The 60,948-nt window shown below is 42.2% G+C and overlaps 3 protein-coding genes across 5 annotated transcripts in view; all 3 read left to right on the forward strand.

Moving 5' to 3' along the window:
• The window catches only part of LOC148422971 (calcitonin-1-like), a 10,848-nt gene extending 9,698 nt beyond the window's left edge, over positions 1 to 1,150 (forward strand). For both annotated transcript variants that reach the window (XR_015865954.1, XR_015865955.1), the window contains exon 5: positions 371 to 1,150. The gene's annotated coding sequence lies outside the window, so the exon portion shown is untranslated. The remainder of the gene's footprint in view (positions 1 to 370) is intronic.
• Positions 1,151 to 5,414: 4,264 nt separating this feature from the next.
• insc (INSC spindle orientation adaptor protein) lies at positions 5,415 to 38,210 on the forward strand. The gene is made up of 13 exons (XM_088417813.1): positions 5,415 to 5,522; positions 17,789 to 17,875; positions 24,700 to 25,078; positions 25,158 to 25,210; positions 25,292 to 25,415; positions 25,571 to 25,684; positions 30,399 to 30,524; positions 32,827 to 32,998; positions 33,725 to 33,903; positions 33,979 to 34,045; positions 34,676 to 34,831; positions 35,194 to 35,270; positions 36,220 to 38,210. The coding sequence occupies exons 2-13, from the start codon at positions 17,817 to 17,819 to the stop codon at positions 36,346 to 36,348; spliced, it is 1,635 nt and encodes a 544-aa protein (XP_088273939.1). The 5' UTR covers positions 5,415 to 5,522; positions 17,789 to 17,816; the 3' UTR covers positions 36,349 to 38,210.
• An 8,424-nt stretch (positions 38,211 to 46,634) lies between these two features.
• Positions 46,635 to 60,270, forward strand: LOC148422973 (ethanolamine kinase 1). 2 transcript variants are annotated; one of them, XM_088417947.1, is made up of 8 exons: positions 46,639 to 46,867; positions 49,542 to 49,795; positions 50,546 to 50,683; positions 53,122 to 53,270; positions 53,622 to 53,705; positions 54,461 to 54,621; positions 55,770 to 55,843; positions 60,027 to 60,270. In XM_088417947.1, the coding sequence occupies exons 1-8, from the start codon at positions 46,733 to 46,735 to the stop codon at positions 60,088 to 60,090; spliced, it is 1,059 nt and encodes a 352-aa protein (XP_088274073.1). In that variant the 5' UTR covers positions 46,639 to 46,732; the 3' UTR covers positions 60,091 to 60,270. The 2 variants fall into 2 exon arrangements, with proteins under 2 accessions (XP_088274074.1, XP_088274073.1); XM_088417948.1 differs by lacking the exon at positions 53,622 to 53,705 and having other exon boundaries at positions 46,635 to 46,867.
• The last annotated feature ends 678 nt before the right edge of the window (positions 60,271 to 60,948 follow it).

Here is a 60,948-nt window from a genome sequence, read left to right on the forward strand (position 1 = left end):
ACCCCCAAGTAATTTAGATTTCTAGAAGTCTTTGGCGAAAGGAAATGGCTATTTTCATTGTACTCAATTAAAAAGTAATTGATTATTGCATCTAAAGTAATAAATAAACGACCACATTTTCAGGCCCAACGTTAACCAAACATTTGAAAAAAGCAAACCAAAAGAAAAATGCTCAGGATTCAATGTCCGGACTCTTAAACAATGTATATACATATATTACGCAATATATATATACATATGTTAACAAGTCAAATAAACCAAAAAACTCCAACATGGCCTTATCGCGTTTCAATTTTTCTGTAAGGAAAACGTTTGGACTCCCCTGGTCTACATGTAACCGGGTTGGCGCACTGTTTTTGTGTCAAAACAGGTTGACATGTGGCGAGAAAACGACGAGAAGACCAACAAACAACTACGGAGCGGAAAATCAATAGTCCACCGGCCCTTTGCGTACTCTCACATTCAAAATGGACATTTCCATCTTGCTTTTGTCCCGTCAAAAGAAAAAAAACAAAAAAACGCACTTTAGTTTGTGTACATTTGCTGTCTTTTATACATTCGTATCATTGGGGGAAAAAAAAAAGTGCTCACCGAGTTTTTGCAGCGCCACCTGTTGTGTAGCGTCACCCAGCCAGCATCATCCAGCCAGCCGGACCCCCGTCAGCCTACCCCGGACCCCCTCCCACCCACAAAAAGCAAACACACAAAGAAAAAAAATCCCGTACCCCCCCACAGTGGGCTGTTGTCTTGTGCCTTGATGTCGAACAATTTCCATGATTGTACAGTTCTGTGAAGAATGGTGACGATGCTCATTATGATGATTATTGTCAACAATATTGTTGGAAAAAAAAAATGTTTGAGCAAGATTAAAATGTATTTTAGATACACTCGGGTTTGGGGTACTTGTGTTGTTCTTTGCAGGCTTTTGAGAGGGGCCGATGACTATATTATTATATTTGTACATAATCTAATCGACAATAAATGAGCAAATAGAAGAACATCAGAAGAGAAGTGATGTGTGCGTGCGTGACGTCTGCTTGGACATGGAACAACATACACGCGCACTCAGTAGGGATCTGTTTTTGACAAATATGGGCAAATAATAAGTGCATGGGTAATTGCTGAATAAAAAAGGCAGTGCAACCTGCAATCAGACTTGTTCTTTTTGGTGCTTCAGAGGACACAAACGCACTTTATCCTCTTAATAGACATTCATAAAAATCAGGACATCAATCTTTTGGAAAGTGAGAGCCTCTTCTTGGCTACGCATGAATGCCAAGGGCAGAAAATTTGATACACACTTGTGAAAAAAAAATGCTCATATTTGGAACAATGTGATTTTTAAATAGCAATGCAGCAATAATACAAGGTCTTATGTCAATAACATCTCATCCAATGAGAGATGAAACACTTCTATAAATCTCTCAAAGCGACTTCTACATCATTCCGAGGACATCACAACGCAGCGTGAGTTGTGAGCTACTGTAACTTCGGTTTATGAATACACTCATTTTATTACATTTTAACAAACAATTTGGCGTGGTTAGCTCTCAGCTTTTTAAGTTCAATTTTAATGTTCTGTTGTAACATTTTCTCCTGTGGTGTCTTTCGCAAAGTATAGTATGTGGTTAATAGTTATATTTGTTTTCTAAGTTCATAGATTTAGACAAAATGTGTTGATGCATATTAATAGAACAATATCTCTATATTAGAGGTTGACAACAGGAGAACTACATTTCCCGTAGTTCTGAGTTACAAAAAGCAGGAAGATGTCATAGACGCACACCTGCTAACGATACAAAACAGACTAAAAAGAGAAAACATGAAAGGGAACGTGAGAGGGAATACAAACATAAATACAAGAAAAAACATTGAAAAAGCAGATCAATCATTTTCATTCAAAGGTTTTACGTGATTTTTTTTTTGCTTAGTTATGTATTGACCAATATTGTCAAAATTGATATGCTAGCAGAGAGGTCGGCTATCATGTCTTTCTATGAGTTAGTTTTGACCTTATAATGATGGCACTAATTTTAAGATGTGTAAAAATCTGTGGTGGTGCAGAGAAGTATTTTAGACAAGGGCTGGCACACTCCAAGTAATGTGATAACCAAGTGATCACGCCATGTTGAACTTTGACCATTTGGGTGAAATTTCACCTTCTTAATGTCTTCTTTCAATGATTTCCTTTTAATTTGAAATCCTTTGATGTAAATCTCAACGGAGAGGACAAAAAAACTTACAAGGGTTAAAGAGAGATTCTTCCTCCAAGTTAAATCTTTCTGCAACAAGTAAAGGACCCACATGGTTATTCATGAGGTTCCTCTCAGTTATAGCACACACTATCCTGTCAGGTTCTGTCAACCTAGAACATTTAATAAACAAAACACACGGAAGGAAGACAAGGGGCTTGGATTCTTTTTACTCACGAGGAGAACGCGCATCATCACAGATCTCCTACCGGTCTGATAAAAATCCTGTTTGAGCTTTCTTTTATTCATTAGCCCTAGTTACAAAGCCATTTGCTGCCCTGAAGGTTTAGGGGAGACATATGGAAGCATCGTAACAATCAACTCGTGATAGTGGGGGATGTAGATGTCAGTCCTTGCACAATCACATGCAATCGCCGCTTCCTTCTTTCCCAGTAACATGGCGACCCCCCATATTGATCCGCCCTGTGTTTAGGTCGCGGGGGCCTGCTTTCTTCTTATAACTGCAGGAGACGTGTCATCTCCTCACACTTTCTTCACAAACAACTCCAACAGAAAATATCCATGTCTACTAGTATACATGCAAAAAAAAAAAAAAATAGGATAAGCTATATACAATTATTCTAGCAACACCGAACCACTGTTTTTACTAAAAGATGTGATATAAAGAGCCAAGAAAATCCACAGTGCAGTTGTTTGGGATGAAAAAGGGCTCATCCAACTGAGGCTGAAAAATTGGAGGGGGAGGGCGGGGGGGTTGGCAACGGCGTTTGCGCACCGAGCGTCATAACGAGCGCATTCAATAAGAGTGAAATTGCAAAACAGGATATAGTTGATCCTATTTGGGAGCACGCATGAGCGGCGAGTGTGCGCCCGAGAGAGGGCAGGAAATTTGTCGCCGCGGCTTCCGAAACCGGAGCGTCAGGACGTTATTCGCTAACGTGAGGAAAGAATTTCATAACGCCCTTGCGGAGGCATGTTCGCTAATTGAAATGATTTGCGTGATTAATCTGCGGAGTGGAGACCGTGGCGGCGTACATGCAAAAAGGGGGTTCGCTTCAAGCCCCCTTTCTCCCCCGTCTCAGCGTCCAGCTGGAGAAGCGCCACAACCGCACTGGGATCCGCACGGAAAATTTTCCTGGACGACGCAGGCGGAGGAAAAATATCTACATATGATTGTGGGTTGGGGTACTTTGCGGGGACGAGCGGGGGGCGGCTGGAAAGCGGCTGTGTGGGTCGCTCTTTGGGTTTCGAAGCTGGCGGCCCAGCAGTGATGTAACAAGGCCGCCGCCGCGCCGCTAATGACGCACAGATGCATCGCGAGGGGCCCCTCCGCATTCAAACGAGACGGGTTTGTGTAAAAAAAATCCAGCTAGTCCGAAATTGAGGATGACCCCAGTCCCGTTCCCGGAATTCAACACCACAAAAGCCATTTGCGAGCCAAAAAGCTTTGGAAGAGGTGTGCTTTTCTACTTCTGGAAATTCACTTCATGCCTCCCCTTCAAAAACAAAGTCATCCACTTTATTGCCTTTTATGTTCAAATACAAGCATTCGTCGAAAAGCAAGACAATTAAGAAGAAGGGTTCATGCTAGGGCCGCGGCTATCGAAAGGGTTTGCTATTGCGATATCCGACTGAAAACTCGACCGAGTACATCGGGTATTTGAACAAAAATAAAAAATATACATTTTTGCTGATACAGGAGATAATAAAAGATTTCATCTTCGTAATCATTTTATTATTAGATGATCAACGATTTCATAGAATACAAGACAGAAGTGAAGAAAATGCCTTTACTGTCATTACACACAGGTATAATTAGAAAAAATGTTTATTTATAAAGCACATTTAAAAACAACCTCAAAGGGTTGACCAAAGTGCTGCACTATTACTAAAATACAAAACAAGTTACCGCACACAAATATAATAATAAAACTGTGATCAAATCAATATAGTTAGGAAAAAAAATCGTATTTCAAGCTCGCTTGTAAGTCGACCCCCCCTTTTTATTTCAATTTGGGTGAATTTTTGTTATTAAAATGGCGAAATTACGGTACTTTTAGAAGCATTTCTTCATTGTATACCAAATAAGATACTGTCACGGTTATGGGGGCGTGGCTGGCGGAAACAAGACATGCTGAAACTATTGTTGCAACAAAAAAACGATTTGAAATGAATGTTGTAACGAGGCTTTTGGCAATGTCGGTGTACCTCTGAATAATTTTGTCGTTTTATTGCACTTAAAAAAATTCCATTCAACTGAAAATGATATATCGGGCCCAACATCCACTCACGTGATGGGGATATCCCAAGTACGCGTTACAAAATATTTCTTAGGCGTTGCTCCAAGTTCAACGTTGGCCCAAAAAGAATTTGGCATTTTATCTAGAATTGTAATTTTCCGCCACTGTTAAGATCCTCGCCGGCGCTATCCAATAATAAGGTAAAACCCCGGCGGAAATGAGCTGTTTACGTTGACATTTTACGCTAATATTTATAGACTCAACAGTAGGTGTGAGTACGAGGCCTCGCAATCGTTCAGTCGCTACGTAAGCTAATGCGAACCAGCTGAGCGCCGTTTACACTTGAACTTTCCTTGGCCGTTTTCAAACCACCCCCCCACCGGCCCCGTTTTTTCCACGCGGGTGTCACTTCCAAGCGTGAAAGCAGACACCGGTGGGACAAATCAAGGCGGCGCAGGTCCAGAAACAACAAAGGCGCCGACCCCGCCGCCCTCTCACAATCCGCCGCTTGTCTACGTGCGATGCTTCCCCGGGAAGGTAAACAAGCTTTTCTCCTGCTCCCAAATGGGATTTCATTCTGCTGCCCCAGCACTTTTTCCCCATCTTTTGCAGCCCCTCCCTTGCGTACTCACCCCCCCGCCCCGCCGCCACCCCTTTTGCCCACACATCTGGAAGCCAGCTTCTCATTTATTTGTTTTTTTTTTTTTTTCCTCCTTCTTTCTCAAGTCTTACATTTTTTGAAAAGGTCTTTACCTTGTCGCGCAATTACGTCTCAGTATGCAATTAGAGCGGGACTTTGGCCCGCCCCTTGGATCGGCGGCATCCGAGGCGCTCGCACGGCAGTGGACGGAAATAGAATAGCTTCACGTCTGTTTGGACCGCGGCCCGGTACAAACTATGCCTGACAGTAGGATGTGGGCTTTCTCCAGACAGGCCAGTCTGCGCGGCGCGTTACTCGTGCAAGGCCGCACAACGCGGCTCCGGGACGGGAAAATTTGAAGTTTCGAAGAAGCGCCGTCGCCATGCGTCCCGGCGGGAACACTTAACCTTTTTCCGCCACGGAGCAGGGGTGAGTTCAACCAAAAGTTCACTCTCGGCGACGTCTGGAAGAGGCGGATTTTGCCATTTGTAAACATAATACGGATGTTAGCTCATGTCTGTCTGGAGCTTGAATGGCGGAATTTTGAAAAACCTTTTTGTGAAATTGGGATCCAATCATTTTAAAAGTTGAAGTCTTTTTGATCAATTAACTCGATTCTACAAAACCATTGGTAAATAACACACTTTTTTCCGTACTTAAAATACTGCCGCTGAGTTGCATTAAAAAATACCAAGAAATGCTAGCAATATTTATGAAAAAATGAATACCATTCAGACATATTTTGCACATTTTCCCCGTGAAGGGTTTCTCAAATGGGGCTCGAGTATCCTTCATGAAGGCACATTAGGGACTTTAACGGGATTTCTGTAGTTAGCAAATATAACGCTTTTTAATGCAGTGGCACTCTTTTCAAATTAAGAGCAAATTAAATGGAACGTGAGGCAATATATGGTCAAACTGTATTGTGATTCCTTTCCAAAGGATTTTATGCCTTTATTTTGTAAAGTTCAATACCGATGCGTGTTGTCAAGTGACTTTTCTGGCGGTGATGTCACACGCCGTACCTTCTGCAAGTGCCGAATAATACACACTTAGAATAACCACTACAAATGTAGTTCCAAAACTTTTTACTGTAAATTGCGCACTGTAGGGCGCACCTAATAGTCTTCAATTTGTGTGCCTTATCCAGTGCATGAACACAGTTTTCATTTTTGGGGGATGAAAAAAATAAAATAAAATATCTTAATCGTCATTTAAAGTCTTCAGTTTTTCTCTTCCAAAACTCTGTGGCAACTTTCATTAGAAATGTGTGTCCCTCAATTTCTGAACGGCTGGTGCTTATGAAAATAACCGCTAGAAAAAAAAAAAAAGCTGCGAGTCCAAGATGGTTTTTAAAGAGTGCCAATTTTCAATTTGTCCAGGCAGTTCATGACATCATCTTTCTTCTATCACGGCTACCGCCAAAATGATAGCTTAGCACACTAGACATGTTTCCAACCTCTAATAAGGCTGCTGAAGGACGCAGAAGAAGAGCTAGTGGCGCCTTTTGCTAATTGGGCTCAACTCCCCACAAACTCGTCCATCCAGTCTTGTTGTCCTCGGCCAATCGCAGAGCGGCTTGTCTTTTGCAGCCTTCTGAACTTTGCCGATCGTGTAGAAATTGTTAAATGCATATAATAACCTCTTGCGTCTTATATTTGTGGAATTACGGGAAACAAGAATGTTGGAAATGTAGGTCATTTTGTAGGTCATCTCTTGCAAAAGCTTTACGTTAAAAAAACAAAATGGGGTGGGGTCAAAGTTAAGATTTCAATTGGTTTCAGATCTAAAAATACATGAAAATAGCGCATAATACATACAGGGTGTGTTTACTGGCATCATCTTACATGGTCATTAACATTTGAACTCCACGGCGTCCTAAATCAATAGGAACAAACCATCCTGGCGTTGGGTCTGAGTCTGGCTGCCGTCTTCAAAAGGCTTCCTTTGATCCCGACAGATGACATCTGCACCCCCATCGGCGTACAAACAGAAGCACGGGCGATTTATGACTGCTATGGCAAAAAGCTGGTTCAACTCAAGTGCTCTCATCACTATTGATGCGCCCCGTTGGGAAAACATGGGAATAATATCTAAAAGCCGCTTTTACACTGAGTGCTTGAAGTGAAACAATTTCCAATCTTTGCTGTGGCACAATTGTCAACAAGCATCATGATAACGCAAAGAGAGGGAAAATATAATATCTTCAGATGTGTGTTCAGAAAAAAGAATGATACGCAGCCTATTCAGCCAGCCCAGGCCGCTTCAGTAAACAAACAAAATCACAAAAGGAAGACATGAGATAAATGTGCTTAGCTTTATGAAAGGCAAGGAGGAAACGATTTACATGGAGCTTGCGTTGTTGTTTGTCTCAACGCCGAGCAAGAGGGAGATTAGCTATTGCTTCTCAACCAGCTGAAAATTTTCCACCGCTTTTGTCTGCTAGCTGAGAACACGAGTGGTAAATCTTGCACCACATTTAAGTGTGCTTCAAGCCACAGCACATCTTGGAGCCACTTTTCAGGGGAAACAAAATGTTCAGCTCAGACTCGGTTGTTGTTATGAGTGAAAGTTAGGTAGGTTAAAGCAAAATTTCTGTTGCGCATGCGTACCTGCATACCAGATGTGCATCCCTGGATATTGGTTACATAAACCAACAGATTGCTCCAAATTTGACCAAATGTGGTTGGTTAAGGGACTACCGATTTTTTTGGTTAGCCACGTTATATAATGTGATCAACGTTCATATGGCAAAGTAGTCAACTGGTTAGTTATTTTTTGCAATTCATTTGTATTGCAACTTGGACCTGCAGTTTAAATCCGGCCTAAATGTTGACTGTGTGTAACCGTGACATTAATTAAGCCGGCACCACAAAATATGGACGCGCATTTGGCAAGTACGTCACGAAGCGGCGCTGTACCGTGGGCGACGTCGGCAGTGGACTCAATTAGAAGAGTGCAGGTATAAATTTTTGCTTAGGTGGCTCCAATATGGCAGCTGGCGCGGGGATCCGAGGCCACCGAACAAATCAATATCAGACCGTTTGAATTAGACCAGCGGCTATCAGCTTCCCCTATTGTAACCTGCTATTTCTTCTTCCTTTTTCTTTTTAAAGCTCTACAGCTTTCTTCCTTTCATCTATCCAAATATTAACTGGACTGAAATCTTATGAAATTGCGTCCATGGAAGCCTATGGATGCCTCCTGACTACTTCGTTTGAGCGAGATGATTCATCATAAATAAACATTAAATTTAGATTGCTCGATTCCACTTTTTTCAGAATGACACCAGTATGAGTTGTCAACTTGAGTTGATACTGACATCAAGTACAGGTACTAGTAATACTTTTGATGAAAATCACCCTCACACTTCCAAAAAAACAGAAAAAAAAAAGATGGATCATTTTAAAGAAAGATGTATCTATTTCAATTTCTGTTAATAGATTTTTATTTGTTTGGATAGCACATGGTGCTGGTGTATATTTCAGCCGTCTTTGGGCAGCAGGAGGGGTACACCCTCAACTGGTTGCCAGCCAATCACAAGGCACACACCAAATGAATGACCATTTTCACTCGGAAACACACCTAATGACAATTTATAGTGTCCAATATATCTACCAAGCATGTTTTTGGAAAGGTGTGAAGAAAGCAGAGTACCCAGAGAAAACCAACGCAGGCATGGGGAGAACATGCAAACGCCACGCAGGGAGGCCAGAGTCTGAATCGCATCCGCAACCTCCGCATGGGAGGCAGCACAGACTGTAAAAATGAAGGTCTTTCTTTCTTTTCTAATCCTATTCAGCTTTTCTCAAGTGAGCAATATTTTGATATTAGTACTTGGTAGACATTACGCCAGTAAATTCTTGTACGCGTTTACAAAAAAGCTCTCACGTGACTTTTTCTTTGTAGTTTGCGTGCACAGCACGGGCTCCTGTGCATTCCTTGTATTATTTACTGGTGTTAACTCCCATGTGGTTCCCATTTGGCTGGCGCGTTTGCTGGAGATGCTGCTGGGAAACGCCCCAAATGAAACTTCCTTGAAGTGGTGCCTGCCTTGCTGGCCTTAGCTCTGGCCCGGTGGATCCTCCCACCCGTGTTTGCCCGTTCTCGCCGTCTGGCCTAAACGCTCCCATGCGGGGACCGGCCCACCTAGTTGATCCCCTCCGCCTAATTTCAAACAGCTGTGGAGCTGTCTCGTGAGCGTGAGGTGGCGTTGATGACGCCACGATCGGACTGAAATTGAGCATGTGATATCCCGAAGAGTATCCTTAGCCGTTATCCTGAGGTGTGGAGTTTTTTGTAAATAATTTTAAAAACGATATGTTTTAAAACGGACTTGGCAAAAGCCTAAATAGTCTAAAGGTTTGAAAAGATGATGTGGTTGACGGGTGGTCTGTGAGAGAGAGTTTTCTTCATGATTCCATCCGTCTGTCCACTCATCCATCTGGTTATCCATCCATCAATCCGTTCATCCATCCATCCATCAATCTGTTCATCAATCCATCCATCCATCCGTCTTTCCAATGGTCACATGCCGAAATTTCTTCCTGATGAAATTTCTGGTCTTTCACACGTTTGCAATCGGTGTGCGCGCAAGCGACGTTCACTGACAGAACATCGATGAACGTGTGCGGCGTGGGCGTCGACGGATGCTCAGCCTGCCCATAAATTTCCCGTATGAAACCATGCCGGTCGCGGCTGGGTCCTCCTGACATGTGACGCCGGGACGGATGTCATTTGTGAGGCCCTCCATCTTGCCTGAAGTAGGCACGCGACGTAAACGCGAGTGGAGTCATTTGCGGCTTGATTGAGAGGCAAGAAAGATGGTCAGGATGATGGGAAGCGCCACAAAAGCCCGTCGGACACTTTTGTACCATTTTGCTCATCTCGGACAAAAGCTCAGGATGGTAGATAAAAGATGTGGGCAAAAATTGGAGAGCGATTTCAGATGCGGTGGAGCGCTCGGAACCATGTTCAGTCCTAACCTTGGTTTTAAAACCGGGGCTCAATTCTGCCCGATCAATCTGCTAACAGGAGTTACCAAAGAAATTGAAAGTGGAGTTTGAAGTTTCATAATTCTTTTGAACACTAAGTAGAAAGTCAGTGAAAGTGATCGACTACATTTCAACATAGTTACAAACACGGAATATGTTACTGCCTTAGGAACAGAATTCTGTTGTAAACTGAGGAACCTCTGGAAGTGCCAAAAGCGTATCTCGAGCCATGACGTCCACTAACACCCGTGATCTTTGCCAAAGAGAACAAACCGCAGTCCATATGGCAAAGTCGAATCATGAAATTAACAAAGTAGCCAGGGGTTCGAGAGTAAAATACAGCTACCCACGTTAGTCATTTAGGTTTGGATGCTTCTGAACAATAAAGGTCATAAAGCAGCACTCAAAGCGCACAAAAATGCTCGAAGAGGGGAAAAAGTTCAACGTGTGCTTTTATCATATAGGATTGCTGAACAGGCTTTACTTGCTCCGCGTCCAACTCGGAGGCGCTGGGCAGGTTTCTCCGGATTTTACGACGCAAAAACCTCTGGCAAGGTTTAAAAGACAAGCATGGGGCAGCATTAATATTGTTTTTACATGACATATTTTATTGCCGTAACCTCTCTCTGCAGACTGGAACTGCCAGTATTTTCCCGGAGCAGAATCAAAGTTGAAAAAAATATGTGCAGAAAAAAAAACAAAAAAACACCAAAGTGCCTTTTCAGATAAACATAATAAAGGAAAAAAATAAAGAAAAATAAATCTCACCATCCAACAGCCTTTCCTTTCCTTTGGACCAAACTCACAAGGAATGATTTTAGGTACAATGTAATTGTTGAAGACTTTACTGAAAAGGAACATGGACCTTACTGTTACATTACCTCTGTCAACAGGCAGTCCTGAAAAATCATTTCGACTTTTGCTTGGAACACTGACTCTACCTTTATAAATAGCATCAGGTGAAAAAAAAAAAAAAAAAAAAAACCCTGCCCATGATCATTTGGATTGTGACAAGCTTGTCTAAAGTTGACAAGGTACATGTCAAAACTCCAAGCTTGACCTCAAATTCGCACCACTTATCAAAGGGTCTAGCCTTTGAACATGAATTCCCCGCGCGGACCTTCACCGAAAATGACAAAAACTCATAGACATTTGAAATGCTGATGGCCCTATCTTTCATTGTTGTGAAGTCAAAGAAGATTGGCTGACCTGGCATCTAAAACCAACAGAAACCTGACAGCGTTTTAGCTAAATTACTCTTGAAAGTGTGAACCGCTAATCTGAGGATCCAAACTTTGACCAGAGATTCTCAACCAGTGTCTTATGTCCAAACATACCAAACCACTAGATATCTTCTATAATTTAACAAAACTGTTTTCCATGGAAGTACGACATAAGATTGATAGGATCGTTTTTGGTTGGGAGCGATATTTTAAAATGGAGTCAGTTGTCGTCGTGAGCGAAATGACAAGGACAAGCCATCCAAAATCAGTAAAAATCATAGCAGGGCAAAATACCGATTGGACGATCAAGTTCAAAAAGCGCCATTACTACATGACGGACGGGGTTGAGAATCAACATGGTTCGGACGTTGACGGGAAGCCGCTGAAGTCACAACAAAGACTCTATTGTCGTAAAGAAACGATGGAGGCTGCGAGGTATTATGGTTGGCCCGTGTCAAGTGTTAAATTGCTGTTTTTGCAAGAGCGACCACAAAGTTATGGCTCTGGTCACGCGGACCATGATGGCTCAGTCCTTAAAAATATCTCTAAAGTTACATTTATCTAATTGTTACAAGAATGCTCTGACTTTGGAGTCGTCAAAGCCTAAATCCTGGCCGGAAAAAAATACATGAAACTGCTGCAAAGAAGCTTAGCCGGAGGGCTAAACGGCCATCTGCGTGAGGTGTGTCTAATGTGCTGCTGCTGTTTTTAGATTTGTTGGTTACTCAGCAAAAACTGAGGTAATCTTTTTGGTTTTGACAACGGTCCAGTCGTTTCAACCCAAAATGCATCACAGATATGTTTAAATCTCCTCTAACCTCAGTGTTGAGGTTTCTCAACAGATGTTTCGCAGGAGAAGCACCGAGTCTACTTTTAGTTCTTTGCCACGTTTAACTCGTTTCCACCAAGATGGGGAGGGTCAATTTAAAACAGCGCAGTGAGAAATCGCATTTCGCTACCGTATTGAATGAAATGCATTTTGGCGGGTAAAACTACACTTGATCCGTTGACAGATTTGACAATGGGAACACACAAAACTGAAGCAGTTTTTGGGGGTCTAATTCCGGTGCTGGGTGTTGTTCTAAAGACAGTTTTACGATCAAATTGTGCGAGCGTAAACACTTTTGCAGCCTGCTGCGCGTAAAGTGCAGCGGGGCGATGACAAGGGCTGTTAGCAACATGTGCGACCAATCGCTACGGCTGATTACGACTGCTGCATTTAGCCGGCCGGGCCGTGTGCCTGGGTCCAATTTTGTCCGGATGACTCTCCTCTAATAGTCATGTGCACCGCCGCCTCATTCATTATTAAGCAGCTCCCGATGGCTCGCTGGCAGTCGCTTCTCCGGTGTCATGTACCCACACACTGATCCCCTTCCCCGCACCAGATCCACTTCCAAGAAGTCTCTCAGTCCTACTGGAGACTCTGAGCCGCCTCAAACCATCTTCCTTTCTGAGTTGCTTTCAATATTTTTTTTTTTAGTGGGGCAGCTAAAATGCATTTGGATATTTCACTGGTCATGTCTCAGGAGGTATGGTACTGCTCTGTTTTTATTCGGAAGATTGCGTTTGAAGCGCTGTAAAGACGCTAGCAGATGTGAGTGCTAATGCTAGTTACAGGTGCTCGTGTTAACATTAAGTAAACGCGTTCAGTTAAAACTGAGCATTACCCCGTTTGTAAAAACTGAATTTTGATGGGTTTCTTCATGGAGCACTTTGAATGAGTGGCTAGTATATTATACAGTTTTAAATCTGCTGTTATGTTTGCAAGAATAGCAATAATACTAGGGTTACTTTGACGCGCGCGGGGGGGTGGTATTTAGTCAACAAATCATAATTTCTCTGGGTCATCATGACTCAGTGGGCCCTATTCTTACAATAACTACCATGATGGACGTCAGTTGTTCCAGCATTATTTTCAGTAAAAGAAGCGAGCGCGGCTGAACCAACGTCCGAGTCCATCCAACGGAGAGTATCATGTTATGATGTGTCCAGATGATTAAATTAACAGTGGCAAGGTATAGAGTTGTGAGCACCGTTTAAAGGTATTCCTTTTGACTCGTTTATTAAATGCGGTCTTCTGCCATATACGCACACAATTATAACAGGAGGGTTACATTCCAGGGTTTGAAAATTTGATATAAACTTCCTGTGTGAAGTTTGCCAGTTCTCAGGGAGACTCTGCTTTATTTGTGCCCTGCTATCGGCTTTTACTATACAAAAATTGATGGACAGATTTCTCCGACACTGGTTTTGACGTAGACCTCCCTTTTCACACTTGGACATTCAAGCCTTGAACGCAATAAAGTCCCGAGCCAATTTGGACACTGGACTGCAGGAACTTTGCGATTCCTTCAAGTCAGCCAACAATCTTATATCATGTGGCGATAATATCTTTACAGATGATTAAGTTTCCATCAGACTGTGAGGCGTGATCACTTCACGGTGTTGTGTGCGTCTATGTTTATGTTCGCCATTTATGGTTTTGGTACTTGCTGCGGCCGAATTTCTCCATCATTGTCATTTTTTTCTTACATGTTATCATTACAATGATGCCAAGGGAAAGAATGCAGCGAGACAAGAATAGAATGGCGAGGCCTTACAAGGCCGTGTGTTTGGCCGTCTGTAGCTTGCATGTGAAAAGGTTCCCGTCCAGAGAGCAATAAAAGTGTATCGGACAGAATCAAAGCAAAACCAAAAGCAGACCATGCAGTGCTGAGAATATCTTCTGAACAATATGATGTCACAATGGGGAAAATAGAACTCTGCTTATGTCGTCAATTGAGGGTTGATGGATCCGTGGCGAAAAATGACTTTTCCAGTTGAGTCACGTTTGTCTGAATGCAGTGCTTGAAATGGTGTATTGGGACTGTCTTTATCTTTAAAATGTTACCAGGGACCAAATTTATATTATTTATATTATTATATAAACTTATTGTAATATGTTTTACCTCGCTAAACCATTAGAAGTGGAAAAAACGGCGCTGTTATGACACGGAGTTCTTTTTCAGTCTCGGACCCTTTTTGTTTACACGAATACAACCAAGTCGGTGGGAAAGAAATCAAAAACTAGCGTTTACGCTGCGGAGTGAGCTCACTGTCTCTCTTAGTCATAATCAAGCAGTCACTGTGTAAAAATAAATGCTCAGTTGCTGTGATGTCGCTCTGTGGTGAACTTAAACGACTCTTTGCAGACTCTGTGACAAACCACTGACATGAAGATTTCAAACAAATCGCAACGTTGGCTCAAACGAAGCATCCGCCTGGGTCCCAAAGGAAGAACGGGGTGGAGGCCATCTTGAATATTAACGTTCTTTCAGACCAGGTCATGCTTTGCTTAGTTCTTTCATGACCTTTTGTGCACAAACAAACAGAATTCGAGTTCACGGGGGGCTCTTTAGCATGCGCTGTTTACAGTCTGTTAGGTCCTTTATCTCCAGTGGCTCGAAATACTCTGCATTCCGCTGATTACGTTCACACAGAGCTCCCTATCTCGTAAAAGCCGATATTTGGACCTGGTTGCTGTCGTGTGTCAACAGCGGCAACGCTGAGAGTGGGATGGCAAAGTTCATCCAAGCGCGGAGAGCATACGCATTCAATATAATGCTAAAAATGTATAAATATATCCTGGTTTACCCCTATACGCTGGTACGGTACGCGGTGTATTCGGGTTACCCGCTAATCACCGAGTTTGACGGGGGAAGCCGTCATTTCACTTTGCGCGACGCGGCGACATAAATCTTGCCATTAACAGCGCGCCCCGCCGCCTCCTGCGACCTAATGATGGGAAATCAGCGGCGAGCAGCTGACACGTCTCACACAGGCGTGACAGGGGAAGCCTCTAAACAAGGAGGATGCTGACAAGTCAGCACAGCTCGTTTTACTACACAAAAGTGTAAAAAAAAAAAAAAAAAAACTGGGGCTGACAGGATGGAATGTGGGAGGTACATTACAGGCAAAACTGTACAAATACGTCTTATTTTTTTCCACGCGGGGAGATAATTTTTTCCTCATTTTGAACATGAGAAGCTTAATTTGTGATTTCTTTCGATAATGTTTCACATCATTTATTCCATTACAATGCAGTTAGATTGTTAGCATGGCCAAGACAGGGCAAAATGCAAATGTAAATTGTGCATTTCACTTTTGCTCTGGCTTTTTTGTGACACATATTCCAAAAGAAGGGAGAAATTGAGTCGGGTTCCAATCTCGGGTCGGGCCGTCCTGTGGAGAGTTTGCGTGCCTGCGTGTTTTCTTTGGGTACTCGTACTTCTTCCACGTTTCAAAAACAACGTCAGCGTCACTGAAAACATTAAATTGCTTTAACGTTTGAATGTCTGAATGAAAGTGCCAAGCTATTACGTGTAACCCTGATGCTCAATAACATTACTTAAAGCAAGCCAAAAAGGTAGCGAATTTTGCATCCTATTTTATTTGACGGAGATTCTAACAGAACGCAATTATCAAGCTAGAACGTGCAACTGTGATTCTGGAATGATTTCCTTTATAAACATTTGGTAAGCGCTTGTTGTTTTATCCGCCATGCAACATGAAGCCAAAACAGTGGTGTCCATTGTTTGGGCCACCTTACCGCCGACACGGCAGCCCGCCGGCTGGGAAAGCACACGGGCCAGGGCCAGGGTAGATTGAGTTTCAACGCCGGACGTGAAAAGAAACGTCCACCCCGGTATGGACATTAGCCAGCGCGCTGTCAAACCTTTCTCATCTTTGAAAGAAAATCCCGAGTTGCGGAACATTTGCGGCTTTGGTGACACGCTAGGATGTTCAACATGCCACCGGCTCTGCCTTTACACAGTTATGTGCCACGTTCTACATAAAACAAACACTAAGGTCTATTTTGGTGGACAGCGCAGGTGCGGTTGACGTCAAAACTGGCGCGCTTCGATTTTTGTGCCTGGGCAAATCTAGTTTACCGTGTCGGGGAATTTGGCAGCCCATGCAAGCGCTTTGCTGGGCATTCCAAGAGGGTTCTCTTTGACTTGCCCGTGGGGAGCGGCTGACACTTTGGTGACTAAGAGTAAATGAGACTTGAGACCAGCAGGTCGAAGCTGTGGCACAGGCGGTGTAACGCAATTTAGATACACTTGATTGAGGCACAAGCAGACAGAATCTGCAGTCCGCTGACATGTAAAGTGGATTTGATCATATTTCATAGGATTATGTCTGGCAGCTGGCCTGGGGAAAGCCTCAATTTACATTTATTATGATTTATTCTTTTACTCAGCATCAAATGATTCAGATGATCAAATTTGGTTGTAGTTCAAAAGGGTTTTTTATTTCAGGCACTTTGTTGCACTAAGTATTTTTTTTTCTGTTTAAGACTAACCTGTAACTTATAAAGTATAAACCAAGTAAAAAGTAAAGTTAACATGTGTTGGTATTTGATTTTGTCACGGTCAGACATGGTGGGTGATGTGGTGGAAGGTGTGGATTTGAGGAACAGTGTAAGTTGAAGAATAGTTTAAGAAAGTAGTCCATAACGGTGCCAAAAAAAGGCGCGGGAACAACAAAAATTATATTGCTAAGATCAAAACAATAAACTCATCAAAATTGAAACCTTGACAGCAACAGTAGACGATAACCCAACAAGAACTGAAATGAGACTGGAAACTAAATACATTCACAACTAACGAGGCAACACAAAACAGATGGAGGAAAAACAGTTGGCAGAGGGAGCTGAGTGGTCAACACACGGGAGGGGGGCAGGTTAACGAGGACAGGTGGACGCAAGGACACTGACAATACACCAATTGGGGAGAGTGCAAAATATTTTCTTTTTCTTCAGGGGTGATTTGCAAAAAATAAGTGAGAAGCACCGTGGTAATCCATAAGACGGCCGTGTTCTTCCACACAAACCTCCTCTAAGGACTGCACTTGGAGGACAAGAGAGCAAACCGCTCAAAAGAGTTCCCATAAAAGCCCGACGTATAAAAACATGTGTTGTCACGCACGTGTGAGATACATTGTCACTTCTTGCAAACTATCGGTTGTTAATTAAACCCAACAGTAAAAAGAGAAGGAGCAGCCGCCCCGCAAGATATCATTAACTAAAAAGGATTAAAGACGGGCTATCCGGAAGGCGGTGGCGGCGTCGAGGGGGGTTGGGCAGAGTGCATCCGTGGCATCTCCCGTTTGAAAATGGACTAATCCAAATGGGATTCATCAATAAAAAAGAGTGGAATAAAGTTGCGGCACTTAAGGCTCAAAGTAGCGACGAGAGAGAAAGAGAGAGCCGCCCTGGCTGGCGGCCAGCCAATAAATTAGAAGATAAGAAATATGATTCCGCCGCAGCATCCTCGCAGCGACTCCTAACCGAGAGTTTCATTCATAATTGAATTAGTCGCACCCAAAGAAAGGCAAGACAAGAGCGGAACACTCGGTGACGGATCAATACGGGGACGTTCAAGCTGGTCGTTCCTGTTCCTTGCAAGTCTAATTAAATGTTTCCTTCGTGTTCCAGGTGATAATCTGAAGCGCTGGAGGAAAACATGGCGACGCCGCAGTGCAGCTCCAGGCAGAGCAGCTCGCTATCGTCTTCTCCCAGCAGGCAAGTAGAAGGGCGCCAGGGAGGCCTCGTCCGCGCAATGGGGTTTGGCGCGGGATGGTTATTGTGAACGATTCAGTGGCCGTAGCTGTCACAGGAGTGGCTGACGCAATACGAAGCTCGATTTCCACCCTACGCTAAAGACTGGTTCCAAAATGGAAATGAATACATCAGGATCCAGCATAAATAAAGGTTCCTTGCCACAATAGCCCCGCAGCTACAGATCTTTTACTGTAAAAAATGCCATCACTGTTATAAGAGTGGTTAATTGAATAAAAGCCCCGTTGCCCCCAAAGAGAACTGGTTCCAAAAGGTTCCACACACACACGTATCGTCACCCTAACCAGTCCCGTGTATCTGGCCTCGTTTTTTATTTTGTTATGAAGATCCGAGCCACAAAAATGTAAATATTTAGGAACTCATGTTTTAATGTTTTGTTTTTATATGTTAAGATTACGAAACAAATACCAAAGTACAGTAATTGTTTACGGTTTTATTTTTTTTTATTGCCCAATAGACATCATATATGGCAACATTTTAAAACATCCCCCCAAAAAACAGTCCTCGAGGGCCGGTATCCTGCATGTTTCCTGGTTGTCTCTCCCCAGCACACCTGAATCAAATGCTTATTGCTTATTAGCAAGCTCTGCAGGAGCTTGAAAATGATCCTAATCACTTGAATTAGGTGTGTTTGAGAGAGGTTTAAAAACATGCAGGATACCGGCCCGCGAGGACTGGATTTCGACACCCGTGAGCTAATGAAAAGTTATTTTAATTGAAGAATAACCTTCGATTGTGTCGAGTCCATTGAAAATGGAAAGAAGGTCCATTTTTACAAAGTATAGTAATGCTAGGGTGGAGACCTTAGCCACACGTGCAAATACACTTGCGACCTCAAAACATCTGCGTGTACGTCGGAAACCAAAACACGGACCACTTGTGGCTTTTAAAGTTCCAGGTTTTTGGATGAACCATCAGCCAGGGATTTACTGAATCACCTCCAGGGAAGAGATGTTTTGTATGATAGAGCGTGAGAGCAAACGCGCATTGAGACGGTCTCTTGTAAGTAAACTTGCAGAGTTCAAGCAAGTGCAGGAAAAATGACAGACGATCACATTTACAACGTAGCAGGAGTGAAAGCCGGTCAAATTGACTGTATGTAATTTCTTGGCTTCACTTGAAAGGTCGGCCTACAACATCTGGCAGTCATATGCCTATCGCGGATCGCCACGAGGAGCGAAATGGACCAGTCAGAGGCACGGTTTCTAGTTACCACATGGACGTGAACTTAGAGCGGAACAAAATCAGGGCGGGACATGTAGATGTACCGTTATACTTCTACCCTCTTCTATGGCTCATATGTTGCACGCACAGACCAATGGAAGGCAAAGACGCTGCCTGGGGGATTAAAGCGCGTTAACAGTAAACGCGGCTGAACGATCTCTGGATACTGTAAACGCAGCTGCAATGTGTTGCAAATATAAATGTGCTTTTAGATCATCCATCCATTTTCTAGAACCGCTTATCCTCACAAGGCTCGCAGCCTATTCCAGTTGGCTTCGGGCAGTAGGCAGGGGACACCCTGAACTGGTTTCCAGCCGATTGCAGGGCACAGAGAGACGAACAACCATTCACGCACCCAATCGCCCCTAAGGACAATTTAGTACGTCCAATTCACCCTGCCACGTATGTTTTTGGAGTGAGGGAGGAATCCGGCGTGAGGACCCACGCGGGCTCGCGAGAACATGCAAACTTCACACAGGAAGACCGGAGCCAGGTGGATTTGAACTGTGAACCCTCAACTAATGTTGATCACAGCAATTTCAACATTTCATAACTTCCTGCAAAATCTTTGACAAAGAGGGGACCTCTGTTCTATGGCACAGTCCTCTTCCCGGTGTAGTCTATTGGTCTAACCATTTCTGCAAACGGTTCGTCCACAGAGTCTTTCCTTTTCGCCGAGTTCTCCATAACGGGGCAAAGATTTTACCTTCTGAGGACAGAGCCTCTCTCTTTGGCTCCAAGTTCAACTGACCAACCAGCAGGATGTATAGAGGGACACCCAGATGTACAGTGACGAATGAGCCATGTGCTTTGAGCGCTCATGAAACTGTTTAGTTGTTCAGAAGAACATAGTAGTACAATAGTGTGAATACCGCAGTTTCCAAAGATGCTGTGGGATGCGGGGTTTGGCCCAGTCCAGTAAATGGATCTGCATTTGCAAGCAGATGCATTTGGTTTGATGAAATGTTAATCACACTCTTCTCTCTATGGTGCGTCAAATTTACGATTAAATTAAGACATATTTGTTGTCAATCTGGGATTTAAATTTGCCGAGTCGTTAGATTTACTTCTTTTTGGATGCGTCCCGGTTTCCCCCTCCTTCATTCCAAACCAAAGCCACATTGGTGTGTATTCTCATCTGCCCACATTTCTACTTGGGCTGCCATGCCGGACGCTTTTTCTTCTGTGGTCTTTTGCGGATGTAAGAGCTGGCGCCATGGCCACCATGAAAAACATATCAGACTCATAAAGAGTGACGAGTTACTTCTTTGCTCCTCTTTTAACAAATTAAGAGTTTTAAACGTGCAGCGAAGGCTTTGAATGAATGACAAATCCAGACTGCTGCCACCTTCTGGTATGGAGATATACTAACCTCTGACAGAATGTACGGTAGGCCAGTTTCTGTTGTGCACTGGATTTCTTCATGTAAACATTGAAATGTAATGTTTTCAGAGATAATGTGAGACTTTTAAATGCCCCTTATGCCCATGAAAGTACGGAAGCTTTTTTTGTACATGTACATTTTATACTGTTTATTTTATACTACTGATAACAGAGGCTGCGGGCCAGTGAAAATTGAACTACTGCCACTGAAAACACGTTTGACACACTAACTATTAAGCAAAGTATTTTTAATTTGGAGCATCAGTTTAAACTTTGTTGCAGGCAACAGCAGTTAGTTGGACTGTGCATAGCTACGATTCATCATCCAATACATCGGATGCAAAATGAAGTGGGCTCAACCTGCACTCGTGATTTATGAAGCGTTCTCTCAATTCAAATCACCTGAGGCCTTCCAGTAAGTTTGGAGTAAGAATGTTTTGGGCGACCACACCCCTCCCTATGTCGCAAATTAGTTCCAGCTGCGCTTTAAATCGCCATACTTGAGCGGCGACATCTGCTCTGCTGCACACCTGACCATATGCCTCAAGCTAACTCCGCCACGTCGGCCGACACAACTTCTCTCCGGCTCTCCGTGGCGTGTTTTCACGCAAACTTGCTGTTTTTAGCCACAAATGCACTGACTCACATAGTGTGGCGACGTTTGTCACACAAATCCCCTCTGTTTGCTTAGTGAGGATTTCCCTAGAGCCTGCCAGGAGGAGATGCTTCCACTGTGTCAACATTCTGTCAGCAGGAGTGCCTTCACTAGTTCCCACTCCCAAAAAAAAACCCACCAGTTTGTTGACTTTGCAAAGTGCAAAGAACAAAGTAGGAGCTTAGGTTTTGAAATGACCTGCCAGGACTGCCTGTCCATCAGTCCACAAGCTTGGACCGCTCAAATCAGCTGGGACTGAGCTCAGCCATAATGTGATCCACACGATTATGATGTACTGTATTTCCCGCACTATAAGGCGCATCAGATTATAAGGAGTACCTTCAAGGAATGGTCTATTTCCAAAACTGTTTTTGTATGTAGGGTGCACCACATTATAAGGTGCATAGAATAGAAGCTACAGTAGTGGATGTCAGTCAAACATTTCAATCAGAAATTAAGAATAAAAATTGGGGAGAAAACACCTTTTGATGACATTAAAAGATTGTTTAGCTCAATGGCAAGACAAAGCAAGAGTTTAAAAGAATATAATTATCATTTGAGGCCCAGTAGCCAGCGCCCAGTCAAACACAGAACCTGTGAGTACATGCCAAGCCGAAATCAAGTGTTGACGGTGTAATTAAATTGACATTATCCACCTTGGGTGGTAGTATCAGAGTGCTCACAGGAACAAGATGTCTCCTAAGGACAGAGATATCCAAACTGGACCCTTGAGGACCAGTATCCTGCATGTTTTCATGGTTTCTTTTCCCTTCCAGCTCATTCAAATGATCAAGATCGTTATGAGGCCTCCGCTCAGCTTGCTTGAATCACTCGAATCGAGTGTGTTGGGGAAAAAAAGCTGGAAAACATGCAGGACACCGGCCCTCGAAGACCGAGTTTGGATGCCTCAGCCTACGCCGTGTTTTAACGCCTGAGAATCATTTCTCTTGCTCTGCTGGGTTGGAAGCGACTGTCGTAGTCTGTTAACGATGTTATTTTAAGTCACACCAGTCAGTCAGAAAAAGGCTGCTGATTGAATGATGCTCAAGATAGCAAATGGCTGACTTCCTCCCCCAACCCAGATAACGAGGACCAGTATTAATCCAGGATGACGTATAGCTGCCGAGACCCCGCTCTGGGTTCCGCATGTAAATATTTGTCATGTTTGTCAAACTGAAATACACCGCTTCCCCTTCTTTGGAAAACAGACCTATTATTATCCTCATCATTGACAATTTGCGGCTGGCCAGGCAAGTAAATCCAGCCCGGCTCATTCTTACGCGATGATGTTATATAATATGTGGAAAAATGGTTTGGAAATGGCTCCTTTGGCGCACGGACCAGCTTCCTTTAGGTGTCTCGAAGTGGTTAATTACGTGAAATGATGCCAAAGTGAGAGCAAATGCGCAACTTTCCCCCTCGTCCGCCGCAACAATGAGTGCTCATCAAACCGTCTGAGTGTGACTCACTCGTCGTCGCGTTCATCGAGAGGTTTGCTGACACCTTCCAAAATTACCCTTCCCTTCTCAGTGGGATTCACGTTGTTTCTTTGAATTACTGTTGCAGACTGAATATCCAGCCATCCATTATCATAACCGTGTATCCTCACAAGGGTCGTGGGCATGCCGGAAGACTAACCCAGCCATTTCTGGGTAGTACATCGGGTAGTCAAGTTTATTTGTATACACCCTGAACTGGTTGCCAGCCGATCGCAGGGCAAACAAAGATTAACAACCACTCACAAACACAATTAAGGACAGTTTAGAGTGGCGAATATTACTAGCGTGTTTTTTGAATGTGGCGGGGAAACTGGAGGACCTGAGAAAACTCACACAGGCATGGGGAGAAGATGAAAACTCTACACAGGAGGGCTGGAGCCAAAAGCAACCCACGACCTCTGCACTGTGAGGCAGACAGGCTGCCACTGAGCCGCCCTATTCTCAAAATATTGTATTAAATTTAATAATACGAACAAACTGTAATAAATTGTGACACTGTATTTTCTGGACAATAAACTGCATCACCGGACTATAAGCCAACTCTTTTAGAGTACAGCTATTGATTCACATCTTTTCAGTTCTATTTCATAGTCATAATATTATTATTATTTTTTTACGGCAGATAAGCCGCACAGGACTATAAGCCGCAGGGCTCAAATCATGAGAAAAAAGTTGTGGCATATAGTCCGGAAAGTAAAGTACTTTTAATTGACATTTTCCAGGCTCTATTTTGACGGGCTCCCCCTAAAACATTCAATTGATGAAGTCATTCCGACGATTGACTCTAGATTTGGCGTTGTTTGCATCTCTCCCAAGCTTGTCGAAGCATGCTCGCACAGCCATTCCATCTTACAACATTGAGATGATTACATTGCTTTTTAACAGTCGGTGGTGACTCGGTGGCTTCGTTTCCCAGCCCCTTGCACATATTTTACCTCCGTCAAAAGAAGGCAAAATCATGGGATTGGTATTATTTGCGAAAACCGTGGTTTAATTTCAAATGGTGCAATCCACTGAAGGTCTTAATGCTTCCCCCGTTTGAGCCTTAGGTGTTGATTGGCTTAGGGACCAATGTGACGTAGTTTTGTTCCCGTGGAGGCTTGGCGGTGATGGCTGAATTCCGCATTGAACGAGACCTTTGCGTGACCCAAACAAAAGCCCGCATTGATTTGCTTTCATAAACCGCTGGCTGCTGTTGGGTTTGTTAGTGGATTAGACAGAAATGGAGCTGTGGCTTTTTTTTAATGATTTCGTCCTGTGTAGCTGAAACCCAATACCTGGCTGCGCAAGCGTCATGCGTCCGGACAGCTCGCCAATGGAAAATGTGTGTTTGGTGAGCACACACTGCCACGATCCACTACGTCCGCCTTCAGTGTGGCCTACTACAGATGGTGCCCGGGGAGGAAAATTAAGATCTGTTGTAGGCATTGAGCTGGCCACTTTGAGTACTCCCTAGGTGCCTGGACTCGAAATTGCCCTTTTAAGCCGCAGTTCATTAGGCAGGTATTGATGTGTTTGCTTGGCGAAGCCACTTGTGGAGCGCCCGGTACTACTCCGTGGATTCTTGTAATGAGCAGCTTTTGGTCAAATAGTTGTCAAAAATCACAGGGCACCACATGCACCATATTTTTGAACATTAAATTGGAGTGGATTGATCAGAGGCGGGCAGTCTGTTCAGACAAGACTACCCATCCTTCGTCAGTTTACCTGACGGACAGCCGAAGGACAAAAACATTTGAAAAATGACAGACGAAGCCCGACAGAACATTACATTTTGTCCGTCATATTGTTGGAATTGTCACTACCTGTGTTATGTGTCATCATTAACAACTGTTTATTACCCGATCAGAGCTTCAAAATTTCAATGACGGAAGGGCTTCCACATCCCGAAGAGATTGTAAATGACAGACCGGCAAAAAAATGTAAAATGCCTACCTCTGCATTTGACTTTGACTAAATGTGGGGAATTTTGCCTCTGTCCCTGCGATTGTCCACACACACAGCAGCAGTCGCATGCAGTGCCTGCAGGTGGACTCCGTCCAGCGCTGGATGGAGGACCTGCGTCACATGACGGAGGTGGAGTGCATGTGCGTGCTCCAGGCCAAACCCATAGAGGTCGAAGATGATTCCCAGCAGGCCGAGCTGATCGTGTCCGCCGGGGCGGGGACAGGGGCGGCGGCGGGAGACCACGTGGCCCGCAACAACCTGCAGACCCTGCTTCGCCGGGCCCTCGTGGTCAGCACCGAGCTGGGTAAGATGTTCCAGCGGCTGGAAAAGGGACGCTGGCAGAGGGTCCACAGTACAGCGGTGCGGGCAAACTGCCACGTCCGCTCCCTGGTGCACGAGTACAGCGCGGCGCGCGGCACGCCGCCCGAGATGCAGAAGGTGATCTGGATGTCGGGCTTTTCGAGTATTCAACTGATGATGTCGGTCACTCATCCACGTGGCATCGCTTCTGTTGTAGTACGAGACGTCTCTCCTGGAGAAGTGCATGGAACTGACGAATATCACAGAAAGGTCACTGATTCCCCGACGATGCATCGTGAACATTCATGTTTTGGCCGAAGCACGTCTATTTACGGCCACTTTACCCAGCAGGTGCCTTCAAACAGAGGACGAGTTCTTCCTGAAGTCCATGAGGGATGCCATTCATGAGATCCTGACTGATGTCAGCGATTCATTCAGCACGATGATTGACATGGCATTAGCCAATGAGATCCAGGTACTGTATGTACCGTATACTTTCTTCTACTTTACAGACTAATGTTGTTTTGGCCTCTGTGTCAAAATCACTTGAGTCTTGATGATGTCTTGGCCTCCGTTGGTGTAGTCTTGGCTTGATTTTTCGTCAGTCAGTTCATTGATGGTTTCTTGCAGGTTCTGATCAAGCAGATTGAATCTTCAGACAACGTTCACACCATCGGCAGTGCCATCAGCAACCTGCTGTCCCTCACCCAGGATGGACCTCAGCTCTGCAGCATCATCGCCAAGGTAATGAGGTGCCAGCTTCCAACTTGAGTCCAGTGTCTCTACATTAAGATGTCATTGAAATCTCTGTTTAAACTGTAGGGATGTTTGATACATCTTTTTTGACACCGATACGAGTGCAATTTTGCAATCTTTACGTATCAATTCTGAGTACAGACAAGTCACGAATGTTGTGAGATCAGAACGTGGAACGTTGCCCTTCACTGTTTCTCCCCACGCCAGCCGGCATCCATGACGGCTTGTACAAGGGCTGAAGGACACAAGTCAAGCCATGTTTTCCTTTTCATAATGGGTCAACGTCCGCCGAAAAAATGATCCTTGCAGCCTCGTTGTTGACAACAAAGAGGCAATAGGGCGGCACTTGGCGAAAGTGCAGTTTTGCGACGTTCCATGCAAACACTCTATTTCGCGTTTGATTTAATGTTATTCAAACACAGTTATGTGCAAAAAAAATTGGTCTGTTTTGAGTTATGCGTTTATAAGTCAACCTCCTAATACGCGGGTTGAAAATGAGGAAAAAAAACTGGACTTGTACTCGGAGAAATGTGGTAGTTGTCATTGGGCAGATGCTTAAGTGCCTTGTTTACGTAAACTTTGTCGTTGTGTTTGGCGTCTTTAACAATCTATGCGTGTAGCCAGCCTTTTAAGTGTAACAGACTGTTTAAGTGCAAAATCGGGCAAGCAGATCAGACAGCAAGTCTCAATCGGGCCATTAGTTAGCCGGCCGCTTCCAGGACGCACACAGATCGCAAGATCAATACTGTCAGTTCCCATTAGCACAGAGCGTTGATCACGTGGCTTAGTCATGTCTACCTATCAATCCGCCCCACCTTTCACAAGGCCGGAGAGTGGGAGGCAGCCTTCCAGTAGTCCCTAATGATTGGCTGCCACTAAATGACATCCCGCCACCTCACACACACACACACACACACACACACTTAGGAAAGCGCACACATTGCACAAGCAAGTGCGTAATTTCTGGCTAGTTTCCAAACTCCTCCAATCCTCATTATCATTTTCCGCAGAGTGCATACTTATCTTCTTTTTTTCCCCCTTTCTCCTGTTAAATGCGATTACATTTTTAAATGCTGGGAAGGAGAGCTGATATTTCCTCTGTGGTGACACACAGTGTTTACATAAAAAGTTGGGAGTAACTGTGATACATAAATTGATGAGTCAGAATGCACATCAGGCAGATTGTGGCTCCGAAATGACTTGTATGTTTTCCAAATTGTATGTTTTGAAAGAACTACTCTAAATTTGAATAACTTAAGGACAGAGCAGCTTTACATGGTAAAATTAACAGTGGTTAACTTATTTTTACACTTGTACGGCCATTAAAAATATGGATTAATGAATGGACAAATGAAAAACTTGATTTTACGATGATGCAAAATGTTTTTACATGGTAATATGAACATTACATGCCAAAATGATAACAAAAATCAAACGAACAAAAAAAAAACGTTTATAGAGCTCAAAGGCAATTTACTCACTGAAAGTGAAGATTTATGGTGGTCAAGACGATCCATCCCGCAAGATGATCCATTAGCAATGAAGGCGGATGTTGACGGTCTTGACCCCCAAAAAGTTGCAATTTCGGTGTCGTATTCGGTCTCCAAGGTGAGTAGGAACCTCTCAAAACATATTTCATCAGCGCAGCCAAAATTCCACCCGTCATTCAAAACACTGTGTCTTAGAATACATTTAATCACTTAGCCACGGGAAGCTAGTTAGCATTTAGCCTATCTGAACATTCAATCAAAGGATGCAAATGTAATTACGTCACGAGACCTGTGGACTCAAGGTAGACCCTACCTAGCAACGCATGCTTAGACTGAAAATTGATTGGATGAGAGCGTCGACGTATACAAACTATAAAGGAAGTGCTATCGATAGAGAGCGCCTCAACCCAGGAGAGAGCAATCAAATCAAGACAATGGAATATCGGGAGCAATAAATTCACACATTCAAAGTGTTACTGTGACATTTTAGAGGTATCCAGACATTCACAAGTAAGTACAGTTTTATTTTCATTGGAGCAATAACACGGAAGCCAGACATTCCTGAATAATTTATTTGACGTTTAAGAGATTGCTTGTGGCTCCTTGCTCTTGCTTCAGGCCTTTAGCCACAATAATCTTACTTTTTCTAAATTTGTTTTTCCTAGTTATGTGGCTTTGCTGCGTTTTCAATGGTTATTTAAGGCGTCTATAGTGAACACATTGAAGCAAAAATAGCCAAAGTTCATCTCAAATATTTACACCAAGGACCAATATTAAAGTACTAAAGCACAAAAAAAAAAAATACACAACTCGCCAATAAATTACATTTGAACGATAGGCGCAAGTGTTCATCGAAACCGAGAGTTTTATTCTATAACATACACTGCAAAAAATGCTAAGAAGAAAAACACCTGTCAATGGGGTATGATTTTTTTGCTTTGCCTAGAAAACTTTTTCTAATGGTCTTTCTTAAAATTGACTTTTTAAAGTGTCTACTTAACATTCATTCATTATGCCGATTGATAAATAATTCTCAGCTTAAATATAACGGTAAAATATAAATATATCTAAATAGAATGGTTTGTCCTGACCATGGCAGGAAAACAGAAAAACACAAATGAAGGGAATTACTACCAAAACAACACTGTAGGAATTCTCTGTATCTAATTTAAAATATTCAGTTAAACACATATGATTGGCACTTTTATGCATAATTGCCTCATTAGAACTGAAAAAGAAGATATGGTTATTGTATACTGGCAACATAAAAAAAAAAAAATGCTGGTTTTTGCAGGGAGTGCAGAACTGCTATCTCTGGCCCTTCATTGTGCTCATGCAATGTCCATGAGAACTAAACATACTCTCAAAGCGTTTTGCGTGTGTGTGTGTGTGTGTGTGTGTAAATAAAGTGTTGATTCTGGTGATATGTGCACAGCGGAGTGTAAATGACAGAATTACACGCCGCATTTTTCCATTCGTGCAAATGCATAGCTGCAGAGAGTCATTTTTAGCCTTACGCGTGATAATGTCGGCGGGTGAAGTCTGCGAAAATGACGACAAATTTGCCCGACGGCGTGTGAAAAAGCAAAGGGGCCTTGCAGGTGAAACAAATGATAATTTAAACGCATTACAGGATATTTCTCAGCAGGATTCAAGAAGCAAGCATTTTCTTTACAGCCCGTCTAGAGATAGTGTTGACTAACTAAATCGTGACAGTTTTGAGTTCTCGCGGTGATTCTCAATTTTTTTTTTTCAATGATGCACTCCCTGTGAAACATTTTTTTCAAACCAGCACAAAGCATTTTGGGATGAAAAAAACCTATTAAAACAGTGTTATGCAACAGTTATTTGATTTAATAAACTTTTAATTAAATTTCTATTGGTACATCTAGGTGTATTTGATCCAGCTACTCCTAACGACAGATCGTGTGATATTATGTGTTTTATTTTTGGCTCGTCTGCTGGAAAATCGCATAACCAGTGGTCACTGCAACACAATTTAGAGTCACTGCAACACAATTTAGCAATGAGATGTGTCGTGTTCCAATTAATTTGCTCTTAATTTGAAAAGGAGAATATACAGTTTCTTCCCGACGTGGCATCAGAAGCATTAAAGGACATTTTCCATAGGAAAAAGTTTTTTTGTTGTTTTTGGTCTATAATTATTTTGATCGTGAAATTATTTTTCATGTACAATTAATACTTTTAGAACACATTTTACCAAATGCTGTCGACTGAAAATGACAATGTGCTGAAGGCTCTAATAACGAAGAATCGTAGCTCACATGACCAATAGGTGAGCCGTGAATGGTCGTTAGTTTCTGGCTAAAAAAAACAAAGTTGCCAGTTGTCTTCATTTTTGTATGCATTTTTTTATTCCCAATCAGTTTTTGCCGGCCTCCAATTTCAAAATGTTACAAACACATTTAAAATTGATATGACCGCAGTCATACCGGGCCACTGACAGAAACTATAATTACAATGTGGCCCACGTGTCAATTATTGTTCTTTTTTGAACCACAAAAAGAAGGCGTACGTGTCAGGAAGGAAGCAAGATGGCCGCAAAGAAGTTGAAACCGGCAGGTCCCACATTGCAAAGTGACGCAGAGCCAAATGCATGGGAATAGAATTGCTAATGAAGGCCTATGGGCACGTAAAAGTCGAGGCAAACATTATTTTGTGACGGCCCATCTACGTCAACAGAAGGTGACGCTTAGATGACAACAAAACGTTGAAAAGTATTACAATGGATAAACATTGCATATTTCATGAGCTGAAAACATTGAGAAGATGATGAGAAGCCGTCCATGCAAACACACTTCCAGGTCGTCATCTGCGTGCAAATAGGTGGAATTACCTGGTGGAAGGACAGCCATTATCCTAATAAGGCCATTAGAGCGCCCGTGTGTTGTTCACGCTGTGGAGTGGCCAATCACGCTGCCCTCCACACCTTGACCGCTCTTTCCCGTTTGGATGATTGGACACCCCCGGTCCTGCCAAGACCACAGTCAGAATATTTGTTCCGTCTGAAAAACGAACAGAAAAAAAAAACAAAGCACGCTGATAATGAATAATCCAAGATGCTTGACCATCACGAATGGGACCGTTCGCAGTGTAGTGGAAAGTTCCGCCAGAAATGATTATTTTCTTTCCTGTGTCCAAAAAGTTATACGGTCCGATAATCAAGCAAACATTTCCGGATGTCTTTTCAGGAAGGAGCTGTGGTGTCATTGTTCAAGATCTGCCGGCAGGATCGCTTCAAAGACCTCTACGCTCACGCTCTGAGAACCGTGGCCTCCATCTGCTGCGTCGAGGAGGGCATCAAGCAGCTCGACAAGGTACCAGTGCAAAACCATCTTGAAAAAATCAGATATCGCTCTGTTGTTTCAATACAGGAGCGTCAAACTTTTTCCTTGGAGGAACTTTTTTTTTTAACCTTTAACAACTGTTCACTGTTCGTTCTATGTTTGCGTTTTACATTGTTTTCACAGGTTACACGTTAGTCTAAAACTGAAAAAAGTACATCAAAATGGCTTAAATAATCAGAAAAAATAAAATAATGATCATAACAATATTTTTTTTTTCATATATATATGCAAACAAGTTTATGAGTGCCTGAGATCACTTGAAATATACGGCGCAGGCCAGTTAAAAATGGTTGAAATGGTTAAAAATGTCCCCTGGGCTGCAGCTCGGACACTATTTTAACACCAGCTGTACTAATGGCTTTCAAAATCAGTTGGGCTCTGATTCAAATCAACCACAATATTTCTCCACCTACATGTTAGCAAAGCATTTCTTCAAAGTCTATTCTGCTTGTCAGCTGTAGGGAGAGCCCAAGAGTAACACGCGATGATCCCTACTGGTATTTCAACCTTTACCTGCCTTGTTTTTGTTTTTTGTTTTTGTTTTTTTTTCAAGTAGAATGGTCTCGCAAAGCTCTGTATGCTAAGCGTCCGTATCCGAGTATTTTTGCAAATGTGAGACCGATGGGACCAAAGGAAGCTTTCAGGCGTGAAAAGTCTTTTAAAGCAAAGTCCGCTCCTGATGAGCGGGGCGTCCTCGGGGGAGCGTCCGTCAGCCGCGTCCGATCAGCCTCGACAAACACAACTGTCGCCGCCGAGTGTGGCGGCGCTGCGCAGGTGCTGTTTATCAGCCGATGCGCCGCTGCCTTTCATCCCCTAATGGCAATTTATGTAAGCACGACATGGTGCATGATGGCGAACAAAATTTGGGAGCGGACGGGATGATTGACAGATAGTCAATTCTCTTGGGTGACTGGATCACGAGTAGCGAAAATACACCTTTGATTGACGGCCTGTATAAATGCACTGAAAAAAAATGGGGAAAATTCTCACGAGAGGGTGAATCCGCCCACTTTGACAAGGTGTCAATACCGAGTCCCGAGACCGAGTCCAAATCTTGGGACTTCAAGGAAGTGAATTCAAATTGAGGTTTTTCTTTAACAAAAGGATATTCTCCTGTTGTTAAATACGAAATGCTGCCCTTCAATTTTGAATTTAGTACATTGCTTCCAGTCTACAATGCAGTCCAGGCGTTTATGTGAGGTGAACCCCGAGAGGAACACCCTCTTTTCGGGAGTGGGTGCTGCCAGGAAACTGGGATTTGATGTGAGGGGGGGCACGGTTTGATTATTGGGGGATGTTTTCACGTCGGCGCTGTTGACGTCCACGGAGACCGAAATAGGGAGGTGTCCCGTGAACGTGGGCGCACTGATGCTCATCAGGGGACGAGAATGAATGACAGGTGTGGCTGGATGACAGCTTTTTTTTATGTTTGTTTGTTTTTTTATGCCCGTCTCCAAACTTTTGTTTACCCAAAGATATTATAGATTCTTGCTTCTTCAAACTGTGATTATTCCAGAGGTGATTCCAAAAGCATACAATGAAATATTTAATGTTTAATTATTTGCATTATGCATACTTTATATCGTTTGCGGTTTTTATAATCACATTGTCAATCAAAACTTTCAAAAAATATGTGCATAACAGAATGAAACATAGGGCAGATTTGGAGTGTAACACTGCCTTCTTGTGGACAACGTTTGGAATTGCATAAAAATGGACTCAATTGAGTCAAGGCTAGAGAAAAAAAATGACGATAAAATATGCATTTTTAATCGTGTTATTTTATTTTTATGTATTTAATTTTGGATTAAATCCTATCTTTTTTGTAGTAATTGATGTTTTTGACGAATGAATAATTCCTCATTTATTAACCAAAGAATTCCTCATTTATTAACCAAACAAAATAGCAAAACGGCATGAGAAAATCTCAATTACGTCAGCAATAATCAGAAGTCTTTTTTGGGGATCCAAAACTAAAAGGCCATAATTGAAAAACATTATTAGCATTGTAACTTTTTCGTTGTTGTTGTTTTGAACAAAAAGCATAGGTGTTGAACTCCAGTCCTCAAGGGTAGACGTTCTGCATATTTTCCGGTTTTCTCGCTTCAACTCACCAAATTCAAACGATTAGCTTATTAGCAAGCTATATAGGAGGTTGAAAATGATCCTGATCATTTTGACCAGGTGTGTTTGAGAGAGAAGCTTCGAAAACATGCGGGATACCGGCCCTCGACAACCGGAGTTTGACAGCCACTTATTTGTCCCCGAACAGGTGGACGGCATCCTCTGCCTGGCGGACATCCTGACGGACGACGGCAGCGTGGAGGCGGCGCGGGCTGAGGCGGCGGCGGTGGTGGCGCAGATCACGTCGCCGCACCACAGCTCCACGCAGCACCTGGCCAGCTTCCTGGAAAGCATGCACGACATTGTCACCGCGCTCATCAGTGAGTCATCACATAGGAAAAGAATCTTGTTCTCACATTCAAACCGGCCTTTGTTTTGGTTTGGTTTTTTTAACTCCAAAATGGAATCAATCAACATAAATATGGAGGACCCAAAGTGCCAAAATTGAATAAATAAATTAAAGTGTCATTAATTAATGAAATGTTTTACTAACAAAGTAATTATTTCATTACTTTAATCAATTTGTCGTTAATTAATGAAATGTTTCCTTAATGTATTATATATGGAATTAAATAAATCAATGTTTCTTTAAATGTATCATTAATTAAATGACCAATTAGACAGTATGTTAAAAAAATATATTTAAAAAAATATATATATTCCGATTTAATTAATTATTTTTATACACTGAAAATATGGTTAAAAAGCAGTTACCAATCGTTGAAAGTTGATTTATATTGCTTATTTATTATAATCTATAAAACATTTTGCTGATTGTTTTCAAATCACATTAATCATGATTGTGATTTCAATTAAAAACAAAAGGAATTGTTAGCAACTTAAAAAGTTTATTGCGCTGCACAGTTTTTGATAAGGAAAGCGCGACAGCACCATCTGGTGCCGTGGATATGTAACTACACTTCACAAAGTTTGTAACCCGTGGTTATATGCCTCCCCCCAGCCATCACAACCCGCCCTCGCTATTTGAGGACTGACATATTATGAGGTTCACTGAACCCAATTCTGAACGTGTCCCCGTCCTTCAGACTTGTGCGAGAGCGCCTCGTGTGGCGAGGTTTTCCTCTTGGCGTCGGCCGCCCTGGCCAACATCACCTTCTTCGACAGCATGGCCTGCGAGATCCTGCTGCAGCTCAACGCCATCCACATCCTGCTGCAGGCCTGCAAGGACCGTCAGCGGGTGGACACTCCCTACTCTAAAGACCAGGTGCCCGGAATAAAAAAAATCAATCAATCAAATCAGCCTCAAAACCAGTGCCGACATCCAACGTTTCCGTTTTAGGTGGTGACTATCTTGGCCAACCTCTCGGTTTTGGAGCAGTGCGCTAGCGAAGTCCTACAGGAGCAAGGTGATCCTTTCATAATTCTATCTTCATTCATTTTTAACCCATTCACTGCCAATGATGGCATTTGGTGTCAAAGGTGGTACTAAAATGGTGGGACTGGTCCTACTACAATGAGGGTACAAGAGATTTTCTGAATGTATCAGCTAATATAACTCAGTGTTTTTCATGCTGTGACAGGAATCACACGTTTCTCCTTTTAAATGAAGAACAAATTAACTGGAACCTGACGCAACTTATCGGGGTACATAATTGTAAAAAAAAAAAAAAAAAGTTGGAACTACTGCATTGTTAGAGTTCTGAGGCTGGGGGTTCAATTCCAGGCTAGCGTTCCTGTGTGGAGTTTTTATCTTCCCTTCCCGCATTACAAAATGTTACATTGGGTGAAATCTTTAAAAAAAAAAAAAAATCATCCATAGGGTTTGTGCAGAAAAACATTGACTGTTGTGCAGAACCTGTCCTGAAGATGGCAGCATCGCGCCACTTATCATAACCAAGCGCAGGCCCGTCAATCAAAATTCACTCAAACACAAAACACACTCTTGCGAGACTAAACACACACAGTGCACCAGTTTAAGGCAACGGTGTATGACTTGGATGCTTCTGTTTGACTTGTTTTTTCTTGTTCCTTTTCAGGTGTGGAGCGGCTGCTACTGCTGCTGGGCGAGCGGCCATCCTCCTCCAGCCCATCGGAGGGCGCCGCCTGCGAGCGCGTGCAGCAGAAGGCCGCCGTCACGCTCGCGCGCCTCAGCCGGGACGCCGACGTAGCCCAGGCTGCCATACAGCTCAAAGGTAGCCAGCTCCTTCTTTTTTTTTTTTTTAAGACTCTTTTGCAGTTCAGTTTACTGCATTCAAAACTTGCTAAAAGTTTTAACAATTAAATTTTTTTAATTACATTTTAGTGTTGTTTTTATTTTTACTTGTTACTTTACGTCCTTGGCATATAAAAAAAAGCATTACTTACAGTAAATAGGTGACTTTTCACAGAAAAACAAAGTCACTCACTGCCATTGACGGCTGTACGTGATTTATTTTTACTGGGCGGGCAGCTGAATGATTGAAGAGCAAATGAATTGGGTTATTATTAATATTGTAAAGTTATCAGTCATGACGACTTGAAGAATGTCAGTGAAGTTTCCCTCTCCTGCCTTCAGCCGTTCCTCGCCTCATCGAGCTCTGTCGATCCCCCACGGAAAGGAATAACAGCGACTCCGTCTTGGTCGCTTGTTTGGTAAGTAATAGGAGTGTGTGTGTGTGTGTGTGTATGTGTGTGTTGCTGTGCGCATTTGTGTGTGTGTATAAATGCCTTAAAGCGTTTAGCTTGCGGTCCACATTGAGCAAAATCTATGAAGCTATAAAACTGGGGGTATATTTTCATTTTACTTTAAAGCAGCAACTTCAGTTTTATTATTCTTTTTTTTTAATTCTTGCCAAAATAGTTAAAAAAAATAAATGAATCTTTTTTTTTTTTTTGTACTTTAGACTGAAAAAATAAAAAATCTCGCATGGCCCTTTTGCGGGCCAGAACCGGCCCGCGGGCTGTATGTTTGACACCCCCGCCTTAAAGGGAGAGGACATTTATTTAGCCATATTCAGCAATGAAAAGTTGACGTTTGGATAGCATTATTATTAACATCACATTTCATGTACTAGTCATACCTTTAAACAACACATTTTGATACTCGTTGACTGACGATATGAATATTCCTTTCCAAAGAGCAACTGACATGCGGCGTGTTTTCATATGCACATTTCATGAGTATACACTTAGCATTTTATTTGAGGCCCCATCGTTAGCATGAGGAGCGCGTTGAAACTTCAATGGGCTGGCCTCGTCTTCACGCTCCATCGCACTTGGCCCAGGGTTACTGTATAACAACGCTCGACAACGTACAGATTTGATGTTTTTTAACCTTCAAAGCAGAAAATTTGTACGATTTTTGCACATTTAAAGGCAATGCAGATCTTAATCGTGAACCGCTCAGACAACTGAAGTCGCTCGCAGTGGTGGACATTGCAAAAATGGTTTTGCTCCCCCCAGATATATATATATAAATATATATTCTTGTTATAGATTTTATACAAGATGACCAATTCTGGTTTGAAGCGATTTGTGTAAGGGCAGACTATTTCTTTTCGCATTATTCAAATGTATCTAGCGCCGTGATATCTATGCGCAGGCGGCCTTGAGGAGGCTGGCGTCCGGTTGTCCCGACAGCATCGAGGCGGCCGACCATCAGCAGCTGATCAAACCGCGCCTGGTCGACTCCTTCCTTCTGTGCTCCAACATGGAAGAGAGCTTCGTGTGACGCTAACGTGCTAACGAAAGCGGTAAAACCGTTTTTTGACTGGACAATTCGAATGGACCGAGAGACGTTTTCCTTTTTGTGTGCGGGTTTAAAAGAAGGTGGCTTTGCTTCACAGGTCAATTCAACACAATGTTATTAGTCCATTTTATGTATTGTATTTATTAATACTCAGCGGAACCTTCTTTTACTGGACTGACCCCCAAAATAGCGTCCGGTCCATTCAAAACTATTTCAGGCTACTAATTCTCATTGACAGACAGATCCTGGTCACCGCTCGATGATTTACACAAAAGAGCAGTGGCTCTCAAATTGGGGGTACGAGTACCCCTACAGTTATGTATATTAAATTGAAATAGGAATATAAATGATGTGAGTCCAGGCTAAGCCAATCTTGGAAGCCATTGAAAGGCTAGCAAATGTCAAAAGGTGGCCGCTCGCACCACCCGGTGGTTTTGGGGTCTCAACACAAAAGTTTCTATTGCACCCCGTTCGCAAGTTGCTGTGAAAAGGATTGATGCAAAAATCGGGCGAAACGCATGATAAAACATCGGAAGTCCATATTGACAATATTTCCAGTTTTGAATGGCAGTAAATGAGCCCGACATGGGCTAAATTTGACACCTATGGGGTTTTACCTTTCCACCTCCCGTTTGCAAGCATTTACAAGGGAGGCCATATGGAAAGTCGACATGTTTTGACAATCTATGCAATATTTTAGCCTCCTAGTGATTTTTTTGGATGCTTTTCCTTTGATATCACTCATCAAAAACGTCAAAAGCCCGAGTTGAGTCAAATTTTCCCCCGGGGTTTAAACTAGAAACAATTTGGACCAACTGAAGCATTTGATGCTTGACAAAATACGAATGCAATAAATGCAAATGGATCTGGAACATGAACACAAAAGCAGCAATAATTTGAAAATGTTCCCTTTCGATATCTTAAATATTCTATTGGTCCATTAAATCTAGGCTCCACAATCTAATTTCTAATTGCAGCTTTTCTGGTCAATTTATTCATTTCAGAAGTCCTTCAAAATCAGAAAGAATAACTAATAAATTAAACTGAAACATTGAAAGCCCCAAAAATACTTTAATTTTTAATATTCTATGTGTGTTATCAGAACAAAATAAGGATATTAAGGATAAAGTTGTAATATCTGGCTGATTTTTGCTCTTTTCAAGATTGTTTAAAAAAAAAGAAATATATATATAATTCATATAAATAAATATAATTAAAGGTCCCCCGCGAGTCTAAAGATGGCATTTTAATTAATATTGTGTTTATGGAAAATGAATTAACAAACAAATTCCATCTTGGGTGAAAATGTTGCCACTGGCCGTCGACTGACAATGACATCACAGTTGCGCGGCCAACAACCAATTACGGCCCACCCGTTTTCAGAGACCGGTCATGTGACAATTACCGTGATTGGCTGTTACCTGAGCCACTTTGATGACATCGTTTTCAGTTGACAGCAAATGTCAAAATGGCCGCCGCCTGAGCATTTTGTGTGGCTGAATAGAGCATATTCTAGCTTTTGAATATTTTTCCTTTTTTGTGGGTGTGGTTGACTTGTGCGAGATTTCAACTTGTCATGTTCCATTCATATATTTGCACACCGCCGCATATGCATAACCGCATTCTACGGACGGTTAAAAAATCTTGTTTCCATGGGCAGCACTTTTTTCAAAACGACTTTGCTTGCGTTTTCATCCTTTATGTGATGTCCCATGAATATTTGTCACGGTCATAGCGTCCAGTATGCGCTACTGGAATTTTCTGTCTTTCATTGTAATTTAAAAGCAAAGATTGTATACATGGCATGCAATAAAAGACAAGGAGCTCTTATATTGCTCCTGTGATAAGATGAAGAGATATTCCGCATGGGACTTTCTTTTTTTTTTTTCCCACCCTGGAGCGCACATGAATAAAGCAAAAGTGCTGGGGTGGCTCTTCAGAAGCCTGAAAACAATCGTCATCAAGTGTGTTGGAGGAGGGAAGTGTCTAAAAGGTCCAGGAGTGGCCCATCCCCATTGGACGGTATGGAAACTTAGGAGAACCACTCTATATTTGTGTATATGTTTTGCGTTATGGACAAAAATACACATTTTGGACAGAAATGCGTATTTTGCGCACAGCTAAAAGCCCGGAATTTTTTTCAAAAGCTGACAGTGCGCCTGATAATCCGACGCGCCTTAGACAGCTCATCAACCACGAGTTTTCATTTTTGGGGGACGAAAAAATAAAATAACTTTTATCGGTAAGTAATTTTCCAATTTTTCCCTGTGCATCTCAGTTAAGAAAATTCCCAAATTCTCCTAATTATTATTATTTTTTTTCATCCAACGTTTTACTAATATTGCAATTGCCATTTATTTTTTGTTTTCTAATATTTGGTTTGGTTTTGCATGTCTTTCCGTTGAGTCATGTCATAACTTTTCTTTCCCCAATATTTGTCTCATATTTTTGTTCTGATATTCTTCTTTTATTTTCCCACGTTGTTTCCTTACAATATCTTACAAATATTACTGCAATTGTCATATACATTTTCATATTTAATTTATTTTGCATGTCTTTCCATTGTCTCATCTAGTAATTCTTATCCATGTTTTTTTTGTACAAAATATTTTTGCATCCAATATTTTTCTCATACTAATGCAATTGTCATTTAATTAATTAATTTATTTATTTTTTACATGTTTCTCGATTGTCTCATCTAATATTTTTGAATTTCTTTAGCCAATATTTTTTGGCCTGATATTTTTCAATTCAATATTTTACTAACATTATTGTAATTGTCATTTACTTTGTTTTCTAACCTTTTGTTTTGCATGTCTCTATTGTTTCTTCTAACACTTTTCTAATATTTTTTGGCCTAATATTCCCCTTTTATTCTCCACATTTCATTTCCAAAATTATGTCAGATTTTTTTCCATTCAATATTTGACTAATATTACTGTCATTGTCATTTACTTTGTTTGCTAATCTTTTGTGTTTTTTTTGCACATTCCTCCATTGTTGAATGTCTTTACCAAACATTTTTCCCATTTTTTTCTGTTCTAATATTCTTTTTTTCCACAAATTTTATTTTATTTTATATTTTTATTATTTTTTTTTTTATTATTTTTTTTTCTGTTCTAATATTCTTTTTTTCCACAAATTTTATTTTAATTATATTTGAATAATATTTCTGTATTTTTCCATCCGATATTTTACTATCATTCTTGCAACGGTCGTTTAGTTTTTGTTTTTTTTGTTTGTTTTTTTTTGCATGTCTTTCCACGTCGTCTTTTTTTTACTTAACATTTTTCTCAATTCTTTTGGCCTAATATTTTTCTTTTCTATTTGACAATATTTTTCCCAAATCCTTCTCATATATTTGTATTTTTTCTGTCCTATATTTTACGAACATCATTCCAATTATCATTCCGTTTTTATTCTCTAATATTCCATAGATTTTTTCGCACGCCCCTCCATGATGTCTCCTGCAATCTTTTGTATTTTCCTCCTATTTTTGTCCTAATATTCTTCTTTTCTTTTCAGGCGGCATATGCTGGTCCTGCCCGCCTTTTGAAAAGAACTTTTGAAGAAGGCGCCCAAACAGAATGGCGAGTGTTCCAGTGCGCAACTTGTCCTTTTGTGGTGAGGAAACAAAACAGGAATAACAAGAAGATTCCCGCCACCAGCCTTCTTCTCCTTGGAGACGCAATCTTGCTCTTCTTCTTTTTCTTCTCTTTGTCTTTTGCCCCTCAGGCCACATGCCCACACAAGGCGCGTGTGCGAGCGCGAGTGCGAGTGTGAGCGTGAGTGTGTGCGCTCATTGTGATCAAATATGTCTTTTGTGCGCAATGTATTGCCGGCGCACCACTAAACAGGTTCTTTTCTTTTCTTTTTTTTTTTCCTTTTCATTGCCGCCGCTGCTTTTGACCGTGACCGTGAGAGCAAGTTGATCAAAAGCATTTTTTTTTTTTTTTTTGTCTCGCTCGCTCAGCTCGCCAACCTTGGGTTTTCTGGCGCGCGCCCGCCGCTTCCATTGTCGCCCGTCTTGATCCGCGTTCAAGGCACCTAAAGGAACAAAAAAAAAAAAAAAGTTGAATCGCATTCAATAAAAATACCAGCGTGCTCGTGAAGGGGACGCGGCCTAGCGTTTATTTTTTTACATCATGCTAACAATTAACTGATAAGCACCAGTTGGGATTTTTTGTGCGCAACCCTTAAAGGTCAATGGGCAAAGATGACATTTTTTTGTTGAATTTGTAGACAGATTTTTACGTTTTTCTTTTTACGCATTTTATTCATTTGCTTTAGTAAAAGGAGTTCTAAAAATGGCTGGTAGATGAATGTAGTAATTAAGAAAACCTTTCTTAAAGAAGAGCTTTCTTCAAGAAAACGTAAAAATACGTCTATGGCATTGAATGAGTTGATTACCTAAAGTAATCAGTTCATTTTTAGAACTTTCTTTAGCCACTAACTTTACATTTTCCTACTTTAAAAGAAAAAAAGAAATACGTATCTGGAACAGAATGTCTGGACTCTTAAAGAAAACATAAAAATACGTCTTTGGGATTGCATGATTTGATTACTTAATTCATTTAGGGCCAGTTGTTTCTAGAACTTTCTTTAGCCGCTAACTTTATGTTTTGCAAAGGACTCACTGACAAAATCTGTCAATAATTTGTTTCCTGTTCCAATTAATTTGCTCTTCATTTGAAAGCAAAGCCTCCCGTTCCTGGCACGGCATTAAAACGATATGGGATCTTCCTGCAGAACGCCTGTTAAAACCTCGCTCATCTGCTACCCCAGGGGTACCCCCCCCCCCCACCCCAGAGTAAACTTTTGTTGTTATTGTTATTTTTCATCTTCATGTTAAAAGCCAGCTTTTTAGATGTTTGCATGGCCAAACTAGACCAAAGTGGAAAGTAGCAATGAGTTGAGTGCTGCATTCAATGTCCTCAAACAAACAAACCCGCCAAAAATCTCTATGGAACAACATCCAATTGCCTGAGTGCGCCGCGATGCGTTCAAGCGCACGGGGGTCAGCGGGACACCGCACGTGCATGTTCTTTTTTTTGTTTGTTTGTTTTGTTTGTTTTCAATTTAAAGTCCTTGAGCCAAAACGCTTTCACCAGCTGGCGTTGATTTGCTTTTCTTTATTATTTGCGGGCAGTAAATGGAGAAAAAAAAAAAAACGAAGATAAAGAAAGTAAACACGGCAAACAACATTTGGAGAGTCAAGTAACTGGGAGCTGGCGTCGCGTTTGGAGCCGGGCGCGTTTGCGGAAAAAGGAATGAATTAATGAAATGCAGTAATTAAAATTTGAGCAACCGCACTCTTGTTGCTTTCAAAGCTTCTTTTTATTAAGACCACTTTTTTTTTTTTTTTTTAAGTGTGAGCGTGTGTATGTTTGCATGTGTGTGTGTGTTTGATGCTTTGCTCCACGAGAAAAAAACACGCAGGAAACAACGTCAATGCAACACATGCATGCGTGTACGGAGGATCCAATGTTCCAAAATTTTAAAAAATAAATGGACAATTCTAAACTGATAAAAAAGAGTGGATAGTTCATTAAAAAAATTCATCAATTATGTTAGGTGTCATTAATTAATTTAAAAAAATTTTATATATATATATATATATATATATATATATATATATATATATATATATATATACAGTGGGCCCCCGGGTTACGAACTTAATCCGTTCAGCGGCTACGCTCGTATCTCGAATTGCTCGTATAGCGGGCAATCCAAACCCATGTTAATTCGTGAATGCGTGCAGCGCGCGCCGAAGCCCTAGGTAAAAACGACACACTGTATACATATATTAAAATTGAGTGACATAATATGCTGTACACTTGCATTATATAATAAATACAATGGATAAATAGCTTTTACCTTTGAAACGACGAGATTTGAGCTGGGTGTAAGCAGAGGGGGGCAGAGTCCAACGCTCAAAGTTAACACGGCGATAGATATGCTATTGGTCTTACAGTGTTACAGTAACTCTTTCAGTCAGGGTGCAAATCACGCAGATACTAAAACATCATCCTCTTATTTCTTTCTTTACCGCTGCTAGTAATTTTAGAAGCTATGTCTAACAGATAAAGTTTGCAAAGTCTTCACAACATTCCGTTTTTCACTAATTTTCTCTCCTTCCTTCCATCCTGTCCCATTCTGTGATTGACGTGTGACGCCGGCCAATAGCATCTCCGTGAGTGAGACCGGGTGACCTTAATCGACCAATAGCATATTCGCATCTCCGTGACTGACTGATAATTATTCGCACTTTTTTTTTTTAAACGGTTGGAATGTATTGACAATTAATTTAAAAAAAACCCCACATTTTAACCAATGACAATTCTTTGTCCTGCAATCGGCACATTTAATTTCATGTCAGCTGTTTTTCCCTTTAGCTGTACAAACACTACACTTAAATGGTAATATATTTAGACACCGTGAGTGAGACAGTCAGTGTGACGTTGTAAGACCAATAGCGTTCACGTTACTGCCACAAGTATCTACTGATGATTGATGATGTCGCTACTGTTGATTTTATTGACGCAATTAAACGAGAACATTTCTACATACTCAATGGCCGACATGTCGAATTGCTCATAAGGCGAGAGGTTTGTTCGTAAGTGGAGGACAAAAATCTCCCTGATCCACGCTCGTATGGCGAATTGATCGTAAATCAGGGTGCTCGTAAGCCGGGGGCCGACTGTATATATATATATATATATATATATATATATATATATATATATATATATATATATATATATATATATATATATATATATATATATATATTGGTACCTCACCTTAGAGAGAGAGAGAAATAAGTTTTTCTATGATTATTTTCCATTGCAGGTGCTCGGCTGTAATTAAAATAATATTTTTCTTCGGGGGTACAACGTGGAGCCATTTATTTACATTTGTTTAACTTGACACATGCAACTACACCCACAGACACACACATATACACTTCCCCCATCCACAGGTCTTCTGGGGTCCGCTAACCATTAACGTGCCGCCACAGCACGCCTTCTCCATTTAGGCCTTGCACACACACACACACACACACACACACACACGCACGCACACGCCCGCAGAATTGAGGATCCCGGAGGATTTGCGGAGAGATGAATTTTGCCTAGCAGAAGCTGTAGGATTGGATTTGTTTTTCAGTGTAGACACAAGCGTGACAGGGTGTGAACTTCTTTGCTTGAAACCAGCCGCGTCATGACACTTATATTCAATAGAAATGCAAAGAGTGGACGGAAATGCTCAAACTCCCCGAACGAACCCCCCAAATGAACACCTCGTGTCTTTATCAGCCGGAATACCCCAAATATAGGACGCACTCTTCATTTTAGGATCAAATTCTTCTATTTTCTATGTTACCGTGTATAACACGCACTTTAGCCTATTTTGCTAATGTCAAAACATTAGCAAAACACAACACATCCCATCTTCCTAAATTATCCTTTTTTTTTGTTATCTTCACATCCTTAAGTTACATAGTCGTTGTGAGTTAAGTAAGGTGCGTTTCAGATTTCCCACATTGCGAGCGGTCAGTGAACGCACCGCCAGTGTGACATTGAATGGCTCCAAGCAATATATATATATATATATATATATATATATATATATATATATATATATATATATATATATATATATATATATATATGGCCATCATTTTATGAGGCCAGCGAAATGCTAATTATGACTAACCGTAATTAACAAAATCATGTCGCTGCGCGAATCGGAATTTTCAAACGGTCCCTCCCGCTCCCGATTGTATCGACAGTCACCTCGTCTGGCATAAATGTCAAAATGAGACACTTGTCAAGCATATGAAGTTAATAATGGCGTTTTTATGAAGACTCAGGAAAGACACTCCAAGTACGCGCGCGTTGAATGACCCGTGTTCCTCGCCGACGCTTGTACATTTTACACGCGTGTGCACAATGGCCGTGTCAGCGATGCCGGCAAGAATTCAATAACTTTATTTTTGTATTGAGAGGCGGAATAAGTGCGGGAAGCGCACGCCCGCTGTGAGGACCAGGAGATACTAAGCGCACAAGCCACTCGACAAACGTGTGTGTGTTTAATTTCATTTTTTTAATATTTATTTTCAAGCGGGCGCTGTGGAGGGCAGCGCTAGCAGCCTGTTCAAAGCGAATATGTAATTAAGAGTCTATAATTGCAGACGGTCTGGCTTTTTTTCCTACGACTCGAAACGAGGCCCGAGCCAAGGTCGCAGCCCCGTTGATCCATATTTAATAAGCGAATAACTGCACGCGTCGGGATGCAAGCTTGATTCAAGTAACTCTTGGCCCGTCGACACCAGCTATGACCACGCTTACTTTATTTACTTAACTCTTGTGCTAATGGATTAAAGGCAAGACCTTTTATTTCCACGGCATTTTTCCACTATTAAAGATTTTCACTGCCATATTAGGATATATGGCAGTGAAAATTGAGATTCAAGCGGTAAAATATTTGCCACTTACTGGATTATTCGGCGCATCTTCAACGAATGGCCTATTTTATTAGCGTTTTCATATATAGGGCGCACCGCATTATAAAGTGCATAGAATAGAAGCTACAGTAGTGGCTGGGCTTGCGTTATGCGTCCGTTAGCCGCGCTAAAGGGAATGTCAACAAAAATATCAGATAAGCCCGTCAAACTTGCTAAATAAAATATAAACCAGTTTAATCCTTCAATAAGTTTCCTATTTTAAAAGTATTTTTATGTACAAGGCGCACTGCATTATAAGATGCATAGAATAGAAGCAACAGTAGTGGCTGGGCTTGCGTTATGCGTCCATTAGCCGCGCTAAAGGGAATGTCAACAAAAATATCAGACAAGCCTGTCAAACTCCCTAAATAAAATATAAACCAGTTTAATCCTTCAATAAGTTGCCTATTTTAAAAGTATTTTCATGTACAAGGCGCACCGCATTATAAGATGCATAGAATAGAAGCAACAGTAGTGGCTGCGGTTGCGTTATGCATCCACTAAAGAGTTTTTTTCAACCCAGCAAAAATATCCCAGTTTCATTTTTATCAGAATTCCTGATTACTCAGTCAAATTTACAGTAGCATTGAAAGAAGACACTAGGCAGCTGAAATTTCACCCAAATGGTGTCTACATGTCAAAGGTCAACATGGCACCATCACTTAGCAATCATACTAGCAGAAGTGTGCCATTCCTTGCATAAACTAAGCTAGAATGATAGGGAACAAAACATATAATAATAATAATGATTATTATTAATATGATTACAAAAATATAGTGCAACAAAATGAGCCAAAAATGTTAGAGGGGTTCAAGGGCATGAAATTATTTTGAATACCGGACCAAACAAAACCTCCTGCCGCTTCATATGACTTTCTTTCAGTGCTTGTGTTTCGGCTAGCGAGCTAAGCCGTTAGCTCCTTCGCATCCAGGCCAACGCTCGCACTTTCTCTCAATTTCCCCCGACGATCAAATTGTCGGCTAAGCGCGGCGGCGGCGAGCTGCCGACGTCGCGGCCGGTCCGCTCCGGCCCCGGATGGCTCCGCCCCGGTAATGGGCCCCCTTATTGTTGACGCGCTATTCTTCCCAGGCGGCGTGATTGAAAAGAAAATTGAATCCCCTTTTGATGTGCTAAATTTGCCCATTAGTGCGTTTGCACACAAAGTGTTGGTGGAATTGACGAGGGGTCGGGGGGGGGGGGGGGGGGGGGGCGCACCGGGTGGGGGCGGGCGTGGGGGGTGTACATATTTCATTTTCGTTGTATCTGCACCTTACAACGCCAATAAAGGCTTCCTATTCTATTCTATATTTGATTGAGGAGGAAATATAAATATACTGTGCGCACGTCTGAAATGACTTTTTCTCTTGACAAATGAAAGGCCTTGATAGCGTGCCTAGTGGGAGACTCCATCGAAAAAAAAAAAAAAAAGAGGTTAAACGTGCGCATAAAGGACACCGGCGACAACCGGTTCGCTTTGTCTTCTGAGGAATGTCTAAAGTCCGCAACTAGAAAAGGGCTTGTTTGCGTCCTAGGAAATCAACTGTTCAAAGCAATTTAACTTTATAATTGTTTTTCAAATCAGGATTGATAGATTTTTCGCTTCAAGCACTTTGATGCATGCACTTTTTTTTCAGTTTCAGACTAGCCTGTAACTCATACAAACCCTGTAAAAAAGTCAAGTTAATATATATAAATGTCAACGAGTCCATTCGCGGTTAATGAGTAAACTGCGAGTCACGACGAGACGTCCGCGGGAACGTTGGCCTCTGGTCTGGTCAGCGCGCTGTCGTCTCAGTGGACAACCGACCGGCGCGCGGCGGGAACTTGGACGCGCCGTCGGCCGAACCGCCTCCATGTTGGAAATGAAGGCCGGCGATGAACTCGTCCACATTGACGTCCACGTGGATGAAAGTGAAGGCGGCAAGTCGGTCCTGGAGCTCCTCAGAACGCTGCGACCTCACTGGCGGTCAGAGGACGTCCGCATGAAGGTCGGTCACTTTTTGCATCCTCTGTCTTTTACCGCCGTTAGCGTTTACGTTTCGCGTTGGCTCCATTCTTTGGCTTCAAGTTCCATGATCAGGGAAAAATATTTAACAGCGATGATGTCGCGGTCATTCCTTGGAGCTGCGTTCACCCTGTTTTTACCCCTGGGGGAAATTTTGACCCAAGTTTGCTTTTTAGATGTTTTTGATGCGTCGTATCAAAGGGGAAGCATAGAAAAACAGTAGGAGGCTAAAATATTGTGTAGATTGTCAAAACATGTCATATGCCGGCCCTTATAAATGCTTGCAAACGAGGGGTGGAGGGCGACACCCAGCACATGTCAAATTTAGCCCATGTCGGGCTCATTTACTGCCATTTAAAATCTGAAATATTGTCCACTTTGGACATGTTGAAAACTCCACGTTTTCTTATGCATTTACGAGGTTTCAGTTCAAGGGTCTCCAACCTGCGGCTCTAGGGCAGCATGTGGCACTCTCATTCTTCTGCTGTGGCGCTCGCTGACTTTGGAAAATAATGAGTAGACGTTTGAAACATTTTGGGGCATTTTTGGGCATTTTTTACCCTTCTGTCATTTTTTTAAAGCCGAATCAAAACGTCATCATGGGTTCATCGCTCCCTTGTTTTATTCAACCCAGGCTATCGTCATCACTACGTCACCTCGACAGTTGGGCATTTGAACCATTTTTTGCAAGTCCGGCATGCATCGTTCATCAGCGACGCGGGCCCCATTCCAACACCCGCAATCAGACATTTTTTTCAAGCCGAACCGTAATTGTCGGTCCGTTCTTAAACCAACAAAATAGATGGCCTTTTCGCTGGGCAATTTTTGGGCATCTGCGACCGGAAATAAGAGGATTACCTTGAAATGTTCTTGTTAGATTCGCTGTTCTCATTCAAGATGTAAAAATGATGGTGTCGCGGCTTACGGTGTTTTTATTTTATTGCGGGAGGCACAATCTAGCTTCGACAAATACGTTGCAAATAGTGGCCGGTGATATTGTCTGAAAAGGTAAAAAGGACGCGGCGAGGACGAGGTCTAAAGGGCGGAGGTGCGCCGGTGTGGCCCCAAGAAAGTCATTGTGTGGCCGTGTTGGCTCAATCAGAGTGGGAAATGGACTTTATGTTTGTTAGGTGACACCACGCGGGCCCGGCGACCTCTCCATCTGCGCACGTCAACTAAAGCACACACGCCAAGGGGCGCGCGCCGCCTCAATGGCGTATTGTGCTTTTATGGATTTGGGGGAGGCCGCTGATCGCGTACGAGCCGCACCTGCCGCGCAGAATGAGAAAGCGGGAGCTTTGTGTACATTGCGTTAGATGCGGTGTCAGCAAGGCCCCGAGCGGGAGCTCCCAGAAGCCATTTTCGGCGCCGTTGGAATGATGTCACGCGCGCTAACGCTAGCGCCGCTTGGATTTTTGAGCTGATTGGCGTCAGGCATGGCGGAGAATCCTTTCGCGTGCCAGGACGTGAATACATTGATTCGTTCGCTTATTTTCATTATCGGATTCAAACGGAGGGGGATTCGTCGCTTCGCTCATTTTGGCCGTAATGGGAAATGCCACAGGCGGGCGAAAGCGGCGGCTCCAAAACGGGGAGATGAGTACCCCTGGTTGTATGTGGAGGTACTGCGGGGTAGAAGTCTCGTGAAGCACTTGTGATTTTCTTTCGCTCCTCTGGATCACTGGTTCTTGGGGGAAAAAACCCCGGGCGACATTTTGAACATGCAAAAATCATTTCAAATGAACAATTGAATGAATTTAATGTTTCTGGAAAGTATAAGTTCATAAAATGTATTTTATGTTCAGTATATTTATTATTCAATATTTATTTAGGATTATATGATTATTAGTTAAATTTTATTTTTTAATTCAATTTTTAATGATTATATTATTTTTAGTTTAATTTTATTTTTTAATTCAATTATTTATTATAATGATTTATTTTTGTGAATAGATTTCTACTATGATGCCAAAAAAAGACACTTTATGCAGGATATTTTTCTGTGAACACATTTTTATTTATGACTATTCATTTTTGAGAGCAGGTTTTGACACTTTACGTTGATTATTTTTTGTAGAAAAATATTTTTTTATCATTATTTCTTTTTGAAAACAGATCTTTTGCCCAATCCTTTGATCTTTACTTCAAAAGCATTTCACAGCCGAGGGAAAACATTGAAAGACGACAATAGGGAGCTGAAATTTCACCCAGATAGTCTTAACATGTCAAAGTTCAATATTGCACAACCACTTAGTTATCACACTAGCATAAATATGTCATCCATTGGCCAACACACTGCTGAGTGTTGATGATGTGGACAAAAATGACCCAAAAATGTCAAAATACTGCACAACTGTTCAAAAAAAAAAAAAAACAGACATACTGCAACATAAATCAGTATTTTTTTTCTCATGATACCATTTTTAATTAGTATTTTCTTCCACCCAAGATTGGCATGGGCCACAAAAAATCAATAAAATCAGTACGGAGGCAGATATTCTTTATCCTCTACAAAGAATGACCCAAATGGAGCCATTTCCGTACCATCCTTTCGAGTTGAGAACTGGCTTGAACAGTATCGATGTCCTTAACTACAAGCGGTGTTTCGGAGGATTTTTTTTTGAGCGAGGCAAAACACGGTACGCTTGTGGGCGCAGACGTTCAGCGACGGCATCACCAACCGTCTCCTGGGCTGCTGGGTGGACGCGTCGGAATGCGTGCTGGTGCGGCTCCACGGCCGAGGCACGGAGCTGTTCGTGGACCGGCGACGGGAAGTGGAAGTGCTGCGCCTCCTCCACGCTCACGGCTGCGGCCCGCAGGTCTACTGCAGCTTCCGCAACGGCATCTGCTACCAGTTCGTCCCCGGGGACGTGCTGGACGACGGCCTGCTCTGCCAGCCCTCCGTTTACAGGTCGCCAGGATTTCCTTTCCTAATTTCTTAACCCTCATAAAAAATTTTTAAAATGTTTTATTTGAGACCTTTTCAGCATCGGTGTCAAAAATAAGGCCCGCGGGCTCATAACATCCTTAACTATAAACATATGTATACTTTCAAAATGCCTAAAAGGTACAGTGGCATCAACCCTATCCGTACATCCTTTTTATATTCATATAGTTAAATATTTCTGAAATTGAAATACATGGAAGTCATTGAAAGGCTTGCAAATGTCATAAACTGGCCACTAGCGCCACCCGGTGGTTTGGGGGTCTCGACACAAAAATTTCTACTGTGCCCGGTTTGCCAGTTGCTGTTGGAAAGATTCATGCAACAGTCGTGGTAAATGCGCGATAAAACATCAGTTTTTCAATATGTCCATGATTGATAATATTTCCAATTTTGAATGGCAGTAAATGAGCCCGACATGGGCTAAATTTGACACCTATAGGGTGTACCTCTCCACCTCCCGTTTGCAAGAATTTAGAAGGGATGGCATTTTTTTATGGCAATTTTTTATATTGATATCAGGCATCAAAAACCTCAAAGTTCCCCGGGCCAGAGTTTGGGAATGGCTGACTTATGGAAAATTCCGTCTTTTTTTTGTGGTATCGCAGCACGGCGCATCCGAGACAATAACCTTGCGCGTTTTCGCATTCAGCGCGGCTGACATCAAACAGAAAACATCTGTCGAAAAACAAGATGACCATTTCTTGCGGCGCGCAGATTGATCGCAGCGGAGATGGCGAGGATCCACTCGGTCCGTTCGGCGAGCGCTCAGCTGCCCCCCGAGCGCCAGCTGTGGACCAAACTGTCTGGCTTTCTGGCGCTCTTGAAGGACGGCGGTAACCTGGCCGGCCACAGGTGATTGGAGGAATGGGACCGCACCCAAATCCCAGCGCAACAGATGACAAAAACAAAACAATCGCCAAGTGCCACATTCTCTATTCTAGTAATTGGATGGAAAAAAATATATACAGTATATTTTTTTAAATGCAGAAGACCAAACAAGACATTTGCGTTTAATGATGGATGACCATTTTTTTTTAATTTAAACTCTTTTAACTGTGAGATTCTCAACAGCTTTCTCCCTTTAATTTTTTTTTTTTTTTTGACGTCAGACACGTTTGATTCAGGCCGATATGTGCAAAAGTGATCAGTACCACAAGTTCCCCTTTTTGAGGGTCAAGACCTGCTTTTAGAGTTTAGCTTTGAATTGGATTTTGTACGAGTTTAGCCTGAGCCAATCATTTTTTTTACGCTTAAGGTCAAGGTCTAGGAATTAGGTCAACGGGATGTCCACGCTTTGATAGAAAAAAAAAGTCTTGTGTGTACGTTCCTGTCCTTGTGGGAACCTCTTGTGTTTTCTACCGCCCTAGCGAGGACATTTTGGAGAAGTGAGGACATTTAGGCTTGTCCTCACATATTCAGACCTCTTTCTGAGAGTCCGGACATGATTAGAGGCAAGGAAATGCATGATGTTAATGGAATGTCCCCACTATGTGTGATTTTGCTGCTTGGTGGGGACCAAATGCCAGATTTGACCGTCTTGTGGGGACCATTGTCCTCACATATTCAGACCTCTTTCTGAGGGTCCGGACATGATTAGAGGCGAGGAAATGCATGATGTTAATGGAATGTCCCCACTATGGTTGATTTTGCTGCATGGTGGGGACCAAATGCCAGATTTGACTGTCTTGTGGGGTCCATTTTGGTGGCCCTCTTTTTGAGGGTCAAGACCTGCTTTTAAGAGTTGGTGTCGGGCAATCATTTGTGACCGTGAAGGTCAGGCTTGGGGGCTAGCAAACGCTTACCGAGGGGTGTCCTCATAAGTCTTGTATATGCGTACAAATGTGTGCGCGCGCGTGTGTATTCATTAGTCTTTACGAGGCGAGGCATCAGAGGCGCTTTTGTACTCTCGAGCGTCAATGTGATCTTCAGAGGAAGCGTCCAAAGAAAGAGCGGGAAGATGGTGCACCTGCAGAGGAGGTCTTCAGCCTCGGCGCCACCCGCTGCGCATAGATAGGCGGCGCGCAGCTGCAACGCGCGCGCGCGCACGCACGCGGGGCAATAGTGCATGCGAAAAAGGCCTCCCGCTGGCTCGCCCAAGAAAAGGCAACGTGACGTCGGAGTCATATGTAAATAAGCGCCATTGAGCGAGGGAGGAAATTCCCGCTAATGAGCAGGAGGCGGACGCCCAAAAAGATGGCGACCGCTTCAAAAGACTCGCCTAATCGGCGCACTTCAGCTGAAAGGGAATCAGGCGGCTTCATCGTGCCGCGCGCAGGTGATGGGCGCCAATCAAAGTCAAACAGGAAGCAGAAAGACGAACCTTTGACTGGGTTCAAAGGTAAACGTCGTGGAAATCCGCCGCCTTCCTGCGCCCTCCATTCCTCTCCGGCCTAGCCTCAAATTTAGGCTCACTTTTAATGTTTTGGGGTTTTTTTTACGTCACGTAGCTTCAGATACGTTTACAGACAATGACAAAAACACTCCGTTTTTTTGCCATCTGCTGTAATTCCACCAATGGCCTATGACGCCTCTATGAAGGCGGTCCTGGCCAATGGGATGCCCTGGGTGGGACTATCCATGGCGCCTGCCTTTATCACACATTTGCGTACGTTTAGAAAAAAAATAACAATGCCTTTAGATAGATAGATAGATAGATAGATAGATAGATAGATAGATACATAGATAGATAGATAGATAGATAGATAGATAGATAGATAGATAGATAGATAGATAGATAGATAGATAAAAAGTTAGCTAGCTAGCAAAGATAGATAGATGCACTACTTAGCTAGTTAGTTAGCCAGCTGGCTAAATAGATAGATGGATGTGCAAGTTAGTTAGCTAGCTAGCAAGATGTGCTAGTTAGTTAGTTAGCTATAAAAATAGCTAGCTAGATAGATAGATAAATAGACGGATAGATATATCCCCACATATATGTCAAATATTCAAACGTTTCAAAAAGTAGCATCAGTCCATTTTTTTTCTGGAGGAAATGGCCAGCACGAGTCTAAAATGGCAAAACACTATGTGTCCTCTTGAGACTTTTTTGTGGGTCTCCTCATGATACGCACGCCTACCAAATTTCACATCACTAAGTGAAAGTGACTTGGCGGGGCTGAATTTTTAAAGGCTTCCCAGCCCACTTTTGAAGTTGTTGTGAGGACAACTGTTACCGTGGAACACGCGATGCTGCCAACACCTTTCAATTAAACATGACAAACATTTGTCCCAATGGCCTCCATTTTTTTTTTTTTACTGCGGTGCTTGTGTTTGGGGGGGGGGGGGTGCAGTTCGGCGTCAGGCCCGCAGCTGCCCAGCTTGGCGAGGCTGTCGATGGAGGCGGAGTCACTGGAGCGACACCTCTCGCCGTTGGGCTCGCCCATCGTCTTGTGCCACAACGACCTGCTCACCAAAAACATCGTCCTGGACCGCCAGCGGGGTGAGCCGGCGCTTTATGAATTAGTCGGCCGTGCGGGCGCCCGCCATCGCGTGGAATTAACCTGCATGAATACTGCTGACAATTAAAAAAAAAAAAAAAGGTTTTATTTTGAAAAAATTAAAAGGAAAATTGCAGCGCTTGCTTTTACTGTTTGAGCGCACTGTAAAAAATGACAGATCCACTTTAAAAAAATGTGCTCAACATTAGTCCGATGCAGATTTGCAAAATTGGATAAAAAATTTCAAAGTACATTACTACTCAAACAGAATGAACTGTTTTCATTGAATTTCATGTGACTTGGCTAAGAGCTGTTTTGCTCCGTTTCCACGGCAACCCCGGCCCCCCTTTCAGGGAGGGTGAGATTTATCGACTACGAGTACGCAGAGTACAACTACCAGGCCTTCGACATTGGCAATCACTTCAACGAATTTGCTGGTACGTTTGCTACTCCGATCGTTTATTTTTCTTATCGTACTTAAGTATTCATAGTATTTATTTGTCGGTAGTGTTGAGAAATTTTGAAGATGGTGCCCTTGGCATTAAAATAATCCTTTCCACTGCATCTTTAAATGAAGAGACAAGTCCAAAAAATTACTTCATGAAGCTTCATTTGGCCCTCACTACTAGTGACCATTATTTTTCACCCAAAAGAACCATCTAAAGGGGTAAAATAATCTCACAGGTGGGGTAAAAATAAAACATCGCAAGTGCTTCATGAAGCTTCATTTGGCCGTCCCTACAAGTGACCATTATTTTTCACCCAAAAGTACCATCTGAAGGGGTAAAAAAGTCTCTCAGGTGGGGTAAAAGTAAAATATCACAAGTGCTTCATGAAGCTTCGTGTTACTGTCTGTATTTTGTGCACAATATATTTGACTTGCTGCTGCTGCATTTCAGTGGAAAATTTGCCTTTCAAGTTCTTTGTACTTTTCAGAGGGAGCGTTTCACCTGGTTTACCTGATAATCATCGAAACATTTTCCAAGCAGATTAGATTGGAAAAAAAAATTCGGAACACAACCAAAACCGCAGGAAAATCATCTTTGTGTATTTTGCTGATCGATCCTCCTTTTATGTGAATTTGTGCTTCTGCTGCGCTTCAGACCGTTGCCGGAAATTTCCGGCAGACTTTTCAAAAAAACGTCTCCGGTCCGAACTCTCGTAACGGGACTTTTTTTCTGCGGCGGGGAAGGCGTCCGGGACACGGACTACAGCCGCTGGCCGAGCCGCCGGCTGCAGAGCGACTGGCTGGAGGCCTACCTGCTGAGCTACAAGCGCTGCGCGGGCCGGGACGCGCCCGTCACCCGGGACGAGGTCCACGCGCTCTACGTGCAGGTCTGCAAGTTCTCCCTGGTGAGCGCCAACTTCGCTTCCTGTTTCTGGCAAAACTTGCCAAAAGGCTCAGATTGGAATGGGGCCGCCGCCGCCGCCGCCGCCGCCGCCGCCGCCGCCGCCGCCGCCGCCGCTTGATTGGAAAGTGACACCGGGAAAGACTTTCGGAATGTAATCGGCATACTTACTGTTCTATCAGGCTTAGAAATGTCCTCCGCCGGTCCAACAATGACATGAGTGGGACATGGGCTAAACGGCGTGGATGTTTTTAGAATAAAAGAGGCGGATAAAAGGAAATCATTTTGCGACGAAATGACTTCAAAATGAGAGCGTTTGGTCCTATTCTGATTGCTGTTCATTTGGTCCAAGCCCTGGAAACAGCAAGGGGGCGCTCACGTACTTTTACGATAGAGAGGTACATCGTATGCTGCATATATATATATATATATATATATATATATATATATATATATATAAATAAATGTCATAGTGCAGAGGTCCGTAATTAAAAAAAAAAAAAAAAAACTACTGATCAGTGTTTTTCAAAGTAAATGCAAATTATTGCATATGTTATTTGGATTAAAAAAAATAAAAAATAAAAATAACTGATGTAGGAGTGTACTGCATACTGATGACAACTTACAATTTGGGTGGATTTAAAATGAAAGTAATTGTTTCTAAAGGATTACTCAATCATCAAAAAACCTTATGAACTAATTTAATAATCGATCAGTTGTTGATTTCTTGGTTAACCATTGCACTTATATAATATCGGTCTAGTTCGTAAGCTAGCATATCTATTTAGCTAGCTAACTAACTTTTTATCTATCTATGCTAGCTAGCTAACGTTTTATCTATCTATCTATCTATCTATCTATCTATCTATCTATCTATCTATCTATCTATCTATCTATCTATCTATCTATCTATGCTAGCTAGCTAGCTAACTTTTTGCTAACTATCTTGCTAGCTATCTTGCTAGCTAGCTCGCTACTAGTCTTTCTGCTACATCTGTGTAAAATTGCGTAAATCCAAAGTTGTTAAAATGTCTCTTTTACAGGGCAAAATAAACAAAGAACTAACACAAGACAAAGTGAAAATCCAGCGTCCAAAGCGCAAGCAAGCGTCGGGCGCATTTAATGACCGATTTGACTTTTTACTCCAACCAGGCATCCAATTTCTTCTGGGGTTTGTGGGCAATTCTCCAGTCTCGCTACTCCTCCATTGATTTTGACTTCCGCAGGTTTGTGCTTCTTTCTCTTCTTTTGGTGAACACAATTTGGTGAATACACCGGATGCAGTATTTTTTAGGGAGTGCAAAAATATGAAGCTTCATATGAATGATTGACTTATTTTGAGGCAGCTTGGTAACAATGGATCTTGGACGCCTAATGCCGTCCTTGGTGGCGAATGGGTTGAAAATGTAAGGCTGCTTTGTGCACTGCTTCAAAAACCGAGAGGTTGGCTGAGAGAGTCCCCGCCTTTTTTCTTGCATGTGAACTTTTACTTGTTTGCATTTTTTCTTGTTTGCATCTATTCCCTTGTTTGCAATTTTTCTTGTTTGCATCTATTCCCTTGTTTGCAATTTTTCTTGTATGCATCTTTTTCTTGTTTGCGTCTGTTTTCTTGTTTGCTTCTTTTCTTTGTTTTAATTTTACCATTTGCTTTTTTTGTTCCTTTTTGCTTCTTATATCTCGTTTGCTATTTTTTTCTAGTTTGCTTAGTTTTCCTTGTTTGCTTCTTTTTTCTTGGTTGCATCTTTCTTGATTGGGTTTTTTTCTTGCTTGCGCCTTCCTTTTTGTTTTCTTCTTTTTCTTCAGTGTTTTTCTTTTGTGTTTTTGCACCTGTTTTTGTACGCTTGGATTTTTGTTTGCGTGATCCACACTTCATGGCCCTCCGGACCCTTTTCCGTGAATACCCGAAGTTCCATTGTCCATGTGAGACAGATCCATCCTGAGAACTCTGAGACGTGAAAATCAAAAGACTCTGAAAAGTCTGCATGATTCTTTGCGCTGGGTGATCCAAATCACAACAGACACCCGGCGGCCTCCCACCCGTGCGCCCCCGTAACCTTCTGTGACATCGACGGCAGCGCCCTCACCTCATTTGGATGCGGACCCCGTGAGGAAATGTGATCCGGAGGGGCGCAGAGGCACATAGGCGCTATTGTTGCGTTTCTCCGACCCCGCCGCCGTCGCCGCCGCCGTCTGCTCCCCGAGTTAGTTGGCGGCCGGCTCGGATTACCTTCATCTAAGTGCTAACTGTTGCCGAGCGCCGCGGGAAATTGCCCCCCCCGATTCGAGCGCTACCCCGACTTACAAGTGCACAAACTTCGGACTTTGGCGTCACTCCGCAGCGATGTTTCGATCTGCGACGCGGACAGGCCAAACGCATTGTGGAAATGGAATATATTTCCACTGCACCTTGAAATCAAGTGTCTTCGCGAAGCTTCGTGATGCACCTGTGATACTTTTTGACTCCTTGAGATAGCACTTTTGATTAAAGATGCCGTGTGAATCAAATACGTTTCCACTTCATCTTTCAATCAAAAGTCTCATCTGGGAGTCACAAAAATTCACTTGTTTCATGAAGCTTCATGACGCACTTGTGATGTATTTGGACTCCCCAAAATGGCACTCTTAATTTAAAAAATGCACTGGAAATTGATTACATTTCCACTGCATCTTTAAAGCAAGTGCCACCACCAGGAATCATAAAATATCACGAGTGCTTCACGAAGCTTCATTTTACATTTCAGCCGAAATTTCGTGTCCTAGGTCATCATTTTGAAAACCTGCTCACTCTACATGCGTAGACAGAAAGTACCCCAAAGTGGGACTTTTATATCCGTGAAGCTTTATGAAGCCCTTGTAATATCTTTTGAGTCCTCTAGATGGCACTTTAAATGTAAAAGTACAGCAAAGTACCCCGAAGCTAGCCGAAAGTCTGGATTTCAGAGCTGTGGAGCTAAGTATCCATGAAAGAAGGCGATGTTGTCTGAAGTCATGGAAATGTGTGTTTTTGCGCGCGCGCGCCCATTTCCTCCCACTGTTCTCCCCCCGAGCCAAATCGGCGCTGACTTCCCGACGAGTGACAGGCGTCTGCGCGGCCTGGCGCTCTAATCCGAGCCAGATGTGCCTTGTGACAATAGGAACGTCTTGACTCCGTATTTACTTTGCTGGCTTGCGCGTGTGTCCGTGCGCGTGTGTGCGGTTTGGAAGCGCGGCGGCGGCGGCGGCGCTGGCTGGCTGGCTGGCTGGACAGCCCGTTATTTTGACAAAGACATTATTATGAGGAAACGAACGAGGAGGAGGTCCGCCGCCGCCGCCGCCGCCGCCGCCGCTCAAGTCCGTTTTTGCACAAAAGGACATTGTGAAAGGCAATACTACCTACTTCATTTTTCCCCACCCCCCCCCAACCCCAAAAAAGTCTCGGTTTCACGCGCCATCACCATCAACGTTAAGTACGCCACTTTTGTAGTTGTCAGCTTCTATTATTTTATACAAGTGCTTCACGGGGCTTCATTTTCCCGTCATTATTTTGCACATGAAATATTTGATTTTCTACTGCTTGATTTCAATAGAAAATGTCGTTTCAAGTTCTTTTGACATTTTCCTTTCACACACGATGGCCGGATGAAGCTTCATGAGGCACTTGTGATGTTTTTGGGCTCCTCTGGATTGTTCCCTTGATTTAAAGATGCAGTCGCAATTCCATACGTCTGCGCCGCGCTCACCATTGTTTTTAAGCCAAGGAGGGCTAACAAAATATCACAAGTGCTTCGTGAAGCTTCATTTGGCCATCACCGTTTCACACACGTTTGCTTTTGCTCCATTTTGATGGAAAATGTGCCTTTTAATGTCTTCGTATTTTTTAGAGTTTTTGTGAAAGAAAGCGCCATCTAGTGGATGCAGAGTGCAAGCCCAGCCACTACTGTAGCTTCTATTCTGTGTGCCTTATAATTCCGTGCGCCCTATATAAAAACACATTATAAAAATAGAACATTCATTGAAGGTGTGCCGGTGCACCTTCTAGTGCGGAAAATACGGTACTATTTATTTATTTTTCATATTATTAGCAATCAGCACTCCCGATTTTTTGAATACATGTTTACTATGACCAAAGTGCTATTCTATTCTATTCTGTTGTGGACATTAGTTTTTGGTTGATTATCTTTTGACTCCTTAGAACGTTCAAACCAAGTCCTGGTGTCCTCTGTAGAGGACATACCTTTGGACGTCTCACACCATGAGACAAAATGGACACAACAGCGGACAGGAATGACTAGGCTAGGACAAAAAGAATGAATATGTTGAAAGTTGAATCAAAATGATTGACTTTCTTTTTCATCAAGTTAGTGAAAGTTTCCGCATTTGCGCGGCTTTGTGAGAAAAATGGCGCGCTAATAAGGCGGCATAAAAGCGCTTTTATTTTTTTTTCAAATGAATTGTTGAGAGGTCCTTGCAATTGTGACCCGCCACCATTGAATCAGACCAAAAAAAAAAGAAAATGCATGAAAAGTTTATTAAGGGCAAACTTGAAAAGAGATCGATATTTTGGGCTCCAAGTCACCTTAGGAATGAATTTTTATGATTTATAATTACAAAGTGCGGATGTGCTAAAGAATGAGTGATGAATAGATGACTCATGCTCTGTTGTGCCAACTTGAAACTTTTCATTTTTGCTTTTTTGCCTGGCTTCAAAGATTTTTTTTGTTCCTGTTTTCTAAAACTTGTGTCAGTGATTCATTTTGTTGGAAGGCTTGAATGTTGTGGGGGTGTCCATTTTTTTTTTTACCCCAAGGAACAATTGAATATATTTTTAGAAAAAAGGCAAAATAAATATCAATAAAAATGTACAACAGTGGGGAAAAAAAGGAAGAAAATATCGAATGCCTGTTATGTTTACATTTTTTAAATTTGTACCTATATTTAGCATGCACCATTTAATTTAATTTCATGAAAAAATGGTTTCACTTGGGAAATTATGCTATGCAGTACTTCCATGTTTATTGTTTATATTTTCATTGGTTTCATTTATTAATTTTTTATTTCGATTTTTTATCATTTATTTATTTTCTTACATTTTTCACAATCAATTCAAGAAGTAGAAATTGTATTCACGCCGTATTTTTAAGACATTTTTTTCATTTAATTCATTTATAATGTTTGTTTTAATTTATTTTCTCACTTTCATTCATTATTCTTTTTTCCAAGCTTTTATTCAATATTTGCTATAGTTTTTCATATTTTTATTTAGTTTATTATGTACATGTATTATACTCCATGCATTTTCATTTACTGTTTTCAGTTAAAAGGCAAAAAAAAAGGCGGAGCCTGTTGTAGCGAGGGAAGATTGTACTTTATTTGAACTTTTTATATCCAATCCAAAGCATCCTAACCATTTTTTTTTTCTTTTTTTTGTAGGTATGGCATGGCACGACTCAACCGCTACTTTGAGAAGAAAGAAGAATATTTTTTAATGGAATGAATTGAGAAGCAGGTGAATGTACTGTAAGACGTAGTGACAGTAAATGTTTCTAAGAATACATTTTTTTGGCCATAAATATGAATCAAGGCCCATATTAAAAGAGTTCATTGGTTTGTATTGTTAACTCAACACGCCCTTTGACGAAAATGAATGAATAAATCGATTGTTTTCAAAACGAAACATGATACGAATCGTCTTTAAACGGCGTTTGTTAACAAGTGTTGCCGTGGCGACGCCTCCTGAGTTTGTTTAACCCTTGTGCACTGTCGTATTTTCCACACAAAAAGCCTTCGATTTTCTCCAAAACCGAAAGGTGCGCCTTATAATCCGGTGTGCCTTATACATCGCATGAAACGTCAGTTTTGATTTTTGGGGGGGGTGAACAAATAAAATAACTTAATCACCATGTAAATTCTTCCATTTTTACCTCTGCATTTCAGTTGTAAATATTTTTTTTTTTTTACAAATGTTCTTCAGATAGTACTTTCCACAAACCAACTTTATTCTTCATTTCTGATTGTCTGTTAATCAAGTTTGACTGACTTATTGGATTGTTATGTTGCCATTCCCTTGAGCGTTTATACCATCTAGAGGATGCATAACGCAAGCCCAGCCACTGCTGTAGCTTCTATTCTATGCGCCTTCTAATGTGGTGTGCCCTATAAATAAAAATACTTTAAAAGAGAGAGAGAGTGCGAGAGAGCAAATATAAAAGTACTTTATATATAATAACGGAGAAATATGTCCAAAAAAGTTAGTTGAAAGAGTTTGTGTATTTGTTCATATTTCACACATTAGCGGACAGAGCGTCACTTGGAACGAAGCTTCATGAAGCCCTTGTGATTTTTGTTGACTCAT

This window comes from Hippichthys cyanospilos, chromosome 6, assembly GCF_059441005.1.
Source record: "Hippichthys cyanospilos isolate Australia breed blue-spotted pipefish chromosome 6, RoL_Hcya_1.0, whole genome shotgun sequence".
NCBI classification, from domain to species: Eukaryota; Metazoa; Chordata; class Actinopteri; order Syngnathiformes; family Syngnathidae; genus Hippichthys; species Hippichthys cyanospilos.

What these genes read in the sequence shown, in the direction of transcription:
- insc (XM_088417813.1), top strand. Translation starts at nt 17,817, where the DNA reads ATGGCGACGCCGCAGTGCAGCTCCAGGCAGAGCAGCTCGCTATCGTCT. An exon ending in CTCCCTACTCTAAAGACCAG is followed by an intron (nt 33,904 to 33,978) that starts GTGCCCGGAATA and finishes TTTCCGTTTTAG; the next exon opens with GTGGTGACTATCTTGGCCAA. An exon ending in CCGTCTTGGTCGCTTGTTTG is followed by an intron (nt 35,271 to 36,219) that starts GTAAGTAATAGG and finishes ATCTATGCGCAG; the next exon opens with GCGGCCTTGAGGAGGCTGGC.
- LOC148422973 (XM_088417947.1), top strand. Translation starts at nt 46,733, where the DNA reads ATGTTGGAAATGAAGGCCGGCGATGAACTCGTCCACATTGACGTCCAC. An exon ending in TGCCAGCCCTCCGTTTACAG is followed by an intron (nt 49,796 to 50,545) that starts GTCGCCAGGATT and finishes TGCGGCGCGCAG; the next exon opens with ATTGATCGCAGCGGAGATGG. An exon ending in AGGTCTGCAAGTTCTCCCTG is followed by an intron (nt 54,622 to 55,769) that starts GTGAGCGCCAAC and finishes TACTCCAACCAG; the next exon opens with GCATCCAATTTCTTCTGGGG.